The sequence below is a fragment of the Coregonus lavaretus genome, assembly GCF_964263955.1.
Source record: "Coregonus lavaretus genome assembly, contig: HAP1_SCAFFOLD_331, whole genome shotgun sequence".
In the NCBI taxonomy this organism is placed as follows: Eukaryota; Metazoa; Chordata; class Actinopteri; order Salmoniformes; family Salmonidae; genus Coregonus; species Coregonus lavaretus.
This window is the reverse complement of record NW_028162049.1, coordinates 291,031-351,978: the sequence shown is the minus strand read 5'-3', so window position 1 is coordinate 351,978 and position 60,948 is coordinate 291,031. Positions and strand designations below refer to the sequence as shown.

Sequence of the window (60,948 nt, the reverse complement as noted above, 5' to 3'; positions counted from 1 at the left end):
TACATTTGCTAGTACACACCTTCACTACAACAACATTCTCAGTGACGGAAGAAAACAGCTTTTAACTTTCTATGACTGTGATATGAGATTGTTCATCTACCTTAGTTGAATATACTGATGGTAAGTCTCTGGATATACTGTGATATGAGATTGTTCATCTACCTTAGTTGAATGCACTGATTGTAAGTCTCTCTGGATATGAGTCTCTGCTAAATGACTAAAATGACAATGTAAAAATTAACAATTGCAAAGCACACTGGGTATTATTATTGGCCTTCTTTATTGGCCTTCTATTTTCAAAATACATTGGAGTGTAGTTCATCCCAGCATAATTCAAATGACTAAAAACTCAGAAGTAATTAATATATGTATTTCAAATGCATGTAACATAAATACAAACTATCTCTGCCGACTACCAAAAAATCTGTCACACTTCCTTATCAAAGAAACCACATCCCCTCTACATACAGAGTTCACAGTCAAGTAGGAAGCCACTTCCTGTCCTCTGGTGTAGAGTTCCATGAAACAGAAAGTAATCTTTGACACTGAACAGAAAGTCATCTTTGACACTGATATTGCTTAACCTACGGGAGAGAGCACCAAAATGGCAGAGAATCAGGAACTGTTCTGTTGCTCCATCTGTCTGGATCTACTGAAGGATCCGGTGACTACTGCCTGTGGACACAGCTACTGTATGGGCTGTATTAAAGAATGCTGGGATCAGGATTATCTGAAAGGTGTCTACAGCTGTCCCCAGTGCAGACAGACCTTCAGACCAAGGCCTGTTCTGAAGAGAAACATCGTGCTGGCTGAAGTGGTGGAGAAACTGAAGAAGACAGGACTCCAGGCTGCTTCCCCTCCTGCTCTGTGCTATGCTGGACCAGGAGATGTGACGTGTGATGTCTGCACTGGGACCAGAAAGCAGAAAGCCCTCATGTCCTGTCTGGCGTGTCTGGCCTCTTACTGTTAGACTCACCTCCAACCTCACTATGAATCTCCTGCTTTGAAGAAGCACAAGCTGGTCAAAGCCACCGCACAACTACAGGAGAAGATCTGCTCTCATCATGACAAACTGCTGGAGGTTTACTGTCGTACCGATCAGCAGTGTATCTGTCTGCTGTGTGTGACGGATGAACATAAAGGCCATGATACAGTGTCAGCTGCAGCAGAGAGGACTGAGAAACAGGTAAGACCAGAACAACTTGTTGGTGACCGTCTGATTAACAAATAATTAAAGGTACAGTAGAAACAAAGGCTGTTTGAAATCGATCCAAGGCAGACCAAATATGAACACAAACCTTGAGTATATAGATATGTTAACCCAGATTCTTCAAATGCGTCACCATTTTCTAAAGTTTGTTTTGAACAAACAGAGTAAAAACTCAAACGGAAGACTAGAAAAATCTCAAACCAAGTTTATTCACCCACTGGGTCATACAGCTGCAAAGACAATGTATGATTACACAAGCACATATATTTATAACCTCCTACTAGGCGGGGTCAACTCCTTACACGTCTAGACAGCCATGCATCTCTGTTGCTAGGCAAGAAATTAATTGGTTCCTCTCACTGGTGTAGTCATGGCCCTGCCTGATGCTAGAACCTTCGTGGGCGTGGAAGTGGAAGTGTGTGAGATAGAACTGTAGTAGGAGGGTCGTTGGGGTGGGCCCCTCTGGCCCCCCTCCCAGAGGTTTCTTCTCACTTCATCTGTTGACTTGAACTTGAGCAGAATTACTCGCTCCTCCCTAGTTCCGTAGATGGCCTGCCTTATTAGAAACTGAAACTAGACTGTTGCCCTTTGGCTCCCTCTTTAGGAACATTGATATTCAACACTAACATGTTTGAACAGAATTTTTCTGCACTTCCTCTTGTCTCACTCAGTAACTTTCCATACACCAAGTTCCTATTCACCCTTCATTGACCTCAACATATACATTCCTTATACATGTAATGTAATCAATAAGTTCTAGTATGGTAACATGAATAAGTATCAACAAGTCAAACACCATTATCATTCGTTATCAAACACCATTATTATTCGTTATCAAACACCCAATGAGCTCATTGTTTTGTGCACTGTTAAAACTATAATCATTCACATAACAATATAATAATATAATTTCACACAAACACTTCCTCAACATATTAATCCCTATCTTCTATGGGCCCTATGTCCCATTACTATACTATTGATCTACTGGACAAATAAAGCTTGATAGCTCATTGAAGAGTGATTCTCCACAGAGGCAGCTGGGAATGAGTCAGCAGAAGGTCCAGCAGAGATTCCAGGAAAGAGAGAAGGAGCTCCAACAGGCTGTAAAGTCTCTCAAGGTGAGTATTGTTGACCAGAGGAGATGCATAATTTCACTTCTCTCCTCCAGTCAGAGAGAGGGAGAGGGGCCCCTATCCAATCCCACTGAACCCACTGTTGGGAACAGGCTGTCTGGACCCCTTTCAGAGAATATACTGCTTAATTTAACCAATGGAAATGAATGAGGGAAAGTTAAGTGAGGTGGAAGGTGTGGTGAAGAGCTCAGAACCAGAGCCTGGCATCAATGCACATGATGATGAAGAATCTGGTGCAGTAGGAGTTATGGTATAGGTGGAGGGTGCTCTATAAGCTCCCAGTGCTGGAAAGGTCAGGGGTCCTCCAGTGGAGGGTATTACTTGGAGCCCTGGACACCAATAGCTGGTTGGCTCGGGTTGACCTGGGATTTGGGGAGGGGTGTCCTCTTTCTTCAATGACAGACTCTCTCTCTCTCTCTCTCTCTCTCTCTCTCTCTCTCTCTCTCTCTCTCTCTCTCTCCAGCGCTCTGCACAGGCAGCAGTGGAGTACAGTGATAAGATTTTTACTGAGCTGATCTGCTCCATTGAGAGAAGGTGCTCTGAGGTGAAGGAGCTGATCAGAGCCCAAGAGAAGGCTCAAGTGAGTCAAGCTGAAGGACTCCTGGAGCAACTGAAGCAGGATATAGCTGAGCTGAGGAAGAGAAGCACTGAGCTGGAGAAGCTCTCACACACAGAGGATCACATCCATTTCCTCCAGGTATTTAAACTGCCTTGTTACATGTGATATGAAATTAAAACTCTATGTGAAACTCTCAATAATTTGGTTCTGTTCTGTTCTCTCTCTCTCTCTCTCTCTCTCTCTCTCTCTCTCTCTCTCTCTCTCTCTGTCTCTCTCTCTCTCTCTCTCTCTCTCTCTCTCTCTCTCTCTCCAGAGTTATCAGTCTCTCTCCAGTACCAGTGTATCTTCAGACTTACCCAGCATCGTTGCCCGTCCTCCTCAGTACTTTGGAGATGTGAGTAAGACTGTGTCTGAACTGAGAGAGAAACTAGAAGACGTCCTTAAAGGAGAATGGACCAAGATCTCCACTACAGGTGTGTTGAAAATAATAAGAACATCAACTTTAGACCATTGAAAGTTCCCTACTAGTCATAAACATGTGGAATATGGTATGATGATAACATTCCCTCTCTCTGTGAATGTGTTTGTGTGTCTGTAGTGAATATAGTGGATGTTGTACTGCCTCCAGAGCCCAAGACCAGAGAACAGTTCTTACAATGTGAGTCTCTTTATTCTGTATTAACCTACAGTCTCTTTATTCTGAATTAACCTACAGTCTCTTTATTCTGAATTAACCTTCAGTCTCTTTATTCTGGATTATCCTTCAGTCTCTATTGGAGACAGTTTAGTTTTTCCTTGGTTATGCAAATATTTGTTTATTAGATCATGTGGCTCGTTGTTCATTTATTTTATTTATTTAACCTTTATTTAACCAGGAAAAGCCCGCTGAGACTCAAAGTCTCTTTTTCAAGGGAGACCTGACCAAGAAGGCAGCAGCATTCAATACAACATTACAACATTCAATACAATCAGCACAACAATACTATCTGGCCTACAGCAAACATTTCCACTCCTCCTGAACACTTTTTTAAAAACCAGTTTTAAACTAACTGAGGGGCACTAGTATATCTAGTTACATACTTTGCAGACAATTCCATGCATCTGGTGCACAATAGGAGAATGCAGTGTAACTGGGTAACGGTCCTGGGGACTTTAAGTAGTAACCACCTAATAGGCTGTGTCTGGTAACTGATAGTGGTGAAGGAGAACAGGCTACAGAGGTAGAGAGGGAGTTTACCCAGAAGGCCTTTGTAGATGAACACATTCCAATAGCTGTGTATGCATGCAAGGTGAGGTCCAGCCCACCATTAGATACAAGGTGCACTGGTGGGTGAGTGACGTGGCATTAGTTTATCATGCTTCCTTGAGGTTTGTTACTGAGTCCAGTCTCTGGAACACAGAAGAGGCTGCATGCAAATACAATACATCACCATCATCAATTACACAAAGAAAGGTGACTTGATCAAGCTTCTTTCTAGCCTCAAACAGAAAGCAAGCCTTGTTACGAAAATAAAAACCCTATTTCACTTTAAGCTTCCTCACAAGATTTTCCACAGGAGCTTTGTAGGACAGCTTATCATCCCACCATGTTCATGTGGTCTCTAGTTATGGTTGTATGATAAGAATTATAAACCGGGTCGTTGGAGCCCTGGATGCTGATTGGCTGAAAGCCGTGGTATATTAGACATACAACGGGTACTACTTGTTTATTGTTCTAATTACGTTGGTAACCAGTTTATAGTAGCAATAAGGCACCTTGGGTGTTTGTGGTATATGACCGATATACCACGGCTAAGGGCTGTATCCAGGCACTCTGTGTTGCGTTGTGCTAAGAACAACTCTTAGCCTTGGTATATTGGTCATATACCACACCCCCTCGGCCTTATTGTTTAATTAGAATAGGCCAATTACACCATCTAGCCTCAATGAGTTAGAAGTACAGGTGGGCACGCCTCCATCCGCCTCCACCCAGATAGGCTCATATTGGGTATATAGAGACAGGAAGTAAGGCCTCCAGCTATTGCAAATGTTTGGGAGACTGGGATGGCATACATGTTTTGAACCACACCTTTTTACCTGGAATATTGGAATCGTTGTTAACCTTGCACTTTTCCTTTTGGATTCTACAAATAAATGTTTTCAGTTTTATTCATCAAGCCATCATTTTCATTTTGGATTCGTTGGATTTACTGGATGTGTCTCAAACTTTAACTGGGTTTTCCCACGTCGATCCGAAAGCCGCTACAGTCTCTTTTTACTGTAACTGTCTCTTTTTACTGACACTCCTAACAATCCCTCTAGAAATATATAGCAATAGTAGATCTAATCAACGACTGAGGATCTATCTGACTCCTCATATTTCTCTGATTTGATCTCTGCTGTGCTCTAATCAAAGACAGGGTAGATACAGTATCTGACTTAACTTATTGTTCTAACTCCCCTCATTGGTCTCTGCTCTGCTCTTCTCCCAGATTCCTGTCAGCTCACACTGGACCCAAACACAGCACACACACGCCTCTCTCTGTCTGAAGGGAACAGAAAGGTGACCTATACAGGCCAAGTCCAACCATATCCTGATCATCCAGACAGATTCACAAACGACTTGATGGTTCTGTGTAGAGAGGGTCTGTCTGGACGCTGTTACTGGGAGGTGGAGTCGAGTGGGGAGTGTGTTGTTACAGCAGTCTCATATAAAGACATCAGCAGAACAGAGAGAGTTAATACATTTGGACTCAATGACAAGTCCTGGAGTTTACACTACTATAGTGGTGGTTATTGGTTCAGACACAATAGTGTTAGGACTAAAGTATCAGGCCCTCAGTCCTCCAGAGTAGGAGTGTACCTGGATCACAAGGCAGGTACTCTGTCCTTCTACAGCGTCTCTGACACAATGACCCTCCTCCACAGAGTCCAGACCACATTCACTCAGCCCCTCTATCCTGGGGTTTCTATTGATTGTCTTGTCTCTGGTACTGCTGAGCTGGTTAAACTGTAGTAGGGGCCCACTTAATGAATATAAATGATATTTTCTGATATTTCTTCAAATGTAATGTTTTAATCTTGTACATCAACATTCTATCCTGGGTTTTATCTCTGTAATAGTACTGCTTTTTACCTTTATTTAACTAGGCAAGTCAGTTAAGAACAAATTCTTATTTACAATGACGGCCTACCAAAAGGCAAAAGGCCTCCTGCGGGGACGTGCACTAATGTGATTAGCATGACTGTTGTAAGTAACAGCAAACTTTCCAGGACATAGACATGTCTTATATGGGCAGAAAGCTTAAATTCTTGTTGATCTAACTGCACTGTCCAATTTACAGTAGCTATTATAGTGAAAAAATACCATGCTATTGTTTGAGTGCACAGCAACAACAATCTTATCACGGCAACTGGTTTGATACATTCACCTCTGAAGGTAAATAATGTACTTACATTCAGTAATCTTGCTCTGATTTGTCATCATAAGGGTCGCAGAGATAAAATGTAGCATAGTTTTGTTTGATAAAATCAATTTTTATATTCAAATGTAGGAACTGGGTTCTACAGTTTGAACCCCTGCTGTCTCTGGCTCTACACCCACCGCGCCCGGCCATCTAGATGTGTGAAAGTTAGTGTATAAGCTAATGATCCATCATGTATGACATTCCTGGGAGTGTGAAGACTTGCATTTTGTATTACCATATCATTTTTGTATGTTCTCTGTAGTTATGTACTTGACAATATATCAATTGACCAATTCGGCACATTTGGGCAGACTTGATACAAAATAGTCCAGTGGATCAATCTGAAACGTTGCATACACACTGCACCTAAACTGCAATATTATATTGTGGCCTTTCTCTTGCATTTCAAAGATGATCAAAATAAATTACAAATAACAGAAACACATGTTTTTTTGTTTTTTATTATCTTTTACCAGATCTAATGTGTTATATTCTCCTACATTAATTTCACATTTCCACAAACTTCAAAGTGTTTCCTTTCAAATGGTGTCAAGAATATGCATATCCTTGCTTCAGGTCCTGAGCTACAGGCAGTTAGATTTAGGTATGACATTTTAGGCGACAATTGAAAAAAAGTGTCAGATCCTTAAGAGGTTAAAAAGGTCAAAGATTGGCTTGGGGATGATAGGGGCTGCAACCTTAAAGAAGAAATGATCTAAATCGTCTGACCCAGATGTTTTTTTGGGATCAAGTTTAAGGAGCTCCTTTAGCACCTCAGACTCAGTGACTGCCTGCAGGGAGAAACTTTGTAGCGGGGCAGGGGAAAAAGAGGGAGGAGCATCGGGGCTAGTCTCCTGAGTGGCGCAGTGGTCTAAGGCACTGCATCGCAGTGCTAACTGTGCCACTAGAGATCCTGGTTCGAATCCAGGCTCTGTTGCAGCCGGCCGCGACCGGGAGACTCATGGGCGGCGCACAATTGGCCCAGCGTCGTCCAGGGTAGGGGAGGGAATGGCCGGCAGGGATGTAGCTCAGTTGATAGAGCATGGTGTTTGCAACGCCAGGGTTGTGGGTTTGATTCCCACAGGGGGCCAGTATGAAAAAAAAAAGTATATATATATGTATTCACTAACTGTAAGTCGCTCTGGATAAGAGCGTCTGCTAAATGACTAAAATGTAAATGTAAATGTAGTCGCATTGGAAGGGGTGGGAGATGAGGAAATGTTGGACGGGCAATGAGGCATGGCTGAGTCAAATAGGAATCCTGACTTAATGAAGTGGTGATTAAAGAGCTCAGCCGTGTGCTCCTTGTCAGTAACAACCACATCATCAACATTAAGGGACATGGACAGCTGTGAGGAGGAGGGTTTATTCTCCAGGTCTTTAACCGTTTTCCAGAACTTCTTGAGGTTAGACCCACAGAGAGAAAACTGCTCCTTAAAGTAATTAACTTTGGCCTTCCGGATAGCCTGAGTGCACTTATTTCTCATTTGCCTAAACGAGACCCAGTCAGCCTGAGTATGCGTGTGCCGAGCCTTTCGACAAATGGAATTTTTGAGGTGGAGTAACTCTGCCAGATCAGGGGCTGAACCTGTTTTTAATTATTATTTTCTTTATGGGGGCGTGTTTGTTAACAATACCACTGAAAATATCAAAAAAGAAGGTCCTAGTGTCTTCGACAGAGGGGATCAAGCTGATTCTATACCCATTTACAGAGGCCAGGTTTCACTGAGCAGCCATTACGAACACAGGCTGTAAAACAGTGATCACTAAGGTCATTACAGAAAACACCAGACTGATACCTATCAGGATTATTTGTGATGATGACATCAAGGAGAGTAGCCTTTTCTGGGTGTTTGGAGTCATACCTTGTGGGATTGGTAATAATCTGAGAAAGATTTAAGGAGTCCCATTGCTTTAGGACTTGGTCAGATGGTTTAAACATGTCCCAGTTTAGGTCACCTAGCAGGACAATTGAATTCAGACTTAGTGTAAGGGACCAGGAGAGAGCTTAGGGCAGGTAGGGTACAGGCCGGTGCTGTGTAAGGGGCCAGGAGAGAGCTTAGGGCAGGTAGGGTACAGGCCGGTGCTGTGTAAGGGGCCAGGAGAGAGCTTAGGGCAGGTAGGGTACAGGCTGGTGCTGTGTAAGGGGCCAGGAGAGAGCTTAGGGCAGGTAGGGTACAGGCCGGTGCTGTGTAAGGGGCCAGGAGAGAGCTTAGGGCACGTAGGGTACATGCACTGAAGGTGTTCCTTGGTAAAGATTGCCACACCACCACCTTTGGAAGATCTGTCTTGCCGAAAAAGGTTATAACCAGAAAGGTTAACATCAGTGTTGAGAACACTCTTTCTTAACCACGTCTCAGTAATGACCAACACATCTGGATTGGAGCTGTGAACCCACACTTTCAATTGATCCATTTTAGGTAATAAGCTTCTAGTGGATTGGAGCTTCAAGAGTCTGTGTTACCAATAGAGAGTCAGAGTCCTGAGTATGGAAACAAACATAGTCTGTCCCATGGTTGGGTAAACAAGCAAGTACATAGTCAACAAAGCACGCAGGAGGCAAATAGCATAAAGCACAATAAAAAAATATAACGACTTGGGGCTAGCCATTGTATGTTCAAAGAGTCACTCGCCCCAACAAAATAACATGAGAAAGTAGCTCTCTATGAGTCCAGTAGGCTATAAAAGTATGAGATCAAATAAATAAATAGTAGGCCAATACTAATTAATTGAAGTGTTTCTGAGTAATCTCACATAGTAAGCTTCACAAGTTAATTAGCCTACATAAAATTCCTATCAGTCCAAAGTCTGCGGTGTGTGTGTTAAGTGCGTGTGTGCTGGAGGTGAGCGAAAGCTCAGGAGAGAGGGGGGAGTGTGGCAGGGGTACCTGTACCAGACAGGGGGAGACAGGCAAGGGCAGACGGTGAACAGATCGCCAGGTGGGTCCAAGCAGCAGTGCAACAGCAGTAGGTGTCACACCCGCTTGGGAGAATATTTTTCAGGAGGCTGAGTAGGAGAGAAGGCGTTCAACCTTACCCGATAGGTGATGGTAGAGCAGATAAAAACGTCAGAAGCGAAAAGCTTGTTTAAAATTGGCTTGAGTTTCGATATTCGCCATACATTCGGGCCATCAAACATCAATATTTTGCATGACTGGTATATGTAAACTCCCTCTACCCTATGCCAACACCAATCTGATGCTTTTAAATTTGTGAGGAGTAGTGAATGAGTGCACACTTCAAGAGGAAGGAGAGATTATTGGGACATCCCCCATGGAGTGATGGTAGAGGGATGTGAAAGAGAAGAGAGGTAATGGTTGGACTTGACTTATTTATTCTCTCATTACTGACTTGTTCTGTCTCACTAGCATAATTGCAGTACACAAAATAATCAAATTTTCAGAATTATTCTTGCAATAAAGAAAACCTGTATTTGAAGTCTCCATAAAATGTACTGTTCATTCCATAGTTTAACATGTGAAATGCTCCTTCCCTCCATAAGAGTAATTGAAGTGTTGGATAAGATAGGACCCTGCATTCACCGGAGGATATTTGTTGGACCCGTCACAACAGGTGATGAGGGCCTCGTCGTCCGGCTGCACAAAGAAAGCCAGGGACTGCCGTGTGCTCCAGTCTCCAGCGGTGGGCAGCAAAACCCTATGGACCTGAAAGGGAAAGTGAGGAGTAAAAATCAAAGGTGAATTTACATTGATGTTTCCACAGAGACCTTGGTTGTATTCACTAGGCACCAAACTGAAGAAAATTAACTGAAACAGGGAGGGACTAACTGGACTTGTCCAATAAGTAAATACTATTTGAAATCTTACAAATACTTTTAGCATTTGCTTTAGTCTTTCAGGTGGGCGAGGTTTGTTTGTACTTTTAGGACTTTTCTATTGGTCCATTACATCAGGCAAACTCAATCAAGCATTGCTTATTAAGTATATAAACTATGTATTTTAGATTGTAGTTAGGTATTATAGGTAGGCATCGTGGGCTGTATATTATTAAGTAGTATAGGTAGGCATCGTGGGCTGTTGTGGGTAGCTGTTGTGTAGTTATTGTAGGTTACTTTTGTATTCGGCGGTGCCGGGTGTAGCACGAAGCTAGCTAGCTAACTCACCTCCTGGATTAGCTGGCGAGTAGCTATTAGCAACGGTAGCAACTAAAAACAATATCCTTTTAGCCAGCTACATTCGTTCGCAGCGACGCCATTTTTCAAACAAAGTCAACACAGCAGCCATTGCTAGCTAGCCAACACTACCAGCTGGCTGCACTGTAGTAGCTAAATACAATATCTTTGTGCTAGCTACCCAACGTTTAATCATTGCTGCGTTATGAAAGGTAAGCTTGGCTTCTTATATGGTGTTGAGTTAAGCTTAAACCATGTATTTAGATTGTAGGTAGGTATTGTAGTTTGGTATTATAGGTAGCTTACTCAGGTAGTTATTGAAGGTTATTGTAGGTAATTATTGTAGGTAAGTATTGTATTCGGCAGACCCCGGCGAAGCACGAGGCTAGCTTACCCACTACTTGGACCAACAAAGCTAGCTAGCTAGCTAGCGGGTAGCTACTGGTAACTTTTAGCAACTGTGGTTAGTTGTTTCCAATGTTATTTCATGCTTAAGTGTACCTGTGATTGAGCCAGCTAGCTGCTACCATTCAGCTGTTTTTCTAACCTCATTATCCGAGGCATTAACGTTAGGTGGTTGGTAGCTGCTGTACTTAATTACAGCTACTGATAACAGTCTGCTGTAGTTTACAACAATTCTAATTTCTAAAGTGGAAGTTGGGAGAGTTTTATTCGGGTGGTTCAGTGAAACAATTATAGTTTCTGAGGAGTAAGTTGGGAGAGTTATATATATATATTTTTTTTTGGGTGAGGGAGGCCTGCTCTCTCCTTTCCCAGATGTTTAGTTCATTTCATTCCGATCTCCTCTGCATTATTGTAGCCATCTGCTGCAGCCTGTCAACTATGCCTCTGCCTATCCCTGTTCTCTCCTCTCCGCACAGGCTACACAAACGCCTCACACCGCGTGGCTGCTGCCTCTCTAACCTGGTGGTCGCTGCACGCACCACACACCTGGAGTTCCAGGTCTCAGGCAGCCTCTGGAACTGCCGTTCTGCCGCCAACAAGGCTGACTTCATCCCAGCCTATGCTACCCTCCAGTCCCTCGACTTCCTGGCGCTGACGGAAACATGGATTACCACTGAAAACACTGCTACTCCTACTGCTCTCTCCTCGTCTGACCATGTGTTCTCGCATACCCCGAGAGCATCTGGTCAGAGGGGTGGTGGCACAGGAATCCTCATCTCTCCCAAGTGGTCATTCTCAATTTTTCCCCTAACCCATCTGTCTATCTCCTCATTTGAATTCCATGCTGTCACAGTCACTAGCCCATTTAAGCTTAATATCCTTGTCATCTATCGCCCTCCAGGTTCCCTTGTAGAGTTCATCAATGAGCTTGACGCCTTGATAAGTTCCTTTCCTGAGGATGGCTCACCCTTCACAGTTTTGGGGGATTTCAACCTCCCTACGTCTACATTTGACTCATTTCTCTCTGCCTCCTTCTTTCCACTCCTCTCCTCTTTTGACCTCACCCTCTCACCACCCCCCCCCACTCACAAGGCAGGCAATACGCTTGACTTCATCTTTACTAGATGTTGCTCTTCTACTAATCTCACTGCAACTCCCCTCCATGTCTCCGACCACTACTTTGTATCCTTTTCTCTCTCGCTCTCCTCCAACACTACTCACTCTGCCCCTACACAGATGGTAACGCGCCGCCGCAACCTTCGCTCTCTCTCTCCCACTACTCTCTCCTCTTCCATCCTATCATCTCTTCCCTCTGCTCAATCCTTCTCCCTCCAATCTCCTGATTCTGCCTCCTCAACCCTCCTCTCCTCCCTTTCTGCATCCTTTGACTCCCTGTGTCCCCTATCCTCCCGGCCGGCTCGGTCCTCCCCTCCAGCTCTGTGGCTTGATGACTCATTGCGAGCTCACAGAACAGAGCTCCGGGCAGCTGAGCGGAAATGGAAGAAAACTAAACTCGCTGCCGACCTGGCATCTTTTCACTCCCTCCTCTCTACATTTTCTTCATCTGTTTCTGCTGCTAAGGCCACTTTCTACCACTCTAAATTCCAAGCATCTGCCTCTAACCCTAGGAAGCTCTTTGCCACATTCTCCTCACTGCTGAATCCTCCCCCCCCCCCCCCCCTCCCTCTCTGTGGATGACTTCGTCAAAAACTTTGAAAAGAAGGTTGACGACATCCGATCCTCGTTTGTTAAGTCTAATGACACTGCTGGTCCTGCTCACACTGCCCTACCCTATGCTTTGACTTCTTTCTCCCCTCTCTCTCCAGATAAAATCTTGCGACTAGTGACTGCAGGCCGCCCAACAACCTGCCCGCTTGACCCCATCCCCTCCTCTCTTCTCCAGACCATCTCCGGTGACCTTCTCCCCTACCTCACCTCGCTGATCAACTCATCCTTGACCGCTGGCCATGTCCCTTCCGTCTTCAAGAGAGCGAGAGTTGCACCCCTTCTCAAAAAACCAACACTCGATCCCACTGATGTCAACAACTACAGACCAGTATCCCTTCTTTCTTTTCTTTCCAAAACTCTTGAGCGTGCCGTCTTTAGCCAACTCTCTTGCTATCTCTCTCAGAATTACCTTCTTGATCCAAACCAGTCAGGTTTCAGGACTGGTCATTCAACTGAGACTGCTCTTCTCTGTGTCACGGAGGCTCTCCGCACTGCTAAAGCTAACTCTCTCTCCTCTGCTCTTGTCCTTCTAGACCTGTCTGCTGCCTTTGATACAGTGAACCATCAGATCCTCCTCTCCACCCTCTCCGAGCTGGGCATCTCCGGCGCGGCTCACTCCTGGATTGCGTCCTACCTGACCGGTCGCTCCTACCAAGTGGCGTGGCGAGAAGCTGTCTCCGCACCACGTGCTCTCACCACTGGTGTCCCCCAGGGCTCAGTTCTAGGCCCTCTCCTTTTCTCCCTATACACCAAGTCACTTGGCTCTGTCATATCCTCACATGGCCTCTCCTATCATTGCTACGCTGACGATACACAACTAATCTTCTCCTTTCCCCCTTCTGATAACCAGGTGGCGAATCGCATCTCTGCATGTCTGGCCGACATATCAGTATGGATGACGGATCACCACCTCAAGCTGAACCCTAGCAAGACGGAGCTGCTCTTCCTCCCGGGGAAGGACTGCCCGTTCCATGATCTCGCCATCACGGTTGACAACTCCGTTGTGTCCTCCTCCCAGAGTGCGAAAAGCCTTGGCGTGACCCTGGACAACACCCTGTCGTTCTCCGCTAACATCAAGGCGGTGACCCGATCCTGCAGGTTCATGCTCTACAACATTCGGAGAGTACGACCCTGCCTTACACAGGAAGCGGCACAGGTCCTAATCCAGGCACTTGTCATCTCCCGTCTGGATTACTGCAACTCGCTGTTGGCTGGGCTCCCTGCCTGTGCCATTAAACCCCTACAACTCATCCAGAATGCCGCAGCCCGTCTGGTGTTCAACCTTCCCAAGTTCTCTCACGTCACCCCCCTCCTCCGCACACTCCACTGGCTTCCAGTTGAAGCTCGCATCCGTTACAAGACCATGGTGCTTGCCTATGGAGCAGTGAGGGGAACGGCACCTCCGTGCTTTCAGGCTCTGATCAGTCCCTACACCCAAACGAGGGCTTTGCGTTCATCCACCTCTGGCCTGCTGGCTCCCCTTCCTCTGCGGAAGCATAGTTCCCGCTCAGCCCAGTCAAAACTGTTCGCTGCTCTGGCACCCCAATGGTGGAACAACCCCCCCCCCCCCCCAAAAAAAAAAAAAAAAAAAAATTGTAAAGTGGTTATCCCACTGGCTATAGGGTGAATGCACCAATTTGTAGTCGCTCTGGATAAGAGCGTCTGCTAAATGACGTAAATGTGCCCTTGAGCAAGGCACTTAACCCTAATTGCTCCTGTAAGTCGCTCTGGATAAGAGAGTCTGCTAAATGACTAAAATGTAAATGTAAATGTAAGTATTCTAAATTATTTTAAATAGTGTTTGAACACAGGTCTGTTTCCACATGCAATAAGCCTGTAACATCTTGTATGATCTTATCAGGTAAAGGTGTGTCAAATCAATGGAACGGCAAGTCTCACCACTGAGAGGAAAACATCACTGGTCCACCTCTGAATCAGGTCAGCTATGTTGATCAGTACTGTTCCAGGGATGCTGGGAGCAGAGATGAACTCCCCTGACCTGGTACCCACCTATGGAGTTGTCATTTTAATATTGGTTTAACCCCATTACTGCTATAACACACATAAGCCATGTTAATAGAATGAAATGGATCCGGTTTCCATTTATCCTGTAATTGATTTACTGCCTGTGGAACACTTCTCAAAAGTGGTCTTAAATCAAGATGACTGCAGGTCTCAATCACAAACGAATGGGGGAACAATTAATCAAATGGTGACCCAGACTATTTACATTGACCACCCACACTGCTGCTACTTGCTGTTTATTATCTATATACTGGCAGAGCTACTCCACCTCTAGAATGACCCCCTGTATATAGCCTCGTTATTGTTATGTCATTTTATTGTGTTTGATTAGATTTTTTACATTTAGTTTATTTAGTAAATATTTTCTTAACTCTATTTCTTGAACTGCATTGTTGGTTAAGGGCTTGTAAGTAAGCATTTCACTGTAAGGTCTACACCTGTTGTATTCGGCGCGTGTGACAAATGTAATGACATTTTATTTTATTTTATTTGAAAGTGGCACCATCTAATAAGATGGCATTTAGAGGTATGGAGAAACAAGATTCACCCAACAGAGCTGACCACAACTGTACTGTACTGGCTGGGATATTTTCTTTACACATTGTCCTTTCAAGGATGGTTCCAGAACTATGGTGGATGAGTAACCAGCCCAGTTTGGCCCTGCTTGGCTTGACTCGGCTCTATAGTGTTAGCCAGCTCAGTTTGGCCCTGCTTGACTCTGCTCTATAGTGTTAGCCAGCCCAGTTTGGCCCTGCTTGACTCAGCTCTGTAGTGTTAGCCAGCCCAGTTTGGCCCTGCTTGGCTTGACTCGGCTATAGTGTTAGCCAGCCCAGTTTGGCCCTGCTTGACTCAGCTCTATAGTGTTAGCCAGCCCAGTTTGGCCCTGCTTGACTCAGCTCTGTAGTGTTAGCCAGCCCAGTTTGGCCCTGCTTGGCTTGACTCGGCTCTATAGTGTTAGCCAGCCCAGTTTGGCCCTGCTTGACTCAGCTCTATAGTGTTAGCCAGCCCAGTTTGGCCCTGCTTGACTCAGCTCTGTAGTGTTAGCCAGCCCAGTTTGGCCCTGCTTGGCTTGACTCGGCTCTATAGTGTTAGCCAGCCCAGTTTGGCCCTGCTTGACTCAGCTCTGTAGTGTTAGCCAGCCCAGTTTGGCCCTGCTTGACTCAGCTCTATAGTGTTAGCCAGCCCAGTTTGGCCCTGCTTGACTCAGCTCTATAGTGTTAGCCAGCCCAGTTTGGCCCTGCTTGACTCAGCTCTGTAGTGTTAGCCAGCCCAGTTTGGCCCTGCTTGACTCAGCTCTATAGTGTTAGCCAGCCCAGTTTGGCCCTGCTTGGCTTGACTCGGCTCTATAGTGAGAAACAGGCATCAGTGTGTTGGAGGGGATCAGTCTGATCAAGGAGAGGCGCAGAATCACTGATCTGGACCACTTAGTGAGTCAATATTTGAGATGCAAGTGGATTTGTAGATTAGTGAGTCTGTGCAGTTGACTGCAATGGATTTGATCTCAAACATGCGCAATGTCATGAAGATCACTGCTACTCCATATAATGAAACCATCCCCTATGAGGACTAATGACCAACTCTGAAACTCACCACACTATGCTGTACTGACAGCATCATCATCACACTAGCATTAATGTTCACACTCTGGGGCTCATTTGTCCACATTTAAACTGGTCTAGGTCTCCTTATAGGTTAGACACATTTAAACTAGTTGGTCTCCTTACAGGTTTGACACATTTAAACTGGTCTTGGTCTCCTTATAGGTTGGACACATTTAAACTGGTCTAGGTCTCCTTACAGGTTAGACACATTTAAACTGGTCTAGGTCTCCTTACAGGTTAGACACATTTAATCTGGTCTTGGTCTCCTTATACGTTGGACACATTTAAACTGGTTTGGTCTCCTTACAGGTTAGACACATTTAAACTGGTCTTTTGTCTCCTTATAGGTGAGACACATTTAAACTATTGGTCTCCTTACAGGTGAGACACAGGGATGTAGCTCAGTTGGTATGCAACGCCAGGGTTGTGGGTTCATTTCCCACGGGGGGCCAGTATGAAAAAAAAAATAATAATGTATGCACTCACTAACTGTAAGTGGCTCTGGATAAAAGCGTCTGCTAAATGACTAAAATGTAAATGTAAAAATTTAAACTATTGGTCTCCTTAGAACTGTAGAGTCTGTGTGGAGAAATTACCCGGCTCTTCACAAGCATTTCACCACAGCAGCTGAGGATGCCTCCCGCGACGGCGTGACCCGTCAGAGTTATAGTGGCCTTGCCATGCGGATATCCTCGCATGCGTTTGTTAACAATCTAGGTCTTATGTGTGATGCATTTAAAGAACTATCTGAATTGTCACTCGAGCTCCAAATGAGAGACTGCACAATTATTACTGCACACAGGGCAGTCACCAGGGAAGTGAGGGTGTTCAGTGCCATGGCAGAGCAGCCAGGCCGACACACAACTCAGCCAGAGAGGGATTCAGGAGAACTCTTTCCAAGGAGTCAAACTGAATGGTGGAAGACCCAGCGACAGAGTACTTAATCAGACAGAGTTTTTCTAGAGCTTGGCGAGGAACATGGAGGCTATAAGGTTCTCATATCCTTCCATATCCTTGTCTGTACATAATGCCCTGAATCTTTTCTATAACACCCGGAAATCTGCCCCCTTTATTCTATGTACCCAACGCACTAGAAGACCAGTTCTTAAAGCCTTTAGCCGTATCCTTATTCTAGTCCTCCTCTGTTCCTCTGGTGATGTAGAGGCTAACCCAGGCCCTGCAGCCCTCAGTATCACTCCTACTCCCCAGGCGCTATCATTTGATGACTTCTGTAATCGCAAAAGTCTTGGTTTCTTGCACATAAATATCAGAAGTCTACTTCCTAAGTTTGAGTTATTCACTGCGTTAGCACACTCTGCCAACCCTGATGTTCTAGCAGTGTCTGAATCCTGGCTCAGGAAGGCCACCATAAATTCTGAAATTTCCATCCCCAACTATAACATTTTCCGTCTAGATAGAACTGCCAAAGGGGGTGGAGTTGCAATCTACTGTAGAGATAGCCGGCAGAGCTCTATCATACTATCCAGGTCTGTGCCCAAACAGTTTGAGCTTCTACTTTTAAAAATCCACCTTTCCAGAAATAAGTCTCTCACTGTTGCCGCTTGCTACAGACCCCCCTCAGCCCCCAGCTGTGCCCTGGACACCATATGTGAATTGATCGCCCCCCATTTATCCTCAGAGTTTGTACTGCTTGGTGACCTAAATTGGGATATGCTTAATACCCCAGCCATCCTACAATCCAAGCTAGATGCCCTCAACCTCACGCAAATTATCAACGAACCTACCAGGTACAACCCAAAATCCGTAAACATGGGTACCCTCATAGATATCATCCTGACTAACATACCCTCTAAATACACCTCAGCTGTCTTCAACCAGGATCTCAGCGATCACTGCCTTATTGCCTGCGTCCGTAACGGGTCCGCGGTCAAACGACCACCCCTCATCACTGTCAAACGCTCCCTAAAACACTTTAGCGAGGAGGCCTTCCTAATTGACCTGGCCCAGGTATCCTGGATGGATATAGATCTCATTCCGTCAGTAGAGGATGCCTGGTTGTTCCTTAAAAGTAATTTCCTCTCAATCTTAAATAAACATGCCCCATTCAAAAAATACAGAACTAAGAACCGATATAGCCCCTGGTTCTCTTCAGACTTGACTGCCCTTGACCAGCACAAAAACATCCTGTGGCGTACAGCATTAGCATCAAATAGCCCCCGCGATATGCAACTTTTCAGGGAAGTTAGGAACCAATATACACAAGCAGTCAGGAAAGCAAAGGCTAACTTTTTCAAACAGAAATTTGCATCCTGTAGCACTAACTCCAAAAAGTTTTGGGACACTGTAAAGTCCATGGAGAATAAGAGCACTTCCTCCCAGCTGCCCACTGCACTGAGGCTAGGAAACACTATCACCACCGATAAATCTACAATAATCGAGAATTTCAACAAGCATTTTGCTACAGCTGGCCATGCTTTCCATCTGGCTACCACTAACCCGGCCACCAACTCTGCACCCTCTGCTGCAACTTGCCCATGCCCCCCCCGCTTCTCCTTCACACAAATTCAGACAGCTGATGTTTTGAAAGCGCTGCAAAATCTGGACCCCTACAAATCAGCTGGGCTAGACAATCTGGACCCTTTCTTTCTAAAACTAGCCGCTGAAATTGTCGCTAACCCTATTACTAGTCTGTTTAACCTCTCTTTCATAATGTCTGAGATCCCCAGAGATTGGAAAGCTGCCGCGGTCATCCCCCTCTTCAAAGGGGGTGACACTCTAGATCCAAACTGCTACAGACCTATATCCATCCTGCCCTGCCTTTCGAAAGTATTCGAAAGCCAAGTTAACAAACAGATCATCGACCATTTCGAATACCACCGTACCTTCTCCGCTATGCAATCCGGTTTCCGAGCTGGTCACGGGTGCACTTCAGCCACGCTCAAGGTCCTAAACGATATTATAACCACGATTGATAATAGACAGTACTGTGCAGCTGTCTTCATCGACCTGGCCAAGGCTTTCGACTCTGTCAACCACCGCATTCTTATTGGCAGACTAAATAGCCTTGGTTTCTCAAATGACTGCCTCGCCTGGTTCACCAACTACTTCTCAGATAGAGTTCAGTGTGTCAAATCGGAGGGCCTGTTGTCTGGACCTATGGCAGTCTCTATGGGGGTGCCACAGGGTTCAATTCTTGGGCCGACACTTTTCTCCGTGTATATCAATGATGTCGCTCTTGCTGCTGGTGACTCTCTGATCCACCTCTACGCAGACGACACCATTTTGTATACATCTGGCCCTTCATTGGACACTGTGTTAACAAACCTCCAAACGAGCTTCAATGCCATACAACAATCCTTCAGTAGCCTCCAACTGCTCTTAAACACTAGTAAAACTAAATGCATGCTTTTCAATCGAACGCTGCTGGCACCCGCCCACCCGACTAGAATCACCACTCTCGACGGGTCTGACCTAGAGTATGTGGACAACTACAAATACCTAGGTGTCTGGTTAGACTGTAAACTCAACTTCCAGACTCACATAAAGAATCTCCAATCCAAAGTTAAATCTAGAATCGGCTTCCTATTTCGCAATAAAGCCTCCTTCACTCATGCTGCCAAACATGCCCTCGTAAAACTGACTATCCTACCGATCCTTGACTTCGGCGATGTAATTTACAAAATAGCCTCCAACACTCTACTCAGCAAATTGGATGTAGTCTATCACAGTGCCATCCGTTTTGTCTCCAAAGCCCCATACACTACCCACCACTGTGACCTGTACGCTCTTGTTGGCTGGTCCTCACTACATGTTCGTCGTCAAACCCACTGGCTCCAGGCCATCTATAAATCACTGCTAGGCAAATCCCCGCCTTATCTTAGCTCATTGGTCACCATAGCAGCACCCACCCGTAGTCTACGCTCCAGCAGGTATATCTCACTGGTCATCCCCAAAGCCAACACCTCCTTTGGTCGCCATTCCTTCCAGTTCTCTGCTGCCAATGACTGGAACGAACTGCAAAAATCTCTGAAGCTGGAGACTCTTATCTCCCTTAATAACTTTAAGCATCAGTTGTCAGAGCACCTTACCGATCACTGCATCTGTACACAGCCCATCCGAAATTAGCCCACCCAACTACCTCATCCCTATATTATTTATTTTGCTCTTTTGCACCCCAGTATCTCTATTTGCACATAATCTCTTGCACATCTAGCATTCCAGTGTTAATACTATTGTAATTATTCTGCACTATAGCCTATTTATTGCCTTACCTCCATAACTTGCTACATTTGCACACACTGTATAGATATTTTCTGTTGTATTTTCTGACTTTATGTTTTTTTTTTACCCCATATGTAACTCTGTGTTGTTTTTATTGCACTACTTTGCTTTATCTTGGCCAGGTCGCAGTTGTAAATGAGAACTTGTTCTCAACTGGCTTACCTGGTTAAATAAAGGTTAAATAAAAAAAATAAATAAAAAGGAGGACGGGCGGTGGACAATACAGGATACAGCCAGTTCATAGAGGAGCTGAAGGTGCTTTATGCTCAATACTGGCCAGAGGATGCAGGAGCACTGTATGGAGAAACAGTGATAGAATCTCTCTGCCAGAGGTTTGGCATTGACAGTCCACGTATGGTCATACGGGCCTACAGGCAGTACAGGGACTCCGATGGTAATGATAAAGGAGACTTTCCAGATGGACTTAAAGAGCTGTTGATGGTGGTCAGCACCATCCCCATCTCCAGATGGACTTAAAGAGATGTTGATGGTGGTCAGCACCATCCCCATCTCCAGATGGACTTAAAGAGATGTTGATGGTGGTCAGCACCATCCCATCGCCAGATGGACTTAAAGAGATGTTGATGGTGGTCATCACCATCCCCATCTCCAGATGGACTTAAAGAGATGTTGATGGTGGTCAGCATCATCCCCATCTGCAGATGGACTTAAAGAGATGTTGATGGTGGTCAGCACCATCCCCATCTCCAGTGCAGAAGGCCAGCAGGGATTTTCTCAAATGAATCTGATTTGCACCTCAACCCGCGCCTCTCTGCATACCTCCACCATATCAGGGCTACTCTATCTGAACCTTGTTGGCCCACCCCTGACCAAATTCAACCCAGTCCCCTGTGTGAGGTCATGGATTGCTAAAGGACCCAGACGTGTCACAGACACCAGGAGCAAAACAAGAAATAGGGAGGAGAAGACGCACCAGGAAATGGCCGTGTTGTGGGAGGTTCTGGAAAACTTTACAAACTTGTTCTGTACTGTGAAGTTAATCTGAATATGCGCTTCATATTATCAGATAGGCAGGAGGCCTATATACTATAATATGTGTTCTGCTGTAGCATACATTGATTTATTTTATTTGAAGTATATTCTGATATCAAATCAAATGTTTGTCCTACAGTGATGTCTTGAAAAGTATATGAAATGTGAGTATTGTAAGCCCCACCTCTGAGTATATGAAATGTGAGTCTTGTATTATGGATGGTTATAGTTAGTGTCATAGCACACACGTTTAAGGCATTACACAATTCATTAAAAGCATTATACATATGTACTTCATAGAAACTGTTACCCTTTACATATTCTAACCACTCTATTTAATTTATTCCATATTAAGGGCCCAAACCTAGGAACACAAATCTTAGTCTCTATTAACATTGCGTACAGTTCTCTCTCTCTCTCTCTCTCTCTCTCTCTCTCTCTCTCTCTCTCTCTCTCTCTCTCTCTCTCTCTCTCTCTCTCTCTCTCTCTCTCTCTCTCTCTCTCTCTCTCTCTCTCTCTCTCTCTCCCTCTAACCCCTCCCTCCCTCTAACCCCACCCTTCTGGCAGAACCAGGAAGTCCCACAAACTTTCTTCTGAGGAAACTAAACTGAGTCTCTGTGTCGTCTGTCTGTGTGAGAGTGAACAACCGTCCAAATGTCTCAGCAGGGAGTTCTGCTGGACCAGGACCAGTTATGTTGTTCTGTCTGTCTGGATCTACTGAAGGAGCCGGTCACCAAAACCCCCTTTTTTTTTGGGATGGGGGGGGGTAAAAGGATTACTTTATCCTATCCCAGGTATTCCTTAAAGAGGTGGGGTTTCAAATGTCTCTGGAAGGTGGTGAGTGACTCCGCTGTCCTGGCGTCGTGAGGGAGCTTGTTCCACCATTGGGGTGCCAGAGCAGCGAACAGTTTTGACTGGGCTGAGCGGGAACTATGCTTCCGCAGAGGAAGGGGAGCCAGCAGGCCAGAGGTGGATGAACGAAATGCCCTCGTTTGGGTGTAGGGACTGATCAGAGCCTGAAGGTACGGAGGTGCCGTTCCCCTCACAGCTCCATAGGCAAGCACCATGGTATTGTAACAGATGCGAGCTTCAACTGGAAGCCAGTGGAGTGTGCGGAGGAGCGGGGTGACGTGAGAGAACTTGGGAAGGTTGAACACCAGACGGGCTGCGGCATTCTGGATGAGTTGTAGGGGTTTAATGGCACAGGCAGGGAGCCCAGCCAACAGCGAGTTGCAGTAATCCAGACGGGAGATGACAAGTGCCTGGATTAGGACCTGTGCCGCTTCCTGTGTAAGGCAGGGTCGTACTCTCCGAATGTTGTAGAGCATGAACCTACAGGATCGGGTCACCGCCTTGATGTTAGCGGAGAACGACAGGGTGTTGTCCAGGGTCACGCCAAGGCTCTTCGCACTCTGGGAGGAGGACACAACGGAGTTGTCAACCGTGATGGCGAGATCATGGAACGGGCAGTCCTTCCCCGGGAGAAAGAGCAGCTCCGTCTTGCCAAGGTTCAGCTTGAGGTGGTGATCCGTCATCCATAGTGATATGTCTGCCAGACATGCAGAGATGCGATTCGCCACCTGGTTATCAGAAGGGGGAAAGGAGAAGATTAGTTGTGTATCGTCAGCGTAGCAATGATAGGAGAGGCCATGTGAGGATATGACAGAGCCAAGTGACTTGGTGTATAGTGAGAATAGGAGAGGGCCTAGAACTGAGCCCTGGGGGACACCAGTGGTGAGAGCACGTGGTGCGGAGACAGCTTCTCGCCACGCCACTTGGTAGGAGCGACCGGTCAGGTAGGACGCAATCCAAGAGTGAGCCGCGCCGGAGATGCCCAGCTCGGAGAGGGTGGAGAGGAGGATCTGATGGTTCACAGTATCAAAGGCAGCAGACAGGTCTAGAAGGACAAGAGCAGAGGAGAGAGAGTTAGCTTTAGCTGTGCGGAGAGCCTCCGTGACACAGAGAAGAGCAGTCTCAGTTGAATGACCAGTCCTGAAACCTGACTGGTTAGGATCAAGAAGGTCATTCTGAGAGAGATAGCAAGAGAGTTGGCTAAAGACGCCACGCTCAATAGTTTTGGAAAGAAAAGAAAGAAGGGATACTGGTCTGTAGTTGTTGACATCAGAGGGATCGAGTGTTGGTTTTTTGAGAAGGGGTGCAACTCTCGCTCTCTTGAAGACGGAAGGGACATAGCCAGCGGTCAAGGATGAGTTGATCAGCGAGGTGAGGTAGGGGAGAAGGTCACCGGAGATGGTCTGGAGAAGAGAGGAGGGGATGGGGTCAAGCGGGCAGGTTGTTGGGCGGCCTGCAGTCACAAGTCGCAAGATTTTATCTGGAGAGAGAGGGGAGAAAGAAGTCAAAGCATAGGGTAGGGCAGTGTGAGCAGGACCAGCAGTGTCATTAGACTTAACAAACGAGGATCGGATGTGGATGACCCCTTGTGAGACCATATGCTGGTGCGGTTGGCCCTGGGTTCCTCCTAATGCAAGACAATGCTAGACCTCATGTGGCTGGAGTGTGTCAGCAGTTCCTGCAAGAGGAAGGCATTGATGCTATGGACTGGCCCGCCCGTTCCCAAGACCTGAATCCAATTGAGCACATCTGGGACATCAAGTCTCGCTCCATCCACTAATGCCACGTTGCACCACAGACTGTCCAGGAGTTGGCGGATGCTTTAGTCCAGGTCTGGGAGGAGATCCCTCAGGAGACCATCCGCCACCTCATCAGGAGCATGCCCAGGCGTTGTAGGGAGGTCATACAGGCACGTGGAGGTCACACACACTACTGAGCCTCATTTTGACTTGTTTTAAGGACATTACATCAAAGTTGGATCAGCCTGTAGTGTTGTTTTCCACTTTATTTTAAAGGGCGACTCCAAATCCAGACCTCCATGGGTTGATACATTTGATTTCCTTTGACAATTTTCGTGTGATTTTGTTGTCAGCACATTCAACTATGTAAAGAAAAAAGTATTTAATAAGATTATTTCATTCATTCAGATCTAGGATGTGTTATTTTGTGTTCCCTTTATTTTTTTGAGCAGTGTATACACACACACACACTCCGGACACTAACATTGCTCGTCCCAATTTTTTTACATTTCTTAATTCCATTCCTTTACTTTTTAGATTAGTGTGCATTGTTGTGTATTGTAAGTTATTACTGCACTGTTGGAGCCAGGAACACAAGCATTTCGCTACACCCGCAATAACATCTGCTAAATATGTGTATGCGACCAATAAAATGTGATTTGATTTTTGAAAGTGTTCCATAATCCTCAATCCACGTTGCGTCTTGCCTAAGAACAGCTCTTAGCTGTAGTACTGTAAATTGGCTATATACCACACCTCCTCAGGCCTTATTGCTTAATTTAAACAAGTAAGTGTATTATAAGGCATTATAAAGATCATTAAAATAATTACACATATGTAGTTCATAGAAACTGTTATCCTTTATATATTCTAACAACTCACATTTTAAGATTAATTATTTCACTTGTTCCATGTTAAGGGCTCTAACCTAGGAATGTTGTGGAAAATAACCACTATACTTTATTACAAATAAGGTCTTACAGAGTTTTTGTTGCATCAAGAAATGACTTTATTTTACGCTGCTGCTACTCTGTTAAGTATTTATGCATAGTCACTTTAACTCTACCCACATGTACATATTACCTCAACTACCTCAACTAGCCGGTGCCCCCGCACATTGACTATGCAACGGTACCCCCCTGTATATATAGCCTCCCTACTGTCACTTTATTCTATTGTATATATAGCCTCCCTACTGTCACTTTATTTTTTTACTTCTGCTCTTTTTTTCTCAACACTTTTTTGTTGTTGTTTTATTCTTACTTTTTTGTTTAAAATAAATGCACTGTTGGTTAAGGGCTGTAAGTAAGCATTTCACTGTAATGTCTGCACCTGTTGTATTCGGCGCATGTGACCAATAAAATTTGATTTGATTTGATTTGATTTGATTTGATTTGATCAAGAAATGACTTTATTCAAGTTTTCAACAAAGCCGATACCAGTCTGCAGAGTGGTACACCGTTCTTGCGGTCTCCCTCCATTTTATATAGTCCTCTTCAGTTTTCCCGCTCTTTTGTTGCCCCGCCCACTTCCTTTGTCTCTGAGAGCAGCTAAACTCAACTTTCATTAAATTCAGAGTACTACAATCAATCAATCCTTATCTTGCAAAAACACTCATGTTTAGTTTAAACTCTGTTCAACCCTGGCTCTTTTCACTGTGTTTGAAGACAAAAACAAATGGCCCCAAGCTAGTTTCAGTCTCTCATCAGATAAGACAGCCATGGATTTAAGTAAGAGCAAGCACTCTGACCCTAGGGCAGATTCCCGCTCTACTCACCCACACAGTGAAATTAAATGACCCAATACAATTCCTGGCCCAGTAACAAAGAATTCTAACTTTATGCTCTTGATTAACCCAGTTCTACCTCATAGTCCATCAAACTCTACAATTTATTAATACTAATTCACCACAGGAACAAAACTATTTGTCTCCCTCTTGCTGTTGCATGCAGTCCCTCTCTCGCTTCTTCCATTCCTCAAACCTCTCCCTCCCTCCCTCCCTCCCTCCCTCCCTCCCTCCTTAAAACCCCACCCCTCTGGCACAACCAGGAAGTCCATCCCTCTCCACAAACTCTCTTCTGTGGAAACAAAACTGATCTGAGTCTCTGTGTCGTCTGTCTGTGTGAGAGTGAACAACCGTCCAAATGGCTCATCAGGGTGTTCTGCTGGACCAGGACCAGTTCTGTTGTTCTGTCTGTCTGGATCTACTGAAGGAGCCGGTCACTACTGCCTGTGGACATAGTTACTGTAGGAGCTGTATTGAGGGCTGCTGGGATCAGGATGTTCTGAAAGGGGTCTATAGCTGTCCTCAGTGCAGACAGACCTTCACTCCAAGGCCTAATCTGAGGAAAAATAACATGTTGGCTGAAGTGGTGGAGAAACTGAAGAAGACAGGACTCCAGGCTGCTCCCCCTCCTGCTCTGTGCTATGCTGGATCTGGAGATGTGGTGTGTGATTTCTGCACTGGGACCAGAAAGCAGAAAGCCCTCATGTCTTGTCTGGCGTGTCTGGCCTCTTACTGTGAGACTCACCTCCAACCTCACTATGAATTTCCCGCTTTCAAGAAGCACAAGCTAGTCAGAGCCACCGCACAACTACAGGAGAAGGTCTGCTCTGATCATGACAAACTGCTGGAGGTTTTCTGTCGTACCGATCAACAGTGTATCTGTATGCTGTGTACAATGGATAAACATAAAAGCCATGATACAGTGTCAGCTGCAGCAGAGAGGACTGAGAAACAGGTAAGACCAGAACAACTTGTTGGTGACTTTCTGATAAACAAAGACTTAAAGATACAGTAGGAACTAAAGCTGTTTCAATATGAGAGAATTCAAATCAAATTGATCCTCAGCAGAACAAATATGAACACAAACCTTGAGTATATTGAGTTTGCTCTAAATGTATCACCATTATCTAAAATCAAACCTTATTATCATTCTGAATGCCATTTTATGAGTCCAAAGTAAAGTCTCAACCCCCTGATACATGTACGTCTACCATATCTATAATCATTCACATAGCAACATAAAAATATATAATGTTGGAAAGGGACTTCCTCAAGAATTTAGACCTTTCTCCCTATGTGCCCTATGTCACATTACTATACTATTGATCTACTGGACAAATAAAGCTTGATAGCTCATTGAAGAGTGATTCTCCACAGAGGCAGCTGGGGATGAGTCAGCAGAAGATCCAGCAGAGATTCCAGGAGAGAGAGAAGGAGCTGAAGGAGCTCCAACAGGCTGTGGAGTCTCTCAAGGTGAGTATTGTTGACCAGAGGAGACACACCATTTCACTTCTCTCCTACAGTCAGAGAGAGAGGGAGAGGGGCCCGTCTCCTATCCCACTGAGCCCACTGTTGGGAACAGGCTGTCTGGACCCCTTTCAGAGAATAGACTACTTAATATAACCAGCGGAATATGAACCCAGGTCTACCATACCTATTGGGCTGTGGGCCAACACTAATATTTTAGTCAAAGGCGGGGCTAAATCATCACATAATCTTGAGTAACCATGACTGACTCATGTCCCCTATACATTAACATTTTATACATTTTAGTCATTTAGCAGACGCTCTTATCCAGAGCGACTTAAAGTTAGTGAGTGCATACATTATTATTTTTTCATACGTGGAGCTCTCAATTCAATTCAATTCAATTCAAAAGGGCTTTATTGGCATGGGTAATATATGTTTACATTGCCAAAGCAAGTGAAATAGATAATAAACAAAAGTGAAATAAACAGTCAGAAATGAACAGTAAACATTACACTCACAAAAGTTTCAAAGGAATAGAGACATTTCAAATGTTATAATTCAAGTGCAAACAGAGTGAGCCATGCGCCAGACAGAGTTCTGGAGGTGAAATGGAAAAGAATGAGGGAGAGTTAAGTGAGGTAGAAGGTGTGGTGAAGAGCTCAGAACCAGAGCTTGGCATCAATGGACATGATAAAGAAGAATCTGCTGCAGTAGGAGTTACATTGTTGGAGAAAGTGGATCCATACCTTTTGGCAGATCCATTTGTGGTTTCAGGGTGGGAGGGAAAGGAGTTGGGTGCAGTTGAATCAGTGAAGGTAACCTGTAGTGGACTTGTGATATTTGTTTGTGTTTCTTCTGACCAGAGGGAGTGGGCGCTCCGCAACTTGGGTCAAGATCTGTTTCTTGCTTTGCTCTTAGGAACAGGGCACCATTGAAAGGAGTGATTTCTGGGGTAGCGGTAAGTGTGGAGGTGGAGCAATTCAATTTGAAGATTCCTGGGGCCTCATGTATCAATCTTGCGTACGCACGAAAACACGGCGTATGCCAGCTTTCACGTTCACGGTCAGATATACTAACAGTGAAATTAACGTAAGAATGTGCGTTCTTCCACGTAAACTTCAGGCCTGGCGTACGTACATTTTTGTGATGTTTGTCCGTTGGCGACTCATAGAGGCAATAAAGTGAAGTGGCAAACATTACACTACGAACTGTTCTATCGCACCTGCCAGATATTGCTTATAATTTGTAATTGATAAATGATTTGCCATATTATTGTCACACGAGTCTTATTAGAATATTCTATTAATTATGCAATTAAGTAAGAACATATATAAAGGATGTGAAAATTTATACAACCCGTCTAGCAATGGCAGCTTTGGCTTTATTAGAAGACATTTTCAATGGACAAATCCGGAGAGAACGAGTTTTTAGGGACCATGGTGATTTTCTGGCCCACGACGATGACTGGCTCATCAGCCGTTTCAGATTTCCAAGGGCTATACTCTTGGAGCTCTGCGCTGAGTTGGGTCCGAATTTGGAAAGAGAGACAGTGAGGAGCCACGCATTACCCGTTCCTTTACAGGTGCTTACTACACTTGGTTTCCTAGCAACCGGTTCTTTCCAAAGAGAACTGGCAGACCGCTCAGGAATAAGCCAGTCGTGTTTGAGCCGTGCAATGCCACCTGTATGGGACGGCATCATCCGCTTGTCTACCAGGTATATAACGTTCCCATACGATGCAGGTGACCAGCCAAACATCAAAGCGCAATTTGCAGCGATAGCCGGTTTTCCTAATGTAATCGGAGCGATCGACTGCACACATATTGCTATAAAGGCGCCATCTGAAGACGAATTTGTATATGTGAATCGGAAACATTTCCATTCAATAAATGTGCAGATTATATGTGATGCAGAAATGCGCCTAACAAATATTGTGGCAAGGTGGCCTGGGTCAACCCATGATTCATATATCCTTACAAACAGCATGGTTGGGATGAGACTCCAAGCTGGCAGGGTGCGTGATGGGTGGCTACTTGGTAAGTTATGCATTTAAATGTATGGTTCTATCTAAAAGTAAAATGTTTGTGTCTGTAATTATTATTACTGCCCATCAGGAGACAGTGGTTATCCACTAAAGACGTGGCTGTTAACCCCCCTCACCAACCCACAAACTGACCGAGAGCGCAGATACAATGATGCCCATTCCCGCACTCGGTCAGTTGTGGAGCGGGCGATTGGGCAGCTGAAATGTCGGTGGCGCTGCCTTGACAGGACCGGGGGGATGCTGTTATACCGCCCTGACAAGGTTTGCCGCATCATACTGGCCTGTGGAGTGCTGCACAATGTCGCGCACAGGCATGGCATACCCCTTGGTGAGGTGGGGGCACCGCCAGATGACCCTGACCCAGGACCAGTATATGTGCAGCACAATCAACAAGCCATTCAGGCCCGTCAACGTGTAATTGCGACAATATAAATGGTACTCAGACACAAAGTTCATTTTTTGACCAATTCTTTTAATGAATGGCTTATTTCTGTGAGTGCGTCAGTGACATTTTTAAGGTGACTGTTCATTTCTTCAATGGCCTTAACAATTTGTTGTTGTGACTCCAGAACAGCATGCGTCAAGACACGGCCAGATGGACGGGCTTCAGCACTGGGGGGAACATTAGAGACACGGGAGACGCTGGACTGAATGGGCTCTGGCTGCTCAGGTGGTGCGGACTCTGAGTGCGTGCCAGTGGACGTTCCTGCGGTTCCTAAGTCCAATTAAACACAGGCACATCTTAACAGTAATTTGAGTCTGTTCCTTATTAATGGGTACACGCATTTGCAATAAAAGCAGTGGATACGTGAAATCTCTGGTGTACCTTTTGCTATATTGCATGCATTTTAAAATTAAACGGTGGCTGGCTATGTATATCAAAGTTAAGGAAATAAATCTGAGTCACCTTGCTGGCAGTCCTGTAGTATATCCGAGTCTCCTACATCAGCGGATACGATTCCGGAGATTAACGTGTCTCCTACAATAGAGGCAACTCTCTGATCAAAGGGTGCAAGTTCATCCGTCCCTGTACCACCGCCTGTTCTGCCCACACTTTGTCGGTGCGCAGCAGTTCTCCGCTTAACTTCCACCTTTATGTCTGACCATTTCTTCTTCAGTTCATTTACGGTGCGACTCTCAGATCCCACCGCGTTGACGGCATCAGACAAACTCGCCCACTCTTTTTTCTTTCTTTTGTTATTAATTCCAGAGGACAGATTTCCAAATAAAATCTTTTTTCTTGTTTCTACCTCTGATAGTAGCACCTCTAATTCGTTTTCAGTGAAATTTCGTTTCTTGCTTGCTTTAGCCATGTTCTTGCAGGTTTCTTTTGCCAAATTGGACTAATTACCATATTTAAATTGATTTAATTGAGGGAGGAGACAGGGTGTGGTGTGGTGCTCGTGCATGTGCGCTCAATTTCGCGTTGATTGGGATGTACAAAGAGAATGTATGTGGAATGCTGCGTACGCAGAGATTCATACATCAGATTTTTTTGGTGCGTACGCACATTTATGGCTTTGTCCGTACGCAATGTTTTAGTATGAATTCAACGCAAGTCTTTGTACATGAGGCCCCTGGTGTTTGTGATGCCTGCCGTTTGGTGTGACAGTCATGTTAGGATATATCAGTTATCCTGTTAGAGCTTTTGTGCCGAATCCACTGCACTGTTTCAGGTGCAACGTTTATGGTCATGTTGCAGCAGTTTGTAGGAGGGGGATTCCAAGATGTGGGAATTGTGCAGGAGGGCATGGGATAGAGGATTGTGTAGTTTCGGTGGATAAAGTTGTGTGTGTCAACTGTAGGGATGCCCATGTTGCTGGGGATCTGAAGTGTCCGGTGCGAGTGAGGTAGGTTGAGGTGGCTTGAGTCAGAGTAGTGCAGAAGGTGTCGTATGCTGAGACAGTGAAGAAAGTAGAGGCGGATGTGTCAAGGGTGAGAGATCCTGAGAGGATCCCTGTGAGTAGTAGATCTGTGCCAGCACAGAGGGATAGGCCAACGAGTGATATAAGCTTCAGTAAAGTTAGCTTCTTACCATTCATAGCAATGTTTATTAACTGTACTGCAGAAATGGAATGTAAATCACAGAAAATATATGTTGTGGTGGCAGCTGCAGAGAAGTATTTGGGCATACGAGATTTGACTTCAGAAGAGTTACAGGGTGTGTTGAGTGGTGGTGTTCCGTCCTCCCAGGCCGTTGGCATGGTGCAGGAGCAGATAGGGTCAAAGTAGTGGAATGGGGTAGTGGGTATTTAATGAGTGTAGGGTTAGTTGGAAGGGTGTTTTTTGTATTATTACAAAGTATAATGGATTGATATTATAGTCCATTTGGGGGCGGTAATGCAACATATTGGATACCAACCACCGTTAAACTCCAAAGAAGAAGAACCGTTATATTATGGCTTTGTACAGAGTTGTAACGATGTCTCTGTCTCTCTCATTCCATCACTTTTATGGTAGTTGGTTTTGTGAGTCTCTGGTTATGAATGGGGTGCTGACAGACAAACGTTGATGGATATTTATAGAGCTCTGATCAGGACGACAATTGATTACAGGTGTGTCGTTTATGGAGCAGAGGCAAAGACTTGCCTTCAGAACCTGGACAGAATACAGTATTTAGCTTTAAGGATATGTATTGGTGCATTTAAATCAACATCTGTATGTGCCTTACTAGTGGAGGCAGGTGAGATGCCTTTGGATATACAGCGTAAAAAATGGTCATTATCTTATTGGGTTAGGTTGAAAGGCTGTGAAGTTGAGCATCCCACTGCTACTGTTCTAGATGACTGTTGGGAATATACTAGTAGACAAGGCAGTGGTTTTGGTTGGACAGTTGGAAAGCTTGCTGATGAGAGTGGTTTGAGGCAGTTGGAGGTTGGCCCTTCTGTGGTGATAGGGGATGTTCCTCCATGGTTACTCCCAGACCCAGTTGTTGATCTAACCTTGGTAGAGAAAAGGAAAGATTGGTCAGAAGTCAGTGATATAGGGAAAATGGTTGACAATTACATTGTTAGAAGTTTTTATGCTTTTTTACGGCTTTTCACAGATGGATCCAAGGACCCAGATAGTGGGCTTCATAGGAGCAGGCGTTTACATTCCTGAATCTGATGTGCAGATATGTAGAAGACTAACAGATGAACTGTCAGTATACTCAGGTGAACTGTTGGCGATAATAGTTGCCCTCCAGTGGGTGGAGGACATACAACCTGTTAGAATTATAGTATGCTCAGATTCTCTGTCTGTATTGAATAGTTTATCATCTGGTAAATCTAATAGGAGTGACCTACTATTGGAGGTATTAATGTTATTATGGAGAATTGAGAGAATGGGTGTAGTAGTGAGATTCTTCTGGGTCCCAGCACATTCGGGTGTGGAAAGGAATTAAATTGTAGACCAGTTAGCTAAAAGAGCTTGGAAACTAGATATAATTTATATTAATGTTCCACTGAGTAGAGGTGAGGCCAAATGTAAGATCAGAGATATTTTGATAGATGTGTGGCAGAAGAGATGGAACTCTGAGCACAAGGGCCGGCATTTATATGCCCTCCAAAAAAGGTCGATGGACCAAGATTCAAAGGTCAGATTAGGAAGGAAGAGGTGGTGTTTACTCGATTGCGCTTAGGACATTGTACATTGAACTCGTCATTACATCTGGTTGGCAAGCATGGGAATGGTTTGAGTCTGGAGGGTATGGTCGATGAAACGGTGGAGCATGTGTAGTTATATTGTTGTAAGTATGTTGAAGAGAGGGAAAGATTGAAGTGTAGGGTCATTGAGGTTGGACTGGGTTGGGGGGGTTTGAAGAGATTTTGGGGATGGGGGAGGGTATATTAGAAGTTAGTAGGGCTCTTTTTTATTTTCTCAGAAGTACTGAGTTAGGTAGGAGGATTTAGAAATGTTGGAAACCATGATTGACCACACACTCCAGCACAGTAGGTGGCGGCATGCACCTTTAACGTTGGTTTGTGGACCGCCATTATTTCATAGAAGAAGAAGTTGGTCGCGTGAGAGTTTTGTGGTTCGTGAGGTGGGCATCTATTCTTTTTTCTTTAATCATTATAGTAATGAAGTATAATTTCAAAACATGACCATAAAAACAGGTAATAATAAACATGAATCATCATTATATTACTTCACAGTAATGTGTTTTCAGTCCTTCCTCTTGCGTTAGCAGTGTGGAAAGGGACAGTAAAAAGTTCAGGCAGGAGGAGTTTTCCTGTGAGGGGGAGTGGTGGTGTATCCAGGGAGAGAACTAAACTAATCTTCTGAAATGTCATTCATGGTCTTATGCTGCCATCTATTGGAATTATTAAGCAACTGCAGTAGTACTGAATAAATAGTTTTTCCTTACTAATCCTTACTAAAATAGTGATTACTCAGAATTGCAAAATAAATGGCAGGGGTACCAGGAGGGAGGAGAGTAAATTTTTTACATTTTAGTCATTTAGCAGATGCTCTTATCCAGCGCGACTTACAGTTATTGAGTGCATACATTTCCATACTGTCCCCCCATGGGAAACGAACCCACAACCCTGCCGTTGCAAGCGCCATGCTCTACCAACTGAGCTACACGGTAGTAGTGCATGGCCAAGTGGTGGTGCGCAGGCCGTAGAGAAAGCGGTGGTGGGGAGGGTTGCAGCTGGGCTACATGAGCTGAGGCAGGTTTCTGTAGTAACAGAGACTCCGGTGGGCGAAGGCTTGGTGGGCTCATCCCAGGAAATATTGCCTGTCATTGGGGAAGAGGCTCTGATCAGGGGGGAAGTGCAGGGGGGCAGAGACTGGGGAGGAGGAGGACGGTACCGTACCAATGGAGGAGGAGGAAGAGGGGGGAGGTGAGTCTGCGGGAGCGGAGGACAAGGCGTCTCGTTTTCAGACGGCTCATTGGATCCAGAGCTGACAGCCAGTCAGGCTGAGGGCCCAGTATATACGGTGAGAGAACTTTCTAGGTTCCTGATGGAGACTAAAGGGGAAAAAGAAGGTTCTGCTGGAGTCTTATTTGATTGATCCTGGAAGGTTTGTAAGGTCAGTACAACACGTGATGAAGTATGAGGGGTTTAGTGTCCTCTCACCCAGGAAGCGGTATAGGCTGAGAAAATGGGTCATGGGTTCTTAAGGGCATGTCTTCAGAATCTGCTTAAATTGATGTTTTTTTCTGGCATGGCGGCTTTATGGGCTTCTCTACTGGTTTCTGATTGTGGTGATTTCCCTCCCACCTCTTATGGAGATTTCACGGTTAGTCTTCCTTAACATGAACGGCGGCAAAGACTGGGGGAATATGTAAACCAAAAACCTTGAAATGCCATGGCAGAAATCTTAGTGCAGGGGTAGCAAAAGAGGTGTGTAAGGGTAGGTTGTTAGTGTTTTAGAGCCCAAATAATGACCTTGTCTTTGCTTTCATAAATGTGTCTGCACCTGGTCCTCTGTAGCTCAGCTGGTAGAGCACGGCGCTTGTAACGCCAGGGTAGTGGGTTCGATCCCCGTGACCACCCATACACAAAAAAAAAAATATATATATATATATATATGCACGCATGACTGTAAGTCGCTTTGGATAAAAGGGTCTGCAAAATGGCACGTTATATTATATTATAGTACAGGGCTCAGTTCTCTGTTTCACCAGAGGGGTTGGAAAAACAGAGTGGGGAAACCAAGAAAATCCCTTGTTTTACGTTTGTCTGATGGGCGGGTAACTTCTGTTGTGGGGAGATGAGGGAGCCTGATGGGTGGGTAACTTCTGTTGTGGGGGAGATGAGGGAGCCTGATGGGTGGGTAACTTCTGTTGTGGGGAGATGAGGGAGCCTGAAGGGTGGGTAACTTCAGTTGTGAGGAGATGAGGGAGCCTGATGGGTGGGTAACTTCTGTTGTGGGGAGATGAGGCTGTGGAGTTGTACTCTGATTTATAGAGGGCAGAACTCTGTGGTCCTCTGTAGCTCAATTGGTAGAGCATGGCGCTTGTAATGCCAGGGTAGTGGGTTCGATCCCCGGGACCACCCATATGTAAAAATGTATGCACATGACTGTAAGTCGCTTTGGATAAAAGCGTCTGCAAAATGGCATATTATTATTATCCTGGGTTTTCTCAGGTTCTGCTCACAGACCTTTCCAAACTCTCTCTGTCACAGAGAAATCAAATAGACCTTTCCCTGGCCTTACACAAACTCTCAGCTGCTGTCTCTCAGACGGTCTGCCTGTGGATTTTTATAAAAAGTTCTGGGGAATTATTGGACAGAACGTGTGTTGCGTGAATGCGTCGGGGTGGGGGAGCTGTCGCTAAGCTGTAGATGGGAGGCTTTGACTCTCCTGCCCAAAATAGGGATTTGAGCGACATAAAGAACTGGAGGCCTGTGGCATTGCTCTGTGTGGAATATAAGGTCTTTGCCAAGGTCCTCGTTAACAGACTCAAACGTACTGTGTACCAGGACGCTCAATCACAAACAATCTGTTCATAATCAGGAGAAAGCCTTTGATAGGGTGGACCATGAATATCTGTTCAATGTGTTGTTTTGGTTGTGGGGAGAATTTTGTGGCCTGTGTTCAAATGTTAAATAAATAAATATAAATAATATGCCATTTAGCAGACGCTTTTATTCAAAGCGACTTACAGTCATGCGTGCATACATTTTTGTGTATGGGTGGTCCCGGGGATCGAACCCACTACCCTGGCGTTACAAGCGCCGTGCTCTACCAGCTGAGCTACAGAGGACAACGTAATGTCACGGTCGTATGCTGGGGCTTCATGTATGGTCAAGGTGTGGGGAGGGCTCAGTAGGCCAGTCTGGGTAGGGATGGGCATTCACCAGGGATGCCCTCTGTCAGGGCAGCTATAGACTCTTGTTATTGAGCCCTTTCTGGGCCTGCTACGCAGGAGGCTACAGGGAGTGTGGGAGCCAGGCATAGGGTTGGGGACAGGCATAGCAGTGTCAGCATACGCTGATGACGTCTGTGTTGGTTAGGGATGAGCAGAACCTACAGGCCCTGGAGAATAGTTTGAGGGTGTACGAGGGGGCGTCTTCTGCTTAGGGAAACTGGGGCAAGAGTGAGGCTCTGTTATGTGGGGCATGGAGGGACAGGGCACCTCCGCAGCTTCCAGGGGGGTTGCAATGGGGCTGTGAGTGGCTCAAGATGCTTGGGGTGTATCTGGGCTCGGAGGGTTGGGATAGGAAGAACTGGGAAGGAGTGTCACAAGCGGTGGTGTCGAGGCTGATGAAGTGGAGGTGGCTCATCTCCCAAGTGACATACAGAGGGGTGGTGCTGATCATCAACAACTTGGTGGCATCCTCTCTATGGCTTAAATTGGCCATTCTCAACGCCCCCGATGGTCTGCTTGTGGACCTGCAGCTCAAGTTAGTGCATTTTTTCTGGTGAGGGTGGCAGCGTTCTGACTCAGCAGCACAGAGACTACTGTACCGTATGGAGGTGGGCTGGAGGGAACCAGCATGTGCTCTGTTGAGGAGGGCTGGTGGTTTGGGGCTGGATCAGCAGCTCTTCATCATGCGGCAGGAGAGACTCAATACAGCAGGGGTCTCTGATTTCTATGCTGCAGTACTGAGGGCTGGAGCAGCCTGAGGAGGGGCCACCACCGTTTCCACCACTGCAAGTGACAGCAGAGACTGGGGACTGGCAGGAGAGTCTGGAGGACTTACTGACTTTTAACACTCTGAGCTTAGTGGGAGTGAAGGGGCATCAGTGGCAGGGGGTTGTGGGGGCTGAGAGCATGGCAGGGTATAGGTGGAGGGGCTCTATAAGCTCCCTGTGCTGGAAAGGTCAGGGGTCCTCCAGTGGAGGGTATTACATGGAGCCCTGGACACCAATAGCTGGTTGGCTCGGGTTGACCTGGGAGTTGGGGAGGGGTGTCCGTTTTCTGCAATGACAGACTGTTCATCATGTTTTTTCTGTGTTGCCAGGGTAATGCCATTACTGTTGACGCCTTAGGGTTGAGTTTGAGTTGTACAAAATGATCAACAGTGTGGAGATGTTTCAGGAGGTATGGGGGCTCAGGGGGGCTGTCTGTACGGCTGGAGAGGAGGGGTTGGATGGACGGTTGGAATGTGGTGCTGGTTGGTGTATTGTACTGTGGTGTTGGGTACTGGATAATGTGATTGTGTGGAGGTTGTGGTGGCACGCAATGTGCTTTTAGGGGTGGGGGTGTTAGTGTAATGAGGATGGCTCATTAAAGTAAGACAAGTCAGTCTCTCTCTCTCTCTTAACAGAGCTCTGCACAGGCAGCAGTGGAGGACAGTGATAAGATCTTTACTGAGCTGATCCGCTCCATTGAGAGAAGGCGCTCTGAGGTGAAGGAGCTGATCAGAGCCCAAGAGAAGGCTCAAGTGAGTCAAGCTGAAGGACTCCTGGAGCAACTGGAGCAGGAGATAGCTGAGCTGAGGAAGAGAAGCACTGAGCTGGAGCAGCTCTCACACACAGAGGATCACATCCATTTCCTCCAGGTAACTAAACTGCCTTGATACATGTGATATTAAATTAAAACTCTCAATCATTTGGTTCTGCTCTCTCTCTCTCTCTCTCTCTCTCCCTCTCTCTCTCTCTCTCTCTCCCCCCAGAGTTATCAGTCTCTCTCCAGTACCAGTGTATCTTCAGACTTACCCAGCATCGTTGTCCGTCCTCTTCAGTACTTTGGAGATGTGAGTAAGACTGTGTCTGAACTGAGAGAGAAACTAGAAGGCTTCCTTAAAGGAGAATGGACCAAGATCTCCACTACAGGTGTGTTGAAAATAATAAGAACATCAACTTTAGACCATTGAAAGTTCCCTACTAGTCATATACATGTGGAATATGGTATGATGATAACATTCCCTCTCTCTGTGAATGTGTTTGTGTGTCTGTAGTGAATATAGTGGATGTTGTACTGCCTCCAGAGCCCAAGACCAGAGAACAGTTCTAACAATGTGAGTCTCTTTATTCTGAAGTAACTAACAGTCTCTTTTTACTGACACTCCTAACAATCCCTCTAGAATTATATAGCAATAGTAGATCTAATCAAAGACTGGGTATCTATCTGACTCCTCATATTTCTCTGATTTGATCTCTGCTGTGCTCTAATCAAAGACAGGGTTGATACAGTATCTGACTTCACTTATTGTTCTAACTCCCCTCATTGGTCTCTGCTCTGCTCTTCTCCCAGATTCCTGTCAGCTCACACTGGACCCAAACACAGCACACACGCCTCTCTCTGTCTGAAGGGAACAGAAAGGTGACCTATACAGGCCAAGTCCAACGATATCCTGTTCATCCAGACAGATTCACAAACATCTACCAGGTTCTGTGTAGAGAGGGTCTGTCTGGACGCTGTTACTGGGAGGTGGAGTGGAGTGGGGGGTTTGTTGTTACAGCAGTCTCATATAAAGACATCAGCAGAACAGAGAGAGATGTTGGATTTGGAGAGAATGACAAGTCCTGGATTTTACAGTGCTATAGTGGTAGTTATTGGTTCATACACAATAATGTTGAGACTGAAGTATCAGGCCCTCAGTCCTCCAGAGTAGGAGTGTACCTGGATCACAAGGCAGGTACTCTGTCCTTCTACAGTGTCTCTGACACAATGACCCTCCTCCACAGAGTCCAGACAACATTCACTCAGCCCCTCTATTCAGGGTTTAGTCTCTTTGGTACTGCTGAGCTGGTTAAACTGTAGTAGGGTCCACATAGATACTAGTCATGCTGGTGTAGTCTATAGCTGAGCTGGTTAAACTGTAGTAGGGTCCACATAGATACTAGTCATGCTGGTGTAGTCTATAGCTGAGCTGGTTAATCTGTAGTAGGGTCCACATAGATACTAGTCATGCTGGTGTAGCCTATAGCTGAGCTGGTTAAACTGTAGTAGGGTCCACATAGATACTAGTCATGCTGGTGTAGTCTATAGCTGAGCTGGTTAAACTGTAGTAGGGTCCACATAGATACTAGTCATGCTGGTGTAGTCTATAGCTGAGCTGGTTAAACTGTAGTAGGGTCCACATAGATACTAGTCATGCTGGTGGTGATGGTCCCCAGATGTGATGATTCATTCTGCTCTGTTTTTATGTACAATTATTTGACTGATTTGATCTTCAGAAGATGTTATGAATTACAATTCAATGCATTCATATTTTTTTAAGTGCAATGTTTTAATCTTATATATTCACATTAATCATGATGTATGCTGTTAATGTATGTTGGTTGTCATTCAGAACCATTGAAATGTTTTCTCAATTGGTTCTCTGTCTCAATGTAATTTTCCTCAGTATCATGGAACAGGTAGTGTTACTTACTTGCTAATTGAACTATATGGGCCGGTTTCCCGGACACAGATGAAGCCTAGTCCTAGACTAAAAAGCATGCACAATGGAGATGTCCGGGAAACCGGCCCTAAGTTTGGCATCTTTTATTCTCCCATACTGCTCAGTCAAGCAGCAATAAACCTGTCCAGTAGGTGGTGATATTAACCAAACAATAATAACCCAGCAGATATCTTGACTTGCCACTCAGTATATCAGTAATGTTCAGAATTGTACTTTAATATCATTGGAGATTGATGGTCTTTTTAATCCACTACCCAGAGTCAGGAACAGATGAAGTTCGGTCTGCTACTGTTCAGTTATAAATATGATTCATGGTGATGGGAAATAAAAAATCCATCTAGTAGTAGTTTTCCTTTGCTATTTATTCCAAGGTGTGTCTTTAACTTGTAAATGGATTGTGTTGAAGCTGGCATGTGGTGTGGATGATAGAATAGAGTGAATAGAGGAGAGAAGAGAGGAGGAGAGGAGAACATCATATAGAAGACAGATAAGATAGAGAGACAATTCATACCCAGGGGAGTTACTGATTCTGGCCCAAATGACACCCTGTTCCCTACGTAGTGCACTAGGCTACTTCTGACCAGATCTAAAGTAGTGCACTACATAGGGAATAGGGTGGAGATTTGCTCACTGTCATTAGAATGAAGATTTCCATACAGGAGTTACTGTCTCTGTCCCAAATCTCTCCCTGTTCCCTACGTAGTTCACTAGGCTTCTTCTGACCAGATCTAAAGTAGTCTTCTAGATTTTACATGTTTTCTCCCTGTCGTTAGAAAATGACAATATAGTAATGACTTTAGTGGTTTCCTCCCCCTTTGTTTTTATTGATTGTGTGTTATGTGTGTTGTTGTGTTAGATTTTTCCTCTGTGTTCCTAATTGAAAATCCATTAACAATGAATCAGAAACAAATTATATTCCAGTTGTGTTTAGACAACTTCATGGCTGACATCCCCCAGAACTTTACCTGATGTTCTCTCTCTCAAACCATATACATTTATGTCATTTAGCAGACGCTCTTATCCAGAGCAACTTACCGTTAGTGCATGTATATATATACATGACTGTATGTCGCTTTGGATAAAAGCGTCCGCTAAATGGCATATTATATTATTATTATTAGGGGTGTAATGATTCGTTTCAACAAGGATTCGATTTGTATCACGATTCGTGGTTGTCGATACGATTCAAGGACGATATTGGTTCATTTAGAACGATACGATCCGAAACGATTCAGTGACTTGAAATCGATTCAGGAACCTTTTAGCCAAAAATTCAACCAGTGTGACTGAAATAAATACCTGGATACTGGACAGTGCAGGTGAAGTTTCCTAGATTCCTGTTTCTTGTAATGGAATCAGGTATCAATTAATTATGAATAGAAATAAACAAGTAAACAACAATGAATGGCAAATGCATTCACATTTTATTTGAATAAAGTGCAAACAACACTTTAGGTTGAATTAACAGGAAGTTAAAATTGTCTGATCTCATTTTCAATATTCAATACATTTTCAATAAAAGTACAGTAAGTGTAACCAACATTTCAACAGTAGGTTTACCTGCTACTTCTGCTTTTGTTTTTCAACATAAAAATATTACAATATTAATATCAAAAATAAAGTGCAACCAACATCTCTTCAGGTTGAATTAACAGTAGGTTTACCTGCTACTTCTGCTTTTGTTTTTCAACATAAAAATATTACAATATTAATATCAAAAATAAAGTGCAACCAACATCTCTTCAGGTTGAATTAACAGTAGGTTTACCTGCTACTTCTGCTTTAGTTTTTCAACATAAAAATATTACAATATTAATATCAAAAATAAAGTGCAACCAACATCTCTTCAGGTTGAATTAACAGTAGGTTTACCTGCTACTTCTGCTTTTGTTTTTCAACATGAAAATATTCAATATTAATATCAAAAATAAAGTGCAACCAACATCTCTTCAGGTTGAATTAACAGTAGGTTTACCTGCTACTTCTGCTTTTGTTTTTCATCATTACAATACAAATACAGTATTAATATAAAAAATAAAGTGCAACCAACATTTCTCAGGTTGAATGAGCAGTGGATGAACCTGCTACTACTCTCATTTTAATAAACAAACAATATTCAACAAAAGATCAAGTGTAACCTACTAGGCTACTCTTCAATGACTACAGATTTTTTTCAAAAATATCAACTGATCAACATGATCTGGCTGCAGAACACTTCTCTGTGCGTTCACTATGTCGCCAGCAGTACTAAAAACTCGTTCTGCTGGCACACTGGTGCCTGGAATGCACAGGTACCGTTTAGCAAGGGTGGAAAGTACAGGTAGCTCTTTCTCCTGAGATCTCCACCACTTCATGGCATTTTCAGTCAAAGGCAACGCATCTTTTGCTCGGTACCTTAACACCTCTGCTCTGGCTGTCTCGCTTGTGGATTTTCTTTCTCTTTGGGTGAAGGAATCGCCAAACAGCGCATCTAAGGCTTTCTTCTTACAAGGAGGTGACTCATTTGGAGCTACAATATAAGAAATATATTTCAAAATATAGTCATGTTTCTCATTAATACAAAACAACAACAATCTTTTATTGGTATCACATGAAACACACCTGTGGTCTCTTCATTGAATCCTGACAGCTTTGTGCTTGAGCTTCCCTCGTCTTCCTCTTGATTTCCCATTGCTTGCATCTATTGATGTAAGAATGTGTGAACTGTTCAAATTTCTGCTCTGTAATACTGCACACATAAATTTAGAGGAAGATAAAGAACAGATGAGATTTGAGAGAGGACAAATGAAAGGGGAGAAGAGAAAAGAGCAGAGGAAAGAGGAGAAGAGTTACCTGGTGGGACACTTCTGCCTCAAAAACCAGTTTTGTGTAGACCTGTTCTCTGTCCTCTTTTTCCAGGTAGGGCAGTTCTTTAAATCGCGGGTCCAACGCTGATGCTGTTTAAAGAACAAGAATATTGCATTCATTGCATTATTAAATTAAGTTGACCTGAAATTGCAAGTGATGACCACCTCCTTATACACAAAATAATCAGAAGATTAAACTTTAGTATGTTTAAAAGAAATGTGGCACAGTGATGATGTAAAGCCACCATGAACTAAGAATTGTATTGCAGATATCTTGTTTACTTTTCCATATGAAAAAACAACTCAAATATAAACTTGAAAACGCAAAGGTGTGGCATTTTACAAATTAATACAGTCTAATAACCAAAAATTTTAACCAAGTTGATTTTAATTAAGACTCCAAATTAATTACCTATGTTGAGAGCATCTTGGGTGCCTCTGTAGCGTGTGGAGAGGTCACTGGCCATCACCCTCTTAATCTCTGCATCCAGGGTTGAGTCATCTTTGCATGGCTGTAGGTGTTTCAGCAGTTTTGCTTGAAGAGGAGCAATTACAGAGAGAGTTGGCTGGTCTTCTTCACACATCACAGTGGTTGCCATTTTGACAGGACCCATCAACTGAACAATGTCATCCATGTTGGCAATATCACTCTCACTCAGCGTGCCTACATCTGTGACCCCCTTTCGTAGATCCTTGGACATCAGAGTTGCCATTATAGCTGGCTGTTGTTCCAAAAAACGTTCAAGCATTTCGAATGAACTGTTCCATCTGGTGATTATCTCTTGGATCAGTTTATGTTTTGGTAAATCCATCAGAGTTTGTTTTTCCTGTAGGGCGTGACATGCAATCGGGCTGCGGTGAAAATATCCAACAATTATTCGCACTTTCCCCAACAACCTGGAAGCACGGTCCACCCCCAAACCCTTCTGCGAGGCAAGGTTGAGTGTATGTGCGAAGCAGGTAATGTGTGGACTGAACTGGGCTTCTGCACCGGCCACAATCATATTCCTGGCGTTATCTGTGACGATGGCAGGATTCTTGTCGTAGATTTTCCACTCCATGCAGGCTTCACGCAGTAATGCGCCAATATTTTTACCAGTATGGGCTTCATTTAAAACTCTGGTTAGCAGAACAAAGGTCTTCATTTTCCACTCCTGATCAATGTGATGAGAGGTAATTGTCACATACCCTTGATTTGAGCATGACGTCCAGCCATCTGTCGTTATCGCTACTCGTTCAGCTTGAGAAAGCGACAGCTTCACATCATTCTTAGTACTTTCGTACAATGCAGGAATAACCTTTTCTGAGAAGTGTGGTCGGCTTGGTATTGTGTACCTTGGCTCCAATGTTTGAATCATTTCACGGAATCCCGGATTTTCAACCACACTGTAGGGTCGCATGTCTTTGCAGATAAACTTGGCAATTGTTGCCGTGATGTTTTTCACCCGAGCTGAGTTTTGGCCTAGTCTCTGACTAAACATGCAGGCGAGACCTGAGGCTTCTGCAGAGTTTACTTTACCTTTCGCTGCTGAAGCAGCGGGAACGCTGCAAGAGGTGCCTGGACGGTCGGTGTGGTGTGAAATCCCATGGCGCCTTAGTAGGTGGTTGGAGAGATTTGTTGTGTTGCCGTTGTACTTTACTTGACCTTTACATATCCTACAAACAGCGAGCGACTTATTTAGAACATCTCCGTCTTTGCAAAAGCCAAAGTGTTTCCACACACTGGACCGCAATGGTGGCTTGATAATTTCTCGCTCTTCGGCTTCTCCTCTTTCGTCCGCCATGCTATGTTTGGTTGTCTTTGCGCCTTTGCGCTGCTGTTGGCGCGATGACGTCACGGATAGGCAGACTGAATCGAGTAATGTTTAAAGCCTTTATCATTAAAAGTGCTAAGAAAAAACATCCATATAAAGTCTGACGTGCTTAAATCCAATGGGTTATTTCATACTATCGATACAATCGATTTATTACATTTTAAAACGATGTTAGATCGATAAATGTTGTCCAAAAGGCCAACTTGCCGAGCACAGATCGATGTAGTTGGATCATAGGAATATAAATCGATACATCGATGTAGTAGATGGATCGTTACACCCCTAACTACTTTGTATCCTTTTCTCTCTCACTCTCCTCCAACACTACTCACTCTGCCCCTACTCAGATGGTAATGCGCCGTCGCAACCTTCACTCTCTCTCTCCCGCTACTCTCTCCTCTTCCATCCTATCATCTCTTCCCTCTGCTCAATCATTCTCCCTCCAATCTCCTGATTCTGCCTCCTCAATCCTCCTCTCCTCCCTTTCTGCATCCTTTGACTCTCTATGTCCCCTATCCTCCCGGCCGGCTCGGTCCTCCCCTCCTGCTCCGTGGCTTGATGACTCATTGCGAGCTCACAGAACAGGGCTCCGGGCAGCCGAGCGGAAATGGAGGAAAACTAGACTCCCTGCGGACCTGGCATCTTTTCACTCCCTCCTCTCTACATTTTCTTCCTCTGTTTCTGCTGCTAAAGCCACTTTCTACCACTCTAAATTCCAAGCATCTGCCTCTAACCCTAGGAAGCTCTTTGCCACCTTCTCATCCCTGCTGAATCCTCCTCCCCCTCCCCCCTCTCTGTGGATGACTTTGTCAACCATTTTGAAAAGAAGGTTGACGACATCCGATCCTCGTTTGTTAAGTCAAATGACACTGCTGGTCCTGCTCACACTGCCCTACCCTATGCTTTGACTTCTTTCTCCCCTCTCTCTCCAGATGAAGTCTTCCGACTTGTGACGGCCGGCCGCCCAACAACCTGCCCTATCACCTCCTCTCTTCTCCAGACCATCTCCGGTGACCTTCTCCCTTACCTCACCTCGTTCATCAACTCATCCTTGACCGCTGGCTATGTCCCTTCTGTCTTCAAGAGAGCGAGAGTTGCACCCCTTCTCAAAAAACCTACACTCGATCCCTCCGATGTCAACAACTACAGACCAGTATCCCTTCTTTTTTTTCTCTCCAAAACTCTTGAGCGTGCCGTCTTTAGCCAACTCTCTTGCTATCTCTCTCAGAATTACCTTCTTGATCCAAACCAGTCAGGTTTCAAGACTGGTCATTCAACTGAAACTGCTCTTCTCTGTGTCACGGAGGCTCTCCGCACTGCTAAAGCTAACTCTCTCTCCTCTGCTCTTGTCCTTCTAGACCTGTCTGCTGCCTTTGATACTGTGAACCATCAGATCCTCCTCTCCACCCTCTCCGAGTTGGGCATCTCCGGCGCGGCTCACTCTTGGATTGCGTCCTACCTAACCGGTCGCTCCTACCAAGTGGCATGGCGAGAATCTGTCTCCGCACCACGTGCTCTCACCACTGGTGTCCCCCAGGGCTCAGTTCTAGGCCCTCTCCTATTCTCGCTATACACCAAGTCACTTGGCTCTGTCATATCCTCACATGGCCTCTCCTATCATTGCTACGCTGACGACACACAACTTATCTTCTCCTTTCCCCCTTCTGATAACCGGGTGGCGAATTGCATCTCTGCATGTCTGGCAGACATGATCTTGCCATCACGGTTGACAACTCTGTTTTGTCCTCCTCCCAGAGTGCGAAGAGCCTTGGCGTGACCCTGGACAACACCCTATCGTTCTCCGCTAACATCAAGGCGGTGACCCGATCCTGTAGGTTCATGCGTTTTTTTTTCAGTGGTTTGTGCGTTTAAATGCAGTGGGAATAGACTGACAACACAAAGGCTACCGTGCAAGCGCTATAGCGGTTATTAGGCCTACCGTATGAGGTGATTGCAAACTCCAAGAACAAATCGCGTAACATCTAATTGACCCGACATAGTGAATCTACCCAAGCCAGGGCCGCCGCCGCATTCCGCGGTCCAGCTGTCAAACATTCAACAACTCAGAATTGGCTTGCTTTCAAAACTAAGTTCTGGGCAATGGATAGTCTCGCTGCTATGATACAAATGCATCTATAAAATAAAAACAAAAAACTGCACTAAACTGTCCTTGTTGTCTGTTTCAGATAGGCCTATAGAGTGCCCTTTATATCTACGCCTAATTTAGGCTTTAACATACCATGTCATTCGTTGACAATAACAATAATGTATTGTCTTTCATCAGCAAAAAGGTTAGGGGCAGGCAACAAAATATTTATATATTTTGAGACTAAGATCCAGAGAATTGTGAATGCGCTCGTTACGTGTTTACGTGAATGTGGATAGCGAATATATCCAACAAAGAGAACATACTATAGGCTATAAATCACCTATCTGTCCCTAGATGGCTCAGTCGGGATATATTAGTAGCATATATCTTTGCACTTAATACCCAGTTTATCTTTTGACACTTACCGACTTTGAACGGGTGATGTATACTGCCTGAAACGCGTTTTTTATTGGCCGGAATATCTTTCCATGTCAGAATCACACGGTTTAACAATACTTCGAAGACGCTGTTTTTCAGGAGGAGTTGGGATGCCAATAACCTCGGTTGTTTTTCCATGTCTTCACTAATAAGTCACCGCACTAGGTGACTTAGAGAGCGTATCAATGTTATCTTAATCTAAGCATTTCTTTAGTAATTTATCGGGTTACTGAGACCCATTCTCTACACAAGGAAACAATGTTGCTGTTTTCGACTGCCACAATTGGATAGCGGATTCTCCATTCACCAAAAGGGGACGGGCTGAAATTACGCTTGACGTCACGACGCATTCCAATTTTGGTGCTAGAGAAAGAGGCTTTGAGATGAGCTTGTTCAGAGAGCAAATATTTCAATAAAATAAAATATAATTAATATGATTGTAGGCCTATGTGTATATTTGTAAAATAAATACAATTAAATAAGTGTTATGTATTTTAAAAACGTCAGAATGACACTCAAACGGACCATTATTATTTCACTTTCATGTTAGGCCTACTACTTCTGTCCAATAGAGATAGATAGAGGACTCTAGTGGCCAAAAGCCTGATCGTTTTAGCATGGGCAGCACCATTGAGGACTTTCACCATTTTGAAGTAGTGAACTGGATGGGACTTCCTAGGGGTTAAGGAAGGATCACAGAATTCCATCCAGGTCACCAAGAGGGATCAGCCAATGAATTATACTTGTGAGCAAACATTCCATAACTACAGGTGCCAGTAAATCGCCAACCTTGGCATTATATCTGTTCAAACAACACACTCCAGGTGGCAGTATGCACCCTTTCAGTTTGTTTACCAACTCATAAAAGTAGTAGTAGAAGAAAATGGACTACTTCAAAATGGAGATGGCCTTAATGGCAGTGCCCGTGCTCTCACAGACGCCATAATGGGACAGATACAATGATGCCATGTCTATCTAAGTCTATGTTCTATCCAGCACTTATAGTCCTTGATTTTGTGCCATAGGTGGACAAAAAATGAGTTTTATTTTGACATGAGGTAAGCCGAGAGGAAGTGGGTCTACAGCAGACCCACGTTTGTAAAGTCTGTTCAATAATATTATCCTTTAGATATTTTGTCTCAAATTACCCCTCTCATAATGACCATCCGCCCTGCCCACCGGCACATTAAGTTTAAATGGAATTGTATTTAACTTCTGGCTTCCCACGGACTGTTGTTGTGCAACCGAGTACATTTGAAAGCAACGCTAGTGTGTGTACTGTAAATACAGCTGCGTTGCTAAAAGTAACTAGTACATTGGGTGCAGTAGGTCTTTAGACTCTCCTGGAGGTGGTTTGTAAATCTTCCCTAGCGTGAGGTCATTTTTTTCTTATTTCTCGGGACTCTCATTTGAGGTCAAGCAGGTCATAAACAGTTTCTCTGTATTGTAAAATTATGCTTTTGTTAATTCCATGAAGTTTGGACGTTGAAAGGGATTGAATGCATTTCTCACAAAATGTATTGCTGCAAAGCAGATCAATCTATGTGCTAGTTAGTCACTGCAGTAGATCAATCAAGAAAACAACGTCTTCAATGGCCAGTACTGTATAACCAATGATCTCACTAACAAAGCATCATTGGTTTAATTGGAACACAACACATCTCTGTTATGTAGTGGCTGTGTGAGCAATGACAGCTTTGTCAGAGTCCCATTACAATGAACTGGGAGTCTGTAGTTGTATATAGTGAAGCATTGAGGATGAGTAGAATGCCATCTTGGAGTGATGTCATAATGGGGTCATAAGAAGATAGAATCCTCTTGCCATTAGGCTAGAATCTTAGGTGGGAGAACATTCAGAGAGAAGGTTAGTTGGAGAAAGTCATCATATTGGTAAGTAATGTTTCTAAATTGTTCCTAAAGTTATGGTGAATCTACTATAATGTAGAGGACGGTTTTAGGCAAATATGATAGAATTTCATATCACTTTGCGTAGCCTACTGCGAGTATCAAATTCCTGTCTTACGTTTAAATGAATATTTTCATGGTTAAATATTGGTATGCATTCATTTATCTAAACTGATTACTGTATAATCTAGATTACCGAACCTGAGAGTGATTTCTGATGAGATTGAATTGATTAGTACTGTCTTAAAACACATTTAACAGCATAGTGTACTATACTATAAACATTTTTGAAAAGATTTACACAAAATCTATAGTATAAAGAGAAGTTTGCATAATTGGTTGGTCACAGCTTGTTTAGTTTGGATACAGGGCTGTTTTATGGTGAGATGCAAAATAATGTGTTAGAGGCACTAGAAATGTAGGCATTGATGAAAGGCACCGCATAGGGTAATAGGCTTTAATAGTAGTTTGAATGGCTATAGGGACACTGGGAGGTCATGTTTATTGGACATACTGTCACTATAATCACAGGATGCATAGCCGCGGGAAGTAGTTGTCACGATCGTCGGGAACAGAGGAGGACCAAGGCGCAGCTTGGAATGCGAACATATTTATTAATTGATGATCACACGAACAAAAACAAAACGAAAACGTGACGTCCCTGGTTACATTCACAAACCAACACGGAACAAGAAACCACACCAAATGAATGCCTAACGGCTACCTAAGTATGACTCCCAATCAGAGACAACGAGCTACAGCCGTCTCTGATTGGGAGCCACCCTGGCCAACATAGATATACAAAACCAGAACAAACACAAATGAAAACTCACACCCTGGCTCAACATACTAGAGTCCCCAGAGCCAGGGCGTGACAGTACCGAGTGGAGGACAGAGGAGCCTCTTAAAGAAGAAGTTACAGGTCTGTGAGAGCCAGAAATCTTGCTTGTTTGTAGGTGACCAAATACTTATTTTCCACCATAATTTGCAAATAAATTCATTAAAAATCCTACAATGTGATTTTCTAGAATTTTTTTTCTCAATTTGTCTGTCATAGTTGACGTGTACCTATGATCAAATTACAGGCCTCTCTCATCTTTTTAAGTGGGAGAACTTGCACAATTGGTGGCTGACTAAATACTTTTTTCCCCCACTGTAAATGTAAATTCTTTCAATTTGGAATTTACGTTAATGTCAAATTAATCTTTGGCAATTGGGTAAAAAATTAATGTGGAACTGTTAAAAGTGATTTGGTTTATTTCTTTTGATGCCGATGCTGTCTTTAGGTTGTTTAAGGATTTGTTTTCCATTAGCAGCATCCTGTAGGTTGCTAACATTTAGGAACTCTCTTTTAGAGCTCATTCGTATTGGAAGTGCACAGTTTTCGTCAGGGCGACTTGCATGTTGAGGTGGGCCTGCTAAGGAAGGAGGTGGGCCTGCTGAAGCAATTGGCCTGTATGGGGGAGATGAGATGGATAGAGAGACAGTCTCTGGAGATGAATAGAGAGATGGTGTTGAAGGAAGTGGGGAGGGACAGACTTGAGAGGATGAAGAGGGGGGAGAAGAAGGAGCATGCAAAAATAAATCAGATGAAGGATGAAGAGTTGCTGTTGATGGATATTAGAATGAGGGAAAGGGAGAGAGAGATGGAGGAGGAAAGGAGGAGGTTAATGGAGAAATCTGAGAGGCAAAAGGTAGAGAAACAGATGGCGCTCCAGAAGAAAAGACAGGAGGAGAGAGACAAGTGGGAGATATCTGAAAAGAAGAGAGTGGAGGAATGGAAAGAGTTTTACTGGAAGGAAGAAGAAAACCGAAAGGAAGATGCATGGATGAAAGTAGAGAGGAAGGCAAAGAGAAAGGTGGAAGAAGCTAATAGAAAGGTGGAAGAAGCAAAGAGAAAGGTGGAAGAAGCAAAGAGAATGATGGAAGAAGCAAAGAGAACGGTGGAAGAAGCAAAGAGAAAGGTGGAAGAAGCAAAGAGAGAGGTGGAAGAAGCAAAGAAAAAGATGGGAGAAGAACAACAGATGCTGAAAAAGCAAGCCAGGCTAACGGAGACCCTGAGCGATAGAAAAAGAAGAGACGGGGAAGAGAGAAAGGAAGATGAAAATAAGTGTGTGATTGAAGCAAGGGAAGGAGACAGGAGAGAGCTCCTGAAAGAAAAGAGACTAAATGCAGAAGAAAATATGACACACATGGAGAAACAAATGAGAGAGCTGGAGGTCAAAGGTAAAAAGGAGAGGGAATAGACAGAGAATAAAGTGTGATATGTGAGGTTAGCTTCAACACCTTAACTTATACTGTCTGTTTCCCAACTCCCTCTCTCCCAGATTCCTCCATCTTCTCAGCTGGTGCTGAGGTCAAACAGACCCAGTGCAAAGGTCATCTTAGTTTACAGTTCTTTTGTACATTGAAAGTGTTATACAACTGCACACATGGAGTGTGGTATTAACATCCTCCATTTTCATTTGTCTTGTCAGATGTCTCCATGGTTACTGCAACTGAGTCAAAGACTCTGAACCCTCAGAAGGACCAGCCAGCAAAGTGCAAAGGTAAAGACCAGGGCCCGGTTTCCTGATAGCGATGGAACTTAAGCTTACTAGTGTTTTAACGATGTATCGTTTTTATAATGGCCGAAGATGTAAAAAATTACAGACAGTGTAGCCTACAAATAGAAGTAAATTGACTGAACATGAAATTGATTTCAATATGATTGAAATATAGGCCTATACAGCCTACTGGATTTATTTTCTAATACAGTCATCTCGGTTTTCAGTTGAAGCATATTTTTATCCTTCGCTTGTTGAATTGCAAAGATATTGGCAACTTTGTATTGTAGTCAACTTCCTGCCGAAGTTATCGTCAGTCACAGAGAGACAGATAAACAGCTTGATTCTATGTTTAGCAGATGTCTTCTGTGTAGAAAGTGACGCAGAAGGGCAAAAAAGAATCTAACAACGCATTTAGCTGTCTGATATCAGTGGAGTTTTCTGGTTGAATCACCCTTCTTTCCACCCAATTTTGTTTTTATGTGATGACATTGAATCAACATCTCTCTCTCTCTCTCTCTCTCTCTCTCTCTCTCTCTCTCTCTCTCTCTCTCTCTCTCTCTCTCTCTCTCTCTCTCTCTCTCTCTCTCTCTCTCTCTCTCTCTCTCTCTCTCTCTCAGAATTCTCTGTGTTTTCCACGGGCAGTCAAGGCGTGGCCAAGGTCCCCCAGGTTCTGCAGGTCAAAGTGAGTAATAAAAGTGAGAGTGTCCAAAAGAAAGATGGGAATGACAAAGTAACAGCGCCAAAGACAGAGGCAGAGCTCCTTATGGACAAATTTGAGAGGATGGCAGAAGAGGAGAGAATTTGGCCTTGTCAGAAGGATAGGAGAGATAAAGACCAGGCCAAAGAGATAGAGGGAAAGAGAAAGGATAAGGAGGTGCTGTCTAAAGAAGAGCAGCGCAGGCTGAGGAATGAGAAGGCCTTACAGGAACACCTGGACAGGGTAAAGAATCCGGAATTGACAGGCAAACAGACCAGACAACCACAATGTAAAGGTAGGACCAGGCAAAGTGACAAGGGACTCAAACACAAAACATTTCATTCTCTGTGGTTTAAAAGCAAAGAGCACCATCGTGCTCTCCCTAAAGTTAGGTTGGTGCGTAAAACCCTTAAATTCAAATAAGCAATAAAGTGTGATGGTCCGCACTCAAAAAGATGTCGCATAAAGCTGACGTAATTTTATTTATTTTTTTGTCTTTTTCACTGCATGAGGGATAGCGTACACAGATGTTTCTGCTTGCATCCTTCAGGGTGGTTATTATCACGTTGTACTCAGACGATGCCATCTTAATCCCCATGGGGAGGCTAATAAAACTGTATTACATTTAAGTAACAGCAGTGTATCTCACTAAGGTACTGAGTTATGTGTGACTACTCCTCTGGTGCATTGAAACAGCCTATAGGACTTAACTCTACTTTTACTGCTGTGTGTTATTGTCCTATCAAATCTCCATTCATATATATTCCTTTTCTGTCCTTAGATTACTCTATTTTCACTGCATCAGGGCTAAAGAGCAAGGACCCGTATGATCAACAGTCAGCAAAATGCAAAGGTAAAACATGAAGGGGATAGAGAGGGACAGACTTTTCACAAAGTATTTGATGACACAGTGCAAAGATAAAAAGGACGAGAGATCTAGAGAGAGGGAGACAAAAAAGGACAAGAGAGAGAGACAGAGAGAGAGACAGAGAGAGAGACAGAGAGAGAGACAGAGAGAGAGAGAGAGACAGAGACAGAGACAGAGACAGAGACAGAGACAGAGACAGAGAGAGAAACAGAGAGAGAGACAGAGAGAGAAACAGAGAGAGAGACAGAGAAAGAGAGAGAGAGAGAGAGAGAGAGAGCGAGACAGAGAGAGAGAGACAGAGACGGAGAGAAATTCATTATTAGAGAGCGGACCCCATACTTCGCTGCCATATAGAGCACTTGGTTCTATAACTGATTGAGCCAGATTCTAATTGGAATTTCGATTTTAATATTCATTTTAATGGCTCTTCTTGCTTTGTCTCTCAGCTCATTCACAGCCATGTGAAAGCTACCTGTGTTGCTGATATTTAGTCCTAGATACGTTTAATTTTTGGTGTGTTCTAATAGAACTGTGTCCAAATAGAATTTATATTTGTCATCCTGATTTCCTGACCTTTTTTTGGAATATCATTATATTCGTTTTTTTTTAGATTAACGGTCAGAGCCCAGGTCTGACAGAACCTGTGCAGATGATCTAGATGCTGCTCTAACCCCTCCTAAGTGGGAGACAGTTGCACCAGGTCATCTGCGTACAGTAGACACTTGATTTCAGTGTTGTGTAGGGTGAGACCAGGTGCTGCCGATTCTTCTAATGTTTTTGCCAATTCATAGAGGTTAAATAGTGTTGCACTTATTGGGCAGCCCTGTTTCACTCCACGTCCCTGAGAGAAGAAGTCTCGGCTTGTTGCCGATTTTAAGTTGTTTTTAGTGTACATTGATTTAATAACATCATATGTTTTCCCTCCAATACCACTTACTATTCGTTTGTAATAAAATACCTTAGTGCAAAATTGAATCAAATGCTTTCTTGAAGTCTACAAAACACGGGTAGATTTTGCCTTTGTTTTGGTTGACTTGTTTGTCAATTAGAGTGTGGAGGGTGTAAATGTGGTCTCTCTCTCTCTCAATTCAATTTCAATTTAAGGGCTTTATTGGCATGGGAAACGTATGTTAACATTGTCAAAGCAAATGAAGTAGGTAGTAAACAAAAGAGAAATAAACAATAAATATTAACAGTAAACATTACACTCAGAAGTTCCAAAGAATAAAGACATTTCAAATGTCATATTACGTCTATATACAGTGTTGTAACGATGGGCAAATAGTTCAAAATTCTTTGTGGGTCTGTGTAATCTGAGGGATTCCACCTCATTTTGTGGGCCGGTGGCCTCTCTCAATAGCAAGGCTATGCTCACTGAGTCTGTATATAGTCAAAGCTTCTCTCTCTCTCTCTCTCTCTCTCTCTCTCTCTCTCTCTCTCTCTCTCTCTCTCTCTCTCTCTCTCTCCTCTCTCTCTCTCTCTCTCTCTCTCTCTCTCTCTCTCTCTCTCTCTCTCTCTCTCTCTCTCTCTCTCTCTCTCTCTCTCTCTTCTCTCTCTCTCTCTCTCTCTCAGAATTCTCTGTGTTTTCCACGGGCAGTCAAGGCGTGGCCAAGGTCCCCCAGGTTCTGCAGGTCAAAGTGAGTAATAAAAGTGAGAGTGTCCAAAAGAAAGATGGGAATGACAAAGTAACAGCGCCAAAGACAGAGGCAGAGCTCCTTATGGACAAATTTGAGAGGATGGCAGAAGAGGAGAGAATTTGGCCTTGTCAGAAGGATAGGAGAGATAAAGACCAGGCCAAAGAGATAGAGGGAAGGAGAAAGGATAAGGAGGTGCTGTCTAAAGAAGAGCAGCGCAGGCTGAGGAATGAGAAGGCCTTACAGGAACACCTGGACAGGGTAAAGAATCCGGAATTGACAGGCAAACAGACCAGACAACCACAATGTAAAGGTAGGACCAGGCAAAGTGACAAGGACTCAAACACAAAACATTTCATTCTCTGTGGTTTAAAAGCAAAGAGCACCATCGTGCTCTCCCTAAAGTTAGGTTGGCGTAAAACCCTTAAATTCAAATAAGCAATAAAGTGTGATGGCCCGCACTCAAAAAGATGTCGCATAAAACTGAGGTCATTTTTTTTTTTTTTTTGTCTTTTTCACTGCATGAGGGATAGCGTACACAGATGTTTCTGCTTTGCATCCTTCAGGGTGGTTTAGCATCACGTTGTACTCAGACGATGCCATCTTAATCCCCATGGGGAGGCTAATAAAACTGTATTACATTTAAGTAACAGCAGTGTATCTCACTAAGGTACTGAGTTATGTGTGACTACTCCTCTGGTGCATTGAAACAGGCCTATAGGACTTAACTCTACTTTTACTGCTGTGTGTTATTGTCCTATCAAATCTCTATTCATATATATTCCTTTTCTGTCCTTAGATTACTCTATTTTCACTGCATCAGGGCTAAAGAGCAAGGACCCGTATGATCAACAGTCAGCAAAATGCAAAGGTAAAACATGAAGGGGGATAGAGAGGACAGACTTTTCACAAAGTATTTGATGACACAGTGCAAAGATAAAAAGGACGAGAGATCTAGAGAGAGGGAGACAAAAAAGGACAAGAGAGAGAGACAGAGAGAGAGACAGAGAGAGAGACAGAGAGAGAGGAGAGACAGAGACAGAGACAGAGACAGAGACAGAGACAGAGAGAGAAACAGAGAGAGAGACAGAGAGAGAACAGAGAGAGAGACAGAGAAAGAGAGAGAGAGAGAGAGAGAGAGCGAGACAGAGAGAGAGAGACAGAGACAGAGAGAAATTCATATTAGAGAGCGGACCCCATACTTCGCTGCCATATAGAGCACTTGGTTCATAACTGATTGAGCCAGATTCTAATTGGAATTTCGATTTTAATATTCATTTAATGGCTCTTCTTGCTTTGTCTCTCAGCTCATTCACAGCCATGTGACAGCTACCTGTGTTGCTGATATTTAGTCCTAGATACGTTTAATTTTTGGTGTGTTCTAATAGAACTGTGTCCAAATAGAATTTATATTTGTCATCCTGATTTCCTGACCTTTTTTTGGAATATCATTATATTCGTTTTTTTTTAGATTAACGTCAGAGCCCAGGTCTGACAGAACCTGTGCAGATGATCTAGATGCTGCTCTAACCCCTCCTAAGTGGGAGACAGTTGCACCAGGTCATCTGCGTACAGTAGACACTTGATTTCAGTGTTGTGTAGGGTGAGACCAGGTGCTGCCGATTCTTCTAATGTTTTTGCCAATTCATAGAGGTTAAATAGTGTTTCTTCTAATGTTTTTGCCAATTCATAGAGGTTAAATAGTGTTGCACTTATTGGGCAGCCCTGTTTCACTCCACGTCCCTGAGAGAAGAAGTCTCGGCTTGTTGCCGATTTTAAGTTGTTTTTAGTGTACATTGATTTAATAACATCATATGTTTTCCCTCCAATACCACTTACTATTCGTTTGTAATAAAATACCTTAGTGCAAAATTGAATCAAATGCTTTCTTGAAGTCTACAAAACACGGGTAGATTTTGCCTTTGTTTTGGTTGACTTGTTTGTCAATTAGAGTGTGGAGGGTGTAAATGTGGTCTCTCTCTCTCTCAATTCAATTTCAATTTAAGGGCTTTATTGGCATGGGAAACGTATGTTAACATTGTCAAAGCAAATGAAGTAGGTAGTAAACAAAAGAGAAATAAACAATAAATATTAACAGTAAACATTACACTCAGAAGTTCCAAAAGAATAAAGACATTTCAAATGTCATATTACGTCTATATACAGTGTTGTAACGATGGGCAAATAGTTCAAAATTCTTTGTGGGTCTGTGTAATCTGAGGGATTCCACCTCATTTTGTGGGCCGGTGGCCTCTCTCAATAGCAAGGCTATGCTCACTGAGTCTGTATATAGTCAAAGCTTCTCTCTCTCTCTCTCTCTCTCTCTCTCTCTCTCTCTCTCTCTCTCTCTCTCTCTCTCTCTCTCTCTCTCTCTCTCTCTCTCTCTCAGAATTCTCTGTGTTTTCCACGGGCAGTCGAGGCGTGGCCAAGGTCCCCCAGGTTCTGCAGGTCAAAGTGAGTAATAAAAGTGAGAGTGTCCAAAAGAAAGATGGGAATGACAAAGTAACAGCGCCAAAGACAGAGGCAGAGCTCCTTATGGACAAATTTGAGAGGATGGCAGAAGAGGAGAGAATTTGGCCTTGTCAGAAGGATAGGAGAGATAAAGACCAGGCCAAAGAGATAGAGGGAAAGAGAAAGGATAAGGAGGTGCTGTCTAAAGAAGAGCAGCGCAGGCTGAGGAATGAGAAGGCCTTACAGGAACACCTGGACAGGGTAAAGAATCCGGAATTGACAGGCAAACAGACCAGACAACCACAATGTAAAGGTAGGACCAGGCAAAGTGACAAGGGACTCAAACTCAAAACATTTCATTCTCTGTGGTTTAAAAGCAAAGAGCACCATCGTGCTCTCCCTAAAGTTAGGTTGGTGCGTAAAACCCTTAAATTCAAATAAGCAATAAAGTGTGATGGCCCGCACTCAAAAAGATGTCGCATAAAACTGAGGTCTTTTTTTTTTTTTTTTTTTGTCTTTTTCACTGCATGAGGGATAGCGTACACAGATGTTTCTGCTTTGCATCCTTCAGGGTGGTTTATTATCACGTTGTACTCAGACGATGCCATCTTAATCCCCATGGGGAGGCTAATAAAACTGTATTACATTTAAGTAACAGCAGTGTATCTCACTAAGGTACTGAGTTATGTGTGACTACTCCTCTGGTGCATTGAAACAGCCTATAGGACTTAACTCTACTTTTACTGCTGTGTGTTATTGTCCTATCAAATCTCCATTCATATATATTCCTTTTCTGTCCTTAGATTACTCTATTTTCACTGCATCAGGGCTAGAGAGCAAGGACCCGCATGATCAACAGTCAGCAAAATGCAAAGGTAAAACATGAAGGGGGATAGAGAGGGACAGACTTTTCACAAAGTATTTGATGACACAGTGCAAAGATAAAAAGGACGAGAGATCTAGAGAGAGGGAGACAAAAAAGGACAAGAGAGAGAGACAGAGAGAGAGACAGAGAGAGAGAGAGACAGAGAGAGAGAGAGAGACAGAGACAGAGAGAAACAGAGAGAGAGACAGAGAGAGAGACAGAGAGAGAGACAGAGAAAGAGAGAGAGAGAGAGAAAGAGCGAGACAGAGAGAGAGAGACAGAGAGAAATTCATTATTAGAGAGCGGACCCCATACTTCGCTGCCATATAGAGCACTTGGTTCTATAACTGATTGAGCCAGATTCTAATTGGAATTTCGATTTTAATATTCATTTTAATGGCTCTTCTTGCTTTGTCTCTCAGCTCATTCACAGCCATGTGAAAGCTAACTGTGTTGCTGATATTTAGTCCTAGATACGTGTAATTTTTGGTGTGTTCTAATAGAACTGTGTCCAAATAGAATTGATATTTGTCATCCTAATTTCCTGACATTTTTTGGAATATCATTATATTCATTTTTTTTTAGATTAACGGTCAGAGCCCAGGTCTGACAGAACCTATGCAGATGATCTAGATGCTGCTCTAACCCCTCCTAAGTGGGAGACAGTTGCACCAGGTCATCTGCGTACAGCAGACACTTGATTTCAGTGTTGTGTAGGGTGAGACCAGGTGCTGCCGATTCTTCTAATTTTTTTGCCAATTCATAGAGGTTAAATAGTGTTGCACTTATTGGGCAGCCCTGTTTCACTCCACGTCCCTGAGAGAAGAAGTCTCGGCTTGTTGCCGATTTTAAGTTGTTTTTAGTGTACATTGATTTAATAACATCATATGTTTTCCCTCCAATACCACTTACTATTCGTTTGTAATAAAATACCTTAGTGCAAAATTGAATCAAATGCTTTCTTGAAGTCTACAAAACACGAGTAGATTTTGCCTTTGTTTTGGTTGACTTGTTTATCAATTAGAGTGTGGAGGGTGTAAATGTGGTCTCTCTCTCTCTCTCAATTCAATTTCAATTTAAGGGCTTTCTTGGCATGGGAAACGTATGTTAACATTGTCAAAGCAAGTGAAGTAGGTAGTAAACAAAAGAGAAATAAACAATAAATATTAACAGTAAACATTACACTCAGAAGTTCCAAAATAATAAAGACATTTCAAATGTCATATTACGTCTATATACAGTGTTGTAACGATGGGCAAATAGTTCAAAATTCTTTGTGGGTCTGTGTAATCTGAGGGATTCCACCTCATTTTGTGGGCCGGCGGCCTCTCTCAATAGCAAGGCTATGCTCACTGAGTCTGTATATAGTCAAAGCTTCTCTCTCTCTCTCTCTCTCTCTCTCTCTCTCTCTCTCTCTCTCTCTCTCTCTCTCTCTCTCTCTCTCTCAGATTTCTCTGTGTTTTCCACGAGCAGTCAAGGCGTGGCCAAGGTCCCCCAGGTTCTGCAGGTCAAAGTGAGTAATAAAAGTGAGAGTGTCCAAAAGAAAGATGGGAAAGACAAAGTAACAGCGCAAAAGACAGAGGCAGAGCTCCTTATGGACAAATTTGAGAGGATGGCAGAAGAGGAGAGAATTTGGCCTTGTCAGAAGGATAGGAGAGATAAAGACCAGGACAAAGAGATAGGGGGAAAGAGAAAGGAGGAGGAGGTGCTGTCTAAAGAAGAGCAGCGCAGGCTGAGGAATGAGAAGGCCTTACAGGAACACCTGGACAGGGTAAAGAATCCGGAAAGGACAGGCAAACAGACCAGACAACCACAATGTAAAGGTAGGACCAGGCAAAGTGACAAGGGACTCAAACACAAAACATTTCATTCTCTGTGGTTTAAAAGCAAAGAGCACCATCGCGCTCTCCCTAAAGTTAGGTTGGTGCGTAAAACCCTTCAATTCAAATAAGCAATAAAGTGTGATGGTCCGCACTCAAAAAGATGTCGCATAAAGCTGACGTCATTTTTTTTGTTTTTGTTTTTGTCTTTTTCACTGCATGAGTGATAGCGTACACAGATGTTTCTGTTCTCTCTCTATCTCTCTCTCTCTCTCTCTCTCTCTCTCTCTCTCTCTCTCTCTCTCTCTCTCTCTCTCTCTCTCTCTCTCTCTCAGATTTCTCTGTGTTTTCCACGAACAGTCAAGGCGTGGCCAAGGTCCCCCAGGTTCTGCAGGTCAAAGTGAGTAATAAAAGTGAGAGTGTCCAAAAGAAAGATGGGAATGACAAAGTAACAGCGCCAAACACAGAGGCAGAGCTCCTTATGGACAAATTTGAGAGGATGGCAGAAGAGGAGAGAATTTGGCCTTGTCAGAAGGATAGGAGAGATAAAGACCGGGCCAAAGAGATAGAGGGAAAGAGAAAGGAGGAGGAGGTGCTGTCTAAAGAAGAGCAGCGCAGGCTGAGGAATGAGAAGGCCTTACAGGAACACCTGGACAGGGTAAAGAATCCAGAATTGACAGGCAAACAGACCAGACAACCACAATGTAAAGGTAGGACCAGGCAAAGTGACAAGGGACTCAAACACAAAACATTTCATTCTCTGTGGTTTAAAAGCAAAGAGCACCATCGTGCTCTCCCTAAAGTTAGGTTGGTGCGTAAAACCCTTAAATTCAAATAAGCAATAAAGTGTGATGGTCCGCACTCAAAAAGATGTCGCATAAAGCTGACGTCATTTTTTTTGTTTTTGTTTTTGTCTTTTTCACTGCATGAGGGATAGCGTACACAGATGTTTCTGCTTTGAATCCTTCAGGGTGGTTTAGCATCACGTTGTACTCAGACGATGCCATCTTAATCCCCATGGGGAGGCTAATAAAACTGTATTACATTTAAGTAACAGCAGTGTATCTCACTAAGGTACTGAGTTATGTGTGACTACTCCTCTGGTGCATTGAAACAGCCTATAGGACTTAACTCTACTTTTACTGCTGTGTGTTATTGTCCTATCAAATCTCCATTCATATATATTCATTTTCTGTCCTTAGATTACTCTATTTTCACTGCATCAGGGCTAAAGAGCAAGGACCCGCATGATCAACAGTCAGCAAAATGCAAAGGTAAAACATGAAGGGGGATAGAGAGGGACAGACTTTTCA

The 60,948-nt window shown here is 44.0% G+C and overlaps 2 long non-coding RNA genes and 1 pseudogene across 3 annotated transcripts; 2 read left to right on the top strand and 1 right to left on the bottom strand.

Annotated features, from left to right (window-relative positions):
• The first annotated feature begins 567 nt into the window (after positions 1-567).
• On the top strand, positions 568-39,016 carry LOC311116577 (annotated as a pseudogene). The gene is made up of 13 exons: positions 568-1,186; positions 2,245-2,331; positions 2,810-3,043; positions 3,219-3,378; positions 3,504-3,580; positions 5,355-5,899; positions 9,179-9,194; positions 26,212-26,808; positions 27,231-27,326; positions 37,578-37,811; positions 37,926-38,085; positions 38,211-38,270; positions 38,507-39,016. The product of its transcript is annotated as an uncharacterized misc_RNA (transcript).
• Positions 39,017-42,319: 3,303 nt separating this feature from the next.
• LOC311116567 lies at positions 42,320-42,982 on the bottom strand. Its single transcript, XR_014611443.1, has 3 exons — positions 42,918-42,982; positions 42,492-42,595; positions 42,320-42,339 (listed from the first exon to the last, which is right to left on the bottom strand). It is a non-coding gene; the product is annotated as an uncharacterized lncRNA (long non-coding RNA).
• A 7,955-nt stretch (positions 42,983-50,937) lies between these two features.
• LOC311116568 lies at positions 50,938-51,411 on the top strand. Its single transcript, XR_014611444.1, has 3 exons — positions 50,938-50,977; positions 51,079-51,129; positions 51,229-51,411. It is a non-coding gene; the product is annotated as an uncharacterized lncRNA (long non-coding RNA).
• Positions 51,412-60,948: the final 9,537 nt, after the last annotated feature.